A 60,948-nucleotide genomic window follows, 5' to 3' on the forward strand; every position below is an offset into this window, starting at 1 on the left:
TTTCCCAAAAGTTAAAAGAATAATAGACTAAAAGCAGCTACTAATAGTAACACTTTGAACTTGTCCTGGGAGCAAATCAGCAACCAGTGCAGATTTCTGAGCAGGGGGAGTTAAATTATTATTATTATTATTATTATTATTATTATTATTTATACCCCGCCCATCTGGCTGGGTTTCCCCAGCTACTCTGGGCAGCTCCCAACAGAATATTTAAAAACTGATAAAAGATCAAACATTAAAAACTTCCCTAAACAGGGTTGCCTTCAGATATGCTCTCAAGGCTTCCCTCCTGTCAGCAACCTTGCTGCAGCATTCTGCACTAAATGCAGCTTTCAGCTCAAGCACAAAGAGCGCCTTGCCTGTAGCAGTGTTGATTTCCCTCTATTCTCACTTTGCTTTTTTTTAAAAAAGCAGAACCACCTTTCTGCTTCTCTCTGAACTCACTGCCTTCTGCAGCAGACTAACGTAGCTGCCCCTCTGGGATTGCCACACACCCCATATTGTTATATAGCTCAGCGGAAGAGCGGTTGCCTTGCGTGCAAAAGGTCTTCAGGTTCATTCCTCAGCACTTGCAGGTAGGGCATTTGAAAGCCCAGAGAGCTGCTGCCGGTCAGTGTTGACACTACTGAAGTAGATGGACTTAGGGTCCGACTCCATATATGGCAGCTTTTGAAGGGCCGTGGCTCAGTGACAGAACATCTCCTTTGCATGTAGAAGGTCCCGCCTCCAATCCCAAACATCTGTACCTGGGCCTGGGATGCTCCTGGTCCGGGATGCTCCTGACCTGGCAACTCTGAGACACGGAATTCACCAGTGTGTGGAGCAGCTTCCTGACAACAGGCCTTTAATTGCTGCCCTCTCTCGCCTCTGAATCTTATCAAGTGCCTTATCTCATACTTGTAATCTTATCTCACGGCACTCCTGGACTCCTGTGACCTGGTAAACAAGACTTTCTTCAGAAGGGAAGTTTCTAGAGCACACAGTGATTCAGATAAAGGGTGAGAGTGTGAGGGGATTACATGGGATACCCCTGGCTGGGGCCTGCCTGCCCATGAACCATGGTGAGGTGGTTGCCCCAGGGTGGCAACCTCCTGAGATTGCCTCTGACAGGGGAGGCAGACCATAGCCATTGTGGCTAGTAGCCATTGATAGCCCTCTCCGCCATGAATTTGTCCAGTCCTTTTTATTTTTTATTTCAAGTCTTATTTATTGATTTTTCACAATTAAAAACTTGATAAATTTTTACATAGACCATAAGTTATTTCATCCATTGACTTCCCGTCCTTCTCTTCCACGGTTTCCATATTTGCCCTTAAATGCTGCATAAAGGTAAAGGGACCCCTGATCATTCGGTCCAGTTGTGACCGATTCTGGGGTTGTGGCACCCATCTCACTTTACTGGCCGAGGGAGCCGGCGTGCAGCTTCCAGGTCATGTGACCAGCATGACTAAGCCACTTCTGGTGAACCAGAGCAGCGCATGAAAATGTGTTTACCTTCCCGCAGGAGCGGTACCTATTTATCTACTTGCACTTCTCTACTTCCCCATTAGCTAAAGTGGTGCTTCAGGTTAAGAACAGTTTCAGGTTAAGAACAGACCTCCAGAACAAATAAAGTTCTTAACCCGAGGTACCACTGTGCATCCATTTTAACCTATTTGTCTTAAGAAATCACTCGGTTTCAAGTCTTGCGCGCATTTTCTTTCGCTATAATAGTTCCTTCAGTCCTCAGTAAAAAAGTCTCCAGTCCTCAATGGATTCTTTTATTTGTCATTTTGGTCTGTAATCTTTGCTGTTAATCGATTCTTGCCAGTTCCGCATCCTCCATCATTTTCTAAAGCCAATGTTCCTTTGTTGCAACCTCTCCCCTTTCGTGTCCCGTCATTTTTTTTTAGAGCCGTCCATTTTCCCTTCGGAAAATAAGAATCAATCTTCCGAGGTGCGTGGCTCTTACATAATAAGGCTTACTCAAAGAGGTGCTGATTCTCGCCCAGAAGAGGAAGCAAGAATGAAACCAGCTCTTTGATCCTAGTGGGAGGATTGCTCACCCTTTGCTATCGGAGGAAGGAACGGCTTGGGAGTGACTGAGAATGAGCTGGCCCTTAAACAAAGGTCTAGTTCTCACCGATGCAAGACACCTGCCACCTGTGCGGTGAAAGCACTCCTATAGCTCACAGGATCAAATGCCCCTCCACAAACAGCTACCCTAGCTGTATTCCCTGCAGCTAGAATGCTAGCACACAAGTAAGACAAAACTGCCCCAGCCCTCTCCTTGACATGCTAGATTTCTACCTCCAGTAGCTTTTTTTGCACAGAGGAGCATTCAGCTTGATAACCTTCAGCTACAATCAGATGCCTGACAGCATGGATGCAGCTTATTGCCTCGGAGAAAACTGCCGTATTTTTCGCTCTATATGACGCACTTTTTCCCCTTCAAAAATTAAGGGGAAATGTGTGTGCGTCTTATGGAGCGAATGAAGGCGCCTTGGCTTCAGTGATAGCAACGCGAAGCCTCCTTAGAGGGAGAGCTCCCCCCACGCTCCGGAGGCTTCGCGCTGCTTTCGCTGAAGCCGCCTGAAGCCCGCGGAGCACAGCGCGAACTCCCGCTGTGCTCCAAAGGCTTGTGGATAGCCGCCTGAAGCCTGGAGAGCGAGAGGCGTCGGTGCACACCAATCCCTCTTGCTCTCCAGGCTTCGCTTCGCTGGAGAGGCGCCGCACAGTTTTCCCTCTCTGTGCCGCGCCCCTTCAGCGAAGCGGGAGGAGAAATGGAAGGGGCTCCGTTTCTCCTGCCACTTCGCTGAAGGGGCGCTGCACAGAGAGGGGGATAATTTCCCCCCCCCCCGTTCTCCCCCTCCTATGGTCTGGTGCGTCCTATGGTCCGGTGCGTCCTATAGAGCAAAAAATACGGTAGATGCCTTGCATTCCTGCCCTGCAGAGAGTTGGACTAGGTTACTCTCAGGGCTACCTTCCGACTCTAGAATTCTATGCTTCTATGGCTCTCTGGCCTTTATGATCACCTCAGTGAAGCCAGAGATCCTTTGAGGTGCTTCTTCCTGCTGCTCTGTAACCTGTTGCAGCAGACTGGGGCTGATGGGAGTTGTAATCCAAAACAGCTGGAGGGCACCATGTTTGGGAAGACTGAACTAAAAGGCTTTTTACCTCTACAAAATGCACAGTTGGCTGAGTCACCGGAGAATTTGAATACGGTTCCAGGTAGTGAAAGGGAATGAGATGGGCGATATTGCAGAGCCATGCCAGTTGCTCAGACATGTCAACATATCCTGTGCATTTGACGTATTCCCTAACCTCTGCCTCCTCCCTCTCTCCCAGGACTTCTTGAGCCTTTGGCTATTTGAGAAAGACAGATACCTTATACTATGGCTCACTGACGTCAGCAGAGCCAGCTAAAATTCAAATGAACTGGGCAGCCTAGTTTTCTGTGTCCAAGAGGGTTGGGAGGCCCCTATTCCCTGTCCCGCAATATGACCTAGCAGAATACTCTTGGAACTGGATGAATTGTAACTATACAACCATGTTTCAGGACTAGAAGTTGGGTTTATCTTCTTCTTCTTCTTCTTGTTTTCCTCCAAGAAGCTCAAGGCAGTGCACGTGGTTCTCTGCCTCCTCATGCTATCCCCACAACAACCCTGTGAGGTAGGTTAGGCTGAGAGGCAGTGACTGGCCCAAGGTTGCACACCCAGTGAGCTTCATGGCTGAGTTCTGGATTTGAACACAGGTCCTAGTCTCACACTTTAGGCCAGGGGTCAGCAAGGCTTACCGGGCATGGGCCAGATAACTCCGGCAGAGATCCTCCGTGGGCTGGACCGGCACAGCGCGACACCGGAAATCGCATCTGCGCATGTCCGTGGTGCTGGAAATTGCTTCTGCGCATGTCCAGACGCCGAAAATCGTGCCTGCAGAGAAGTGATTTTTGGCATCTGGGCATGTGAGGAAGTGATTTCCGGCGCCGCAAACATGCGCAGACACGGTTTCCGGAGCCATGGAAGAGAGTACCCGTGCCGCACTGCACCGGTTTAGCGCAGAGCAGGGAGATTTGCTGAGCGGGCGGCTCGGTTCGAGGGTGTCTCATGGGCCGCTTCTGGCCCATGGGCCTTAGGTTGCTGACCTCTGCTTTAGGCACTATGCCACAGAGGCTGGCTGCCACCAGTTAGGTAGCCTCATGTCTCATTTTGCAGAGGACTGTCCTCTGTTTGGAGGTGTCCTCTATCTGATGTCTGGCATAAAGAGAAAGAACCATCAGAATGGAAAGCACATGTGTCAAAGTTGCCCCTCAGCAGGGTCATAGTCTTCCCCTGTATGGCGAGAAGTATTGTATTTCTACATAGACTGTAGTCCAAAACATATGAAGGGTGTGGGCTGTACTCTATTTTATTAATATTTGATATGGTTAAATAACTTTGACTTTAGACTATCTGAGGTCCACCTGGATTCCTCGCACCCTCGTGCCTCCCCGAACTTATAAGATTTCTCTGCCTACGGGCCTGGCTCTAGGTTTATTTTTTATTTTTGAAGCTGAGGCACAGTGCCCAAAGGGTGGAAGATTAAAATAAAAATAAAAAATAAGACTGCATACACCCTGCGTACCTTTAAAACATGTTCAAAGTGTATTCATTTCCCCCCTCAAAGAATTCCAAGCACTGTCATTTGATAAGGGTTGCTGGGAACTGTTAATTCTGTGAGGGGCAAACTACAGTTCCTAGAATTCGGAGTGTGTGTGTGTTGAAATGTGCTTTAAAAGTATAGTGTGTACACAGTCTTAAAATCAAGTGTGTGGCTTTTGTGTGGTTTGAATTGCGATGGGATGTTGAAGCTGCTTCCAATGAACCGGGTTTCAATCAGATTTTGAGAACAGTTGGAAACGTGTTGGTTGCCCTGTTCCAAGAACCATGTCTGCCCTGCTAGGATTTGTAGGGGAAGCACTAAGCTCCGCTCCCTTTTTCAGAGCACTTTGAGGCTGGTTATCTTGAGAATGTGGCATTTCTCATGGGGAAGACAAAAGGAGCACAGGGCGAGACTCAGCATTTCCCACAGGCAGGCTGGATTTCCTGGCCTCAGCGCTTTGCTAACACTGAAGCCAGCTCAGCAGAGGATGCTGGGGAGCGGCAAGGGGGCTGATTGGCTGGCTGCAGGGATCACGCAGCACCTGATTGGCCAGAGGCCTTTTGCACACAGCAGCCACGCTCCCTGCGCCTGATCCCTCCTGCCTGTGCCTCCCACTTACTCAAGATGTTTCATGAGCGAGCCCCGGTCCCTAGAACACACAGTGCCTTGCCTCATCTGAGTCATAACCAGATGAATTATTGCTACCTTACTGCTAGCTCCAGAAGAAAAACTTTGGGAAACTCCAGGGCAGCTAGAAGAACCAGTTTTAGACCTGACTGAAGTTTAGCAAATGCAGTGAGCAAGCTCCCCTCCACCCCAATTCGTCTCACATTTAAAGTCAGCTTTTGAGTCACACAGGACTCTTCTTCAGGACTTGATGTTTAAAGTGTATTTATACTTACTTTATCAACAGTTAACAGAGCTTTTGCTGAATTCTGCTGGCTTCTTTTCACACACAACTCTCTGTTTTCAGACTATGACACACCACAGGAGTGTAGAAGGTGGCCCACTTTCTATATCCAGGCAAGGCACGCCTTGGGAAATGGGTTTGAGGCATGACTAAATAAGGCAGTTGCAAAATTTACTTCCTCTTCAAAGGAACTACACAGTCCCCAACAAACAACCTTATTGTTTTCATTCAGATAAATTAGGCAAATGATTTGCATGTGAAGGAACCTTCCTTAACATTAATTTTTCTGATGGGCAAATGCTGGAATTTCATATTCCTGAATATTTTCTGAGTAGCTGAGGGTTGCCGGAATCTCAGGGTCTGGTCTGAAGTTTTGGGGTTTTATCCTCTCTCTCAGGGGTTTTTTTTTGGGGGGGGGGAAGAATAATAAAATCACAGTTAGCAGAAGTCAAGGGAGCAGGTTATTTTTCTACTTGGCTATGTATTCAGTTATGTCTTTATTACGTTTATATTCTGCCTTTTTCTCCAAGGAGCTCAAGGTGGTGTACATGGCTCTCCCCTCTCCTCATTTAATCTCCACAACAACCCTGTGAGGTAGGTTAGGCTCAGACTGACTGACTGACTGACCCAAGGTCACCCACCGACCTTCATGGCTGAGTGTGGATTTGGTCTCCCATGTCTGAGTCTGACACTCTAACCAGTACACCACACTGCACCTCAACTTTACAAATACCTTGCTTTCAATGGTCATGTAGCTTTAGGAACAAGAAAAAGATAGGCCCTTGCCCTGAAAACCTTACAATCTAAGACTTTGCACAAGGAAGGCAATTGGTGTGTGGCGGGGGGTTAGATGAAAGTGTGTGTTAACTGAGAGAAGATGCATTAAAGCATAACCAATGCACACATATGAAGCACATGCCTTCTCCCAAAGAATCCTGGGAGCCATAGTTTGTTAACTGGGTGCTCAGGTTGTACCTCTGTGAGTGGAAAACTACAGGTCCCAGCAGTCTTTGTGGAAGTCATGTGCTTTAAATGTGTGTTGGATGTGCTTTAAACACTGTGAAATTATAGAGGTGTACACACACACACACACACACACACACACGGTAGACAGATGATAGATAGATCAGGCATAGGCAAACTCGGCCCTCCAGATGTTTTGGGACTACAACTTCCATCATCCCTAGCTAGCAGGAGCAGTGGTCAGGGATGATGGATAGATAGATAGATAGATAGATAGATAGATGATAGATAGATGATAGATAGATGATAGATAGACAGATCATATTTTCTGCCCCAGAAGAGTAGCAATGCTACACATTAGAACACCTCCCTTTTGCTGGTGAGAGGGGGGCATTCTGGTGGCAGCGGAAGTGGTGGGGAATGTGGGGTCCTGCCTCTCGTGGGCTGGCTCTGTTTCACACATTTATGGAGGAGAATAAGTCTGTCAAGGGCTATGAGCCTTGATAGCTCAATAGAACCTTCAGGCTCAGTGGCAGTCTACCTTCAAATACAGTGGTACCTGGGGTTAAGTACTTAATTCGTTCCGGAGGTCAGTTCTTAACATGAAACTGTTCTTAACCTGAAGCACCACTTTAGCTAATGGGGCCTCCTGCTGCTGCCACACCGCTGGAGCACGATTTCTGTTCTCATCCTGAAGCAAAGTTCTTAACCTGAAGCACTATTTCTAGGTTAGTGGAGTCTGTAACCTGAAGAGTATGTAACCCGAGGTACCACTGTACCAACCCGGGAGAGTTGTCGCTTTCCTGCCCTGCTTGTGAGTTTCCCAGGAGTAACCGGATGAGGGCAGAAATGATGTACCAGAAGGAACTCATGGTCTGGGCAGTGCTTAACCACAGCTTCTTCCCAGCCAGCGATGTCCCTATCTTCATCGGAGAAATGTTGGAGGGTATGCAGCTCTGATGTGGAGTAACAGCTGAAGAGGGTCTCTGAGCATGCACCAAGTGCCTTTGGGGAGTCCCTGCTGAATACCAACAGCTCGCCTTCTCCTTGTGGGATCCACAATTGAGCTTCAAGTGAGGGAGCTGCTGACTCTGGGACTGAGACTGTTAGTCACCGTCCTATTCAGAATTTTAAAAATAGAATTTTTTCCCTGGAGGGGCAGTTCCCCGCCCCCGTAGGAAGGGTGGGGGTGGAGGTGCTGATGCTGATGAAAAAAGGGGCCAAAGGATACCCTCAAGCAATGCTGGATTTCCTCCTCACCCTCCTTAGTCAGAGGAGCATGCTGCTGGCGCATGGATGTGCACATGAAAACGGGCCTCCTCCAATCGCCTGCCGGCTGTTATCTCTTCCAGCCAATCAGGGCGACTTCCCTTTACTGTTGAGAGCGTGTGTGAAATTGCGCTTCATCATAGCCTCATGTTAGGAGCAATAAGCAGGAGTGTCAGTTTTCAAGGAAAAGAAAACGGCCGGCTGTTTTGCTACCCTGCCTTCCTCTTGCAACCGAACCCTCGCCCCCACAATTTCTGGTTCCTTATTTTCAATCCCACCTCGGCATCTCTGCACACCCCACCGGCCAGATCTGGTGCAGGACTCAATTTGACCTGGCTGCCAGCCAGTCTCAGCTCCAGAACCTCTCTGCTTTTGGGGAAGCTGTTGACTTGGATCCATTTCGATCTAGCTCTTCAGGCCTGCTTGAGGTACTGAAGCTGCCTTGGTCATGGATTCACAGAAGGGACCCTGTTTGGTGACATTTATCGGAGGACAGATGTGGGGAGGGTGACCCTGCTCGTTCCCAGCATCTCCTGATCTCTGGCCACTGTGTTCTGTGCTCTAATAACTTCCAGACTGTATCATTGCAATGTGTTCCTTGTGGGGCTGCCCTTGAAGACAACTCGGAAACTTCAATGGGCCTTAAATTCAACAGCCAGATTACGTACTGGCCAGGGTTCCATTCCATTTAGATCTCATATAAACACTGTTTTGAAACATCTGAGCCAGTATGGTGTAGTGGTTAAGAGCGGTAGTCTCGTAATCTGGGGAACCGGGTTCGCGTCTCCGCTCCTCCACATGCAGCTGCTGGGTGACCTTGGGCCAGTCACACTTCTCTGAAGTCTCTCAGCCCCACTCACCTCACAGAGTGTTTGTTGTGGGGGAGGAAGGGAAAGGAGAATGTTAGCCGCTTTGAGACTCCTGAAGGGGAGTGAAAGGCGGGATATCAAATCCAAACTCTTCTTCTTCTTCTTCTGAACTGGTTGCCAGTTTGTTTCTGGGCCCAATTCAAGGTATGCACATTGGTGTTTAAAGCCCCAAACAACTCAGGCCCCAAATACCAGACCCTCCAAGTGCCCCTATTTTCCAGGGACTGTCCTGGATTTATAGAAGCCGTCCCAGTTTCTGAATTGATCCTGGAATGTCCTGCTTTTCCTTAGGACATCCCTATTTCCATCAGAGAAATGTTGGAGGGTATGGAATTATCCAATTCTCGAGCCACCTGAAGGCAGCACTGTATAGGGAAGGTTTTTTTAAAACCTTTTTTTTAAACACAATGTTTTATTGTGTTTGTATATGTGTTGGAAGCCACCCAGATTGGCTGGGGCAACCCAGTCAGATGGGTGGAGTATGAATAGTGAATTTATTATTATGGAATAGGACGTTCCTATTTTCATCGTAGAAATGTGTGTGTGGGGGGGGTATTTTATGCCTGAAAGACGCCCTCCTTCCCTACAGCCTCTCCTGGGTGCCCAAATCGGCAGAGGGAGCACTCTTGGTAGTTCTCCCACCCTCAGAGGTTCAGGGGGTGGAGGGCCTTCTCTGTAAAGGCCCCTAAGATGAGAAGTCCCTCCCCAAAGGAGTGCATCTGGCTTAACCCTTTTTCCTTTCCCACTGTGTTCTCCACAAAAATGACCACCTCCAAAGCTATTTGTTGTTGTTGTTTAGTCATTTAGTCGTGTCCGACTCTTCGTGACCTCATGCACCAGAGCACACCAGGCACTCCTGTCTTCCACTGCCTCCTGCAGTTTGGTCAGACTCATGTTTGTAGCTTCGAGGACACTGTCCAACCATCTCGTCCTCTGTCGTCCCCTTCTCCTTGTGCCCTCCATCTTTCCCAACATCAGGGTCTTTTTCCAGGGAGTCTTCTCTTCTCATGAGGAGGCCAAAGTATTGGAGCCTCAGCTATTAGCTACCATGTATACCCTGGAAGGGAATCTGGAATATTAGGTATGTTCCTCTCCCCAGCACTAATAGGATCTCTGTGTGTGTTTGTGTGTGTTCCTTTCCATAGTTGGGAAGCAAAGAGTTAAACCTCCCCACCCCATGTGCTGTGGTCCTGACAAAAATCATGTCCCTGGTGTCAATCCCACCACCAATAACAGATCTGGTTGCAAACAATGCATTTGTGGCACTCTCCCCTTTCTTCTTCTTTAGCGATCACTCATAGCCAAATAAGATTGTCTTCCATGAACACGGTCTTAACAGTGTGTCCATAAGTGACTGTGGAGGCCAATTCTGGATCCACATGCCCTTCCTCAGTGGGGACATAGGTTTCCGGGCGGGAGTTGATCACGGTGAGGGTTTGCCAAATATGCCTTCCTCTTAGAACATTTCTCCCTTTCCTCCTGAGTTCAAGCATCTTCAAAGTCCATGACACCTTTGGTAAAGGCTGTTCTCCAACTGGAGCACTCGCAGGCCAGTGTTTCCCAATTGTGGGTGCTTATACTACATTTTTTCCGATTTGCCTCGAGAGAGTCTTTAAACCTCTTTTGTTGAACACCAGCATTTCAGATCTGGCAAAGAGATAGAAACTGTGCCACTAAGAAAAAAACCCTATGCCAACGCTAAGGCTGATTTTCAAATAAGAACCAGAAAACTAAAGAACATGTGGTGGATTAAAAAAAGCTCAAGAGATCCAGCACTTAGCCGACGTACAGTTTCTTTAAAACCACAAAGACCATCTATGGGCCAATAGATCATGGCATATGCCCCCTGTGCTCAACAAATGATGCCACACTTCTAAAAGAAAAGAAGCTATTACACTGCACTGGAAAGAACATTACCAGCGTCTTCTTAACCACAACTCCCCTGTAGCTGCTGAGGTCCTCTCAGAAATTCTGCAAAAACAAGTTAGAGATGAGCTTGCAGTATCTCCAAATCTGGGAGAGTTGTGTACAGCTATTAACCAAATGAAAAACAACAAAGTCAGCAGACCTGATGGGATACCTGCTGAAGTCTTCAGAGTGGGCAGAATTGAACTTACATAACAACTTCACAAGCGCATCAAAAAAATCTGGGAGAAAGTGGAGATCCCAGCAGACTTTAGGGATGCCAAAATTATCAATCCCTTTAAAAAACGGTGATAGAACGGATTGCGGAAACTATCAGGGCATCTCTTCATCAGCAGTGGTCAGCAAAATTATTGTAAGGATCTTAGCAAACCGTCTCCTAACAATATCTGAGGCTATCCTTCCTGAATTCCAAAATGGTTTTCGACCTTCTCTAGGGAATCAGTGGCATTGGCGTAGGAAGGGGGCGGAGAGGGTGGTCCGCCCTGGGTGCCACTCTGGGAGGGGTGACAATCTGGCCCCTGCCTCTCCCCCCAGCTGTAGAGCAGCCGAGGGCGCCCACAGTCCATATGGGCACCACTTGCGCGCCGTCTGTACAGGCATCCGTACGGACTGCCACTCTCACGCACCATCCATATGGGCTGCCTCTCGCACGGTGACCGTATGGGCCTGTATGGCCACCGCGCATGAGCGGCAGCCTATACAGACTGCGCATGTACGGCATCCCGTATGGGCTGCACAGCCCCGGGTGCCGGAGAGGGTTTGTCCGCCCCAGATAAATTTGTGATTTGTGAACATTTGTGAACATCCATGATAATATGACAGCAACAATCGCAGATAACAATGGCTCTCTAAGTGAACCATTCACAGTGGGATCAGGTGTTAAACAGGTTGTGTTATTGCCCCAACTCTTTTCATTATTTTCGTTGCCATGATCCTACACTTTGTTGAAGGGAAACTCGCCACCGGAGTAGATAATCATATATCAAACAGATGGAAAGCTCTTTAATCTGAGTATGCTGAAAGCAAAGAGTAAGGTTACCATAACTTCCATCATAGAGCTTCAATATGTTGATGACAACGTAGTGTGTGTACACGCAGAGGATGACCTCCAAACCATCCCAAATGTCTTTGCAGAAGCTTACAAAAAGCTTGGCCTGTCGCTCAATATCCAGCTGCACCAACAAGCACAAAACAACCCCTCTGCAGCGCCACAAATCTAACTCAATTGTGTAACATTGGAAAGCGTGGCTGGGGAAACCCAGCCACATGAGTGGGGTATTCATCATCATCATAATCATAATAGCATCAATCACTTCTCTTACCTGGGCAGTTATCTTTCTACAAGGGTTATCTACAAGCATCGCCTGAGCTCTGTGAGTGCAGCTTTCTCCCAATTGAAGTGCAGAGTTTTTGAGGTCCAGGACATTTGCAGGGAAACCAAAATGCTTGTGTACAAAGCTATTGTACTACCAACCTTACTGTATGTTTGTGAAACATGAACCACTTATAAACACCATCTCCAGCTCCTCGAAAGATTCCTTCAACGGTGTCTCCTAAAAGTTTTACACATCACTTGGGAAGACAGGCGAACTAATGCCAGTGTACTGGAAGAAGCAAAGATCACCAGTGTCAAAGCAATGATTCTTCAACATCAACTTCATTGGACTGGTCCTGTTGTTTGGATGCCTGATTATCATCTTCCAAAGCAGTCACTCCATTCTGACACCTTCCCCAACCAAGGGCCCGCCAGATATTTTGAACTACAGCTGCCACTGACAGCAGATGGAGCACCAAACAGCCTTGCTCGCTGGGGCTGATGGGAGTTGTGGTCTAAAATGGCCGAGCTGCGGCTATGGAATCTGTAACCAAATATTTGGAGGGCACCGGGTTGGGGAAGGCTGGTTCTGTGCCATATCTGCCTTGGCATCAGAAAAGTAATTACTGGCTACGTTAGGGTGGGAACTAGGCTGGCACCACTAGAAAACTCACGCAGACAAAATTTCAAGAGTAGTTTACCATGGACAGAGGGCATAGACGGGCGGCTGTCACTTGGTTCCCTGGTCAGTTGGGACAGCTGGACATTACAGGGGTCTTTTAATTACGGGAATAATATGAGATGAAAGATGGAGCAGCAGCTTCTAGAAAAAACTTTTGCACACGAAAGCTTTTCCCCCCAGAGGGAATTTGTTATGAATTGTGCCATGAGACAGGGAAGGGGAACGGACCTTCGCCTTTCAAGCAAGGGCTCTGGGGACTGAGGAAGGGCATGGTCACACAGTTGGAAAGTCTTCAGCGATTGAGTGCTCATGAGGAAAGACAATGTGCAACCTTTATCCTACTTGGCCTGGCGACAGGAAAAAAGCCTGCAGGAAAACAACTAATATTAACTCTGACTCTGCGCCATGGCACATGTGCTCTCCAATTTTCTTTCTAGCTATCACCTGCCTAATTTATTCTGCATTTTATTTTATTGCCACCTCACTCTGGTGCACCCTGTGCAGCCTCTTACGATGCAAAATGGTAAAATTTGCAAAGGCTGGTGTCACCCCTAGACAACCTTGTCCTTGGAAGCATTCATACCAATGTATTTACTTATTTATTGGATTTTTATCCCACCTTTCTTTCTCTCTCCAGAGGGCGCATGTGGGTCTCCTCCATCTCATTTCATTCCCGCAACAACCCTGTGAAGTAAATTAGGCTGAGAGGAATAGTGACTGGCCCAAGGTCACCCAGGGAGCTTCACGGCCGGGTGAGGAGTTGAACCCTGCCCTCTCCCAGGCCCTAGTCCAACATGCTAACCATTGCACCACCACTGACTCTTGTCTGCATCCTGATTCATGAGTTTTGAAAAAACCTATGCCATTAAAACAATTTTTAAAAACAACAACTCTAGGAATGCATTAGCTGTTTACAGACTTTATTCCCCGGCTTGCTGCTTTGATGCTCTGTGAGCAGGAACAGTGACAGTGCCGTCTTTACCTGGGGTTGCAAGGGGTGCGGGGCACCCGGGTGCCGAATTCGGGGGGGGGGGGCTGGTGCCCATCCCTATTCCTCTCAGCCTAATTCAAATCGGGGGAAGTAAATACAGTAAATGGACAAAAGTACAAAGATTCACAAAACGTTTAGGGGTATGCGTCCCCCTGCATCCCCCAACAACAAAAAAAAGCACTGAGTGTATCAAAAAAAGAGAAGATGGGACCAGAGGCTAGGTTCTCTTAACAGGAAAAGGCAACCTTCAGGATTTTGTCTACTTCATTGATATAATCTTTGCCTTAGACAGTCCTGAACTTGCAAAAGATGTACAGTCTGGTAAGCAGAAAGAGTTTGTTGATGCCTTAAGGTTTTCCTCATGAATCTCACCAAAGTCTGCAGGTGCTGGAAATCATGCAGTTCCTCGATTTAGTCAAAATGGACCATCCTACTGAATGGGGAAACTTGCAGGGGGAAAAAGTTGCTGGAATCTACCATATATTTGAGAAAGTAGTTTGTCTCTCTGTTCTCCATAGGTTTGGATGCCTCTCGAGATGTCACCGCCAAATTCAGCACAAGGCTACCTGAGATGGAGGCAGCAGCAATTTTCATCAACATCTTCACTCCAAGCACCATCTTGAATCAAGATGGTGAACTGAAACATGACTTTGGTGTGGCTTCACATGATTTTTGGCGTAAGGGGTTAAAATCGCACAGATTTCAAAATTGGCAAGAGGGTTCCTGAGGTGGGGTGGGAAGCTTTTTTATGTCAAAGTTGAACCATCAACTGCCATTTTGAATCAAGGTGATGGACCAAATTAGCCCTAATTAAACAATAGCTCCTCCCAAAAAACATGATTCAAGGCCAAGTGAGGCACTCTCTGGGTCAGGTCAGAGCCCAGGGTTATGCACACTATGTTGTCATTATGTTATTCCACCACATTCATTTCAGTACAAAGCAAACACAATGCAAATAGGGGCAGGGGGGTGGATACATAAACATGTTTTGTTTTCAGTCAGAAAGCAGCAACAGCAGATAACAATCAATATTCACTGGACTGATTTCTGTTCTGGGCATTTGGACAAATAAGCAAACACTAGCTATTTTTTCCATGCCCGTCAGAATTCAAGTACAGTAATTCTGAAGGATTTGCTTACAAGAAATGAAAGTGGAATTTATGTATGGACCTTTAGCAGCGGTTCCTCTTTCGAATTGCAATCAGCTACTTTGGGGGTGGGGGGAACCTGCAGGGTAGGTTAGGTTGAAAAGCATCACCCAATGAGCCAAATGTGGAGAGCCATGTATGCCCACTTTGAGCTCCTTGGAAGAAAATGTGGCATAAATTAATAAATTCCAGCTAGCAAGGCAGACGAGAGAGAGAGAGAGAGAGAGAGAGAGAGAGAGAGAGAGAGAGAGAGAGAGAGAGAGAGATGATAGCACTGGGGGCAGAGCAAAAAGTAAAAGCTGATCAATAGCTTCCTCCTAATTTTTTACTCTTCACTGAATTACCAAACAGACAGAGTAGGTGCCAGCCCAGCCTATGGCCCCCACACTTCCTGCCCTTGTGCCCACTGCTGAAGGATGTGTGGGTCCAGAATTGGGTCCACACCATTAAGACCATATTCACGGAAGACAATCTTACTCGGCTACGAGTGATCGCCAAAGAAGGAGCCCCACAACAAGGGATCAAAATAATATTGATTTGATCTTGGAAGAATATTGCAAAAACGTATTAGGAGTTAATTTGTGATGGCCCCACCCCCTGATTTTGACTGCCTAGCAGCCTCCACAGGGTTTAATCCGGCACTGCCCTGAGATTTTAGCCTTTCCCTGGAGACAACCCTGTGCATGTTTACTCAGAAGTAAATCCCGCTCTGTCCAATGAGGCTTCCTTCGATCCTTGGCTGCCATTGTTGCTGACTCTTCTGGGCTTAAGTAGGGCACTGTTTAATGTCAATAACCAAGGGCGTCATTTGCCCTACATTTCCTGAAAAACAAAACAGGCAGGAAAGTTATATGCCTTTTGAGTCATTTGTTTTTAAAGAAAAGTCCAAAATAAAACAAGTGGGAATTTCTGGGCTGATAAGTTTAGTATACAGTGGCCAGTGCTTTGATTTCCAGAAGAGATAAAGATGACAACATCTCTTTTTAAGGTTGGACCAGCTGTTATGATATAGCAATGGGAAAGCTTTCGCGTGCCCTTGCTCTGTCTTGATAAAAAGCTCTGTGATAGCCCCAAAGCTTGCATACAGTGGTACCTCGGGTTAAGTACTTAATTCGTTCTGAAGGTCCGTACTTAACCTGAAACTGTTCTTAACCTGAAGCACCACTTTAGCTAATGGGGCCTCCCGCTGCCACTGCGCCGCCGGAGCACAATTTCTGTTCTCATCCTGAAGCAAAGTTCTTAACCTGAAGACTATTTCTGGGTTAGCGGAGTATGTAACCTGAAGCATATGTAACCTGAAGCGTATGTAACCTGAGGTACCACTGTATTCAGGTTTGGAGCCTCACAGGTGTGGGAATCTTAAACCCTTCACCCCTACTGCTGCCCGACTCTAGATTGGGGGTGAGGGGCCTGCTATTTGAATCAGAAAGACACTCCAAAGGGACGCAATTCCTCCACCATGGTACAGTGCTACCTCAGGTTACATAGGCTTCAGGTTACATAGGCTTCAGGTTACATACGCTTCAGGTTACAGGTTACAATTTTTGAGATTGTAAGTATTTTGGGTTACCGGTAATAGCAAATTCAGCCAGGAGGACTACAGTGGTACCTCGGGTTAAGTACTTAATTCGTTCTGGAGGTCTGTACTTAACCTGAAACTGTTCTTAACCTGAGGTACCACTTTAGCTAATGGGGCCTCCCCCCGCCGCCGCACGATTTCTGTTCTCATCCTGAAGCAAAGTTCCTAACCTGAAGCACTATTTCTGGGTTAGCAGAGTCTGTAACCTGATGTGTACGTAACCTGAAGCGTATGTAACCCGAGGTACCACTGTACTTGGTACTGCCAAGGATTTCTTTCTAGTGTCCAAATTTTTACAGATGGGTGGGCAATTAAGCATTGCCTGGATCCATCAGCTAATTACTAGGTGATCTTTCATAAGTTCCCAGATTGGTAGCCAATAGTCGTATTAGCCTGTGACCGCAAAAACAAGCAAGGCAGCAGATGAGCATGTCTCTCTCCACACCCACCCGATGACCTTGTGGGTGGGTGAATACCAAGATCACAATCACCACGTCCTTCATTCACCTGGGGCATGTCCAGGGAGAGAAAGACGTGGGCGAACTAATAAAGGGGAGCGTTATCAACTGCCTATCAAGTAACCACACCCGCTGCAGGCTCTCGACTCAATCTAGGGCGAACGCAGCTGGTTGAATCATAGAACTGTCGAGTTGGCAGGGCTCCCAGAGACCATCTAGTCCAACCCCCTGCAATGCAGGAATCGCAGGTAAAGAATCCCTGACAGGTGGCCATCCAACATCCGTTTTAAAACCTCCAATGAAGGAGGATGGTTGAGGACAGGCATGAACTGTTCTAGATTGAGGAAAACTGTATTTTTTGTGCTACAAATAGGTTAGTGTTTTTAGGCAGCTAGGGACAAAAAATATGTAATAGATCACCCGCTCAGAGACCCCAAAGCTAATTCTCCCCTGGCCTCCTCGCTGGCCGAAGTAGGACCAATTCAGCCAGCTAGCCCTGGGGATTATCTAATTGATTTTTTATTTTTGAATTTTATTGTTATTCATGCTTTTATACTGTATTTTATGCTGCTTTTATAATTAAGTGTTTAACATTTGTTGTTAGCCGCCCTGAGCCCAATTTTTGAACCGGAAAGGGCAGGGTATAAATAAAAATTTATTATTATTATATTTATTACATTGTGTGCAAACTCTATAGAAGAAAACAAGTGTTCAGTCTCCATTTATTCTAAAATAAAATGTCTCTGTGTGTACACAACACAAGTGTCTTGTGGCGTTTTGAAGACAAACAGATTTGTTATAGCATAAACTTTTTGGACTAGAGTTCACCTGATGAGGTAAGCTTCTATGCTGAGCAAACTTTCGTTGCAGTAATTCTGTCTATCTTCAGCGTGCTGCAAAACTCTTGGTTGTTTTTCATAAGCTTATATAAGAAAATGTTGGTCTATAAGGTGGTGGTGAGGGGGTGGGGGACTTCAGGGGTCCTAATTGAGCAAAACCTTGATTAGGACCAACCATGACTTCTCCAAAACTTCATCTGGAGAGTCAGTGTAGTATCATGGTTGGAGTGTCGGACCTCAGAGACCAGGTTTCAAATCCCCCCTCAGCCATGAAATTCACTGGGTGACTTTGGAGGCCAGACACTGCCTCTCAGTTTAACCTACCTCACAGGGGCGTTGTGGGGGTTAAATGAGGGTGGGGGAAGCATTGTGCCACCTTGAGCTCCTTGGACAAAAGGGTGGGATATAAATGAAATCAATCAATAAAAAGATGTTAAACAAAATAGGGGCATGTTGAATTATAATAATAAACAAAGGTAGGGGAAAAAATAAGATGGCATTACAGCTACCTGGGGCTGCTCATTTTTTTAAAGATGGAGTTTCATGAGATTTGTTTTTCCAAAAGATAGAGAGAAGGCTTATTCAGTATCAAGGTACATGCTTTTATTGGGGCAATAAAAAATAAATTTAAATTTATTTTAAAATAAAATAAAATTAAAAATAAAATTTAAATTTAGCCTTCATGTTATTCCTTGCTAAACTTTGCCCATAACCACATTCATCTTTATTTTAAAAGTAAAATTTTGCCTGTTTGCTGTCAATATTTCTCATAGGACAGAAAATCAGTGAAAATTTTTTTTGTAGAACACTCCCATCTGGTTTCCCCACTGGCACAGCAGGTGGGGAGACTGTGGTCCTCCAGTTGTTGCTGGACTACAACCCCCAAGATCTCTCCGGATTGGCCATCCTTGTTGGGGCTGATGGGAGTGGTAGTCCTAAACATCTGAAGAGCATCTGGTTGGTGAATGTTGCTGCCAACTGTTTATTTATGAATAAGGAGTGCCTGGTGCTGCCTGGGGAATTTTTAGAAACCAAAAAATTGTGTTTTTAAGTGGATAGTGTAATTTGTGAGTTGGGACCCATCACACCAAGAACCAGGTGAAGTCATGCCAATGTCATGTTTCGTTCTGCCATCTTGTTTCAAAATGGCGCCCAACACCGCCGCCCCCACCTTGGGAATCTTTGTGCTGAATTTGGTGATATTTTCTTGAGAAGTGTTCAAAAGTATAGAGAACAAACGGACAGGCACACACAGAAACAAACCACTTTCCAAAATATATGTTATTAATTTATTTTATTTATTACACTTTTCCCCCAAGGAGCTCAAGGTGGCATATATAAATCTCCCCTCTTTTTAAAATCCCCACAACCACCTTGTGAGGTAGTTTAGGCTGAGAGACAGTGACTGGTTACCCAGGTGACCTAGTGAGATCCATGACCAAGTGGAGATTCGAACTCTGGTCTCCTGGGTCCTAGTCCACCACTCTAACCACTGCACCACCACTGTCTCCCTCTGGCTGTTCACTGCTTCCTTTTGAATACAACATTTTCCTCTGCAATTGTTTGTCTTGGACTGACATCAGAAGTGAGATGGTATCTGGAAGACGTCCGTCACAACTTATGCCTCTTGCCACTCTTTTTGTTCCTGGGTATGTAATTCTTTCTGGAATTTTACGCAAGCCAGCTCTGATCTTGAGTAAACCCCACTGGACTCTGTGGAAGTTTTTCTCCTCGAAATAGGAACATTGTTCTGCTAATAATGACAGGAGCCAGAAAATACAGACTGGGCCTAGTAGATAAGAGACATTTTGAAGGCATGAAGGTGCTCTTATCCCATCAGTGATGAGGAATCCTCCAGGCATCTCCTTGGCCCTTAATCATTAAACCAACTGCCAGGAAGTAAAACCATCTGGTGTAGTGGCTAGAGCAGTGTTTCCCAACCTTTTTTTGGCCATGCCCCGCCTAAGCATCTCTAAAATCCTGATGCCCCCCCCCCCCCCATGACATATAATTCTTAGTATTCAAAAGGTGAACTATTCACATGGAGGAAGCCTAAAAGGCCATTCACTGTTGATAACTCATTCTCGCCCCCCCCCCCTAAAAATCAAATAGCCCTCCTGTGGGGCATGTGCCCCATGTTGGGAACCAAGGGGTTAGAGGGTTCAAAGTAGGACCTGGGAGAAACCAGGGTTCAAATCCCCACTTGGCTTGGAAAATCTGGAATTATACTTGATGATTAGATAAGGCTAATACAGTGGTACCTCGAGTTAAGTACTTAATTCGTTCTGGAGGTCCGTACTTAACCTGAAACTGTACTTAACCTGAAGCACCACTTTAGCCAATGGGGCCTCCTGCTGCCGCCGCGCCGCCAGAGCCCAATTTCTGTTCTTATCCTGAAGCAAAGTTCTTAACCTGAAGCACTATTTCTGGGTTAGTGGAGTGTGTAACCTGAAGCATATGTAACCTGAAGCGTATGTAACCCGAGGTACCACTGTATTCTTTATTTGGTTATTCTAACACATGTGCAACTGCACTTATTCTATGGGCCTATTCTATAGTTTGGTTTTCATTTTCACCTGGTCATATAACTCTCCTCTCTGTTTTATATACATTATAAAATAGAATAAGAAATATTTAGCAAACAACAAAACCAAAACAAATCCCTATGTGGGCATGTCGCTCACTGGGAGGCCTTGAGCCAATCACTGACTCTCGCAGCCTAGCCTACCTCACAGGGTCGTTGTGGAGAGTCATTGAGGAAGAGGAGGACACACACAAAATGGAGATATATAAATGCAAAAAGCAAATAATAAGCAAATAATTGTATACATAAAATTTCCATAATAAATAATAATTTTACAGTCTCCACTCTTAGTTTTGCCTCCTTTGGGCTCGGATACATACTCTTTGCTATGACTGCTGAGGTGGGATCTGCCTTGACAAGCCCAAAGTCAAGCCAAGCCCTTCGCTGCCCTTCCATTGCTACAGCAACAAGCCAGGATCTTGCCAAGCCCCTTCACCACCACGGCTATTTCTTCCTCGCTTTCAGTCCCCAGTTAGGCAGGGAGCTCTCATCTCCATCTCCTTGTAGGGTGGTGGGTTCATGTCCTCTCCAGATCTCCCTGATGCCTCCAGGGTGGTAAACAACTTCCAGGAAAGATATCTGGATACATATCCGTGCCTGTGTATAAATTAACCCCCCCCCAGACAGCTGGTATGTGTAAACAGCCGCCACTGGATTGTGAGAGGCTTCTGTGTGCTGAGTGATCAAGCTTCAAAAATATCCACTCTGAGTCTGGCTGGGGAGGGGAGAACCAACATACTCCTCCTGGCTTGCCTCGTGAACCTTTTTTGGGAGGGAGGTATGAAATCACCAAGGGACGCAGGTGGCGCTGTGGGTTAAACCACAGAGCCTAGGACTTGCCGATCAGAAGGTCGGCGGTTTGAATCCCCGCGACGGGGTGAGCTCCCGTTGCTCTGTCCCAGCTCCTGCCAACCTATCAGTTCAAAAGCACGTCAAAGTGCAAGTAGATAAATAGGTACTGCTCCGGTGGGAAGGTAAACGGCCTTTCCATGCGCTGCTCTGGTTTGCCAGAAGCGGCTTAGTCATGCTGGCCACATGACCCGGAAGCTGTACGCCGGCTTCCTCGGCTAATAAAGTGAGATGAGCGCCGCAACCCCAGAGTCGGTCACGACTGGACCTAACGGTCAGGGGTCCCTTTACCTTTACCTATGAAATCACCAGGTAAGCTCTTAAAAAAAGAGGGGGCTCCACTGAGTTCACCTGGAAGCTGGACCCGTGGTCTATTCTCAGCTGAGTTATAAGGCAGTTGGCTTTTCCTGAAACTATATAGATGATGTGATTCTGCAAGAGAGCAAGAATATTATGGTGTTGGGCATAGAAAACAGCTTCCTGAAAATCTAGTACACTCACAGACACACACACACACACACACACACACACACACACACACATCCTAGGGGCTCTGACCCTCTCCACACTCCTTGCCAACCCCTGCATTAACCCCCTTGAAGCTTCCCCTTCCCACCCCATACAACTCCTAAGGTGGCTTTTTTCCATCCCAACTCCATTGCTGAGGCTATTTCTCTGTTCTCGTCTGCGGCACTCCTGCTTTCACCCTCCATGTTGATGCTTCCTCCCCACTTCTGTGTCTTCCCTTCCTCTTTACTCAGAGATCCGCTGTTGTTTAAAACTAACGTTTTCCTCTGTGCCCTTCCACCCCAGCTTTATTAAAATATCCACTGTTGTTTAAAATCACCATTTCCTTCTGTGTGACTCTATCTTCTGCCTTCTCTCCTGCCTTCTCCTCCCTCACTCCCTGCAAATCCAGGATTATGATGAGGCCTCCAAGTTTCCAGTCCTCATGCCTCATGCCTATGAAAATACATTTGGGAGTATATGGGCTTCGAAGCCAGGGCAGCAGTTACACTCCCAGTATCCCAGAGCAGGACTGTTGTGCTCTATTCATCTCCTTGGAGGAAAGACACTCTGCACATGCGCAAAGGAGCCCTCGCTTGCCATAATGCTTTTGCCTTGGTGTGAGAAGCAGACTGGAGAGGCCAGGAAGGAGGAGGAGGTTACCATTAATGAATGCATTTTGAGAACGATCTTTTACTAGGAAATTCTGTTAATTTCTCAACCATCCTTTGTTTGCAATACTTTTATTTCGGTCATCAAGGGTAAGAGAGAGTCACATGAAAGTTGTAACCGTTCTCCTGGACCATAAATGCCTCAGGGTATCTGACCTTGAGATTTCCTGAACTTGAGATTTTTACAGGTGCTGATCACTGGCTGAAGGAAAGGGAGGCCAGCTGTTAAACCTTGCTCTATGGCATATAAATGCAAAGAAAAATAAGGATTTCCAGAGGCTGTGATTTGCAGATAACTCCAATGCGAGACAGTGAATAGCCAATTCAATGACGATCTATTATGAGCATTCCCTCTCTGCAAGCATTTCAGAGAAAACAGTGAGATATAAACAGTGATATTTTTCTAGAAAAAGAGGTGTGGGAACACACCATGAACGCCTCCCTTGTTCTCTTATAATGGTGCTCACCTGAGAGGTGCTGTGACTGAGTTCCAGAGAGTTCCGGCTGAACAAAAGCCCTGGATATAAATGTAAGAAATGATTTCAACAACAACAACAACACTGTGCTGGCTGGGGCTGCTTTTAAGCCTACCATCATATTACAGAGTTTTGTAAATGAAAGGGGGGGGGGGAGAACAGGTCCCAATGTGAGAAACTTAACAAAATATATTTCTGAGGTAAATATGTGCTGTTCATCTTTAACTAACTTTCAACTGCCCCAAACGAAACAATCCCAGCAATTTTAAAATTAAGATTCGGGGTTCTTAAAGAAAAAGACATTCTGAGATCCTCAGCAAAGCGAATTCTGTGCATTCACCACATGTGCAAGAACACTACTTAATATCTGCAGCTAGTACTTTAGAGCTGCCCTACTCCACAACCTGGTTCCCTCCAGGTGTTTCGGGCTACAACTCCCATCATCCTCAGTGAGTGCTGGCTGGAGCTGATGGGAGTTGTAGTCCAAAACATTTGGAGGGGCACAGGTTGGGGCACACTGCTCTAGAGATACCGGCCACAGACATGGATCTTATGTAATTTTATCAGGGCTGCTTATTTAAGACTTACTTAGTGTTGGCAGAGAACCCTGCTATTTAGACTGATATACAATATGGCTAGCTCTGGTTGCTGGGCATGGAGTTCAGAGGAATTGCCTTGCATGGTCTGGTGGGCAAAGCAATCTGGGAGTTTTGACAGAGGTTGTATCACTTCTAACAGATGCCAGTACCTGTAGGCTCCTTTACATAACACAACCCATGCTCTTCTGTTGTCTCCATGCGATAGGGATGGGGAACCTGTGGCCTTCAAAATGGCCTCTATCAGACTTCACTAGCAAGGCCAGAGGTCAGGGGGCAGATGGAGTCCAAAAACATCTGTTTTATCCCTGATTTTAGCTTTCCTCCTAGGTAAGGTGCTCTCCCCCCCCCCACCTCCACCCCGACCATCCTGATCCTCTTTTCCACACGTTTTCCAGCTCTCCAATTACAGATTATTATCAGTGGTTCCCAGTTTTTCTGGCCAGCGTCCCCTTGGTTCCATGAACTCATCCTCAGTGCCCCTTGCCCTATGAAAAGCATCATTCAGAACAGCAGTTTGACAACCCAATAAGGAACATGAAAGCATGACGAAATTCAAAGCACTAACAATTAGTTGCACGTTTATTCAAAATGCAATGAAAACGATGTAGTTTAATTCAACACAGCTGAGGAGAGGAACTCGCTTTTCAAAGCCAGAGAGTCATCAATGTCTTCAGTGCCCCTCTGCCACCCCCTTGCCTCTTAGCGCCCCCCCCCCGGGTAATCCCCCTCAGGAGGGCAATACCACACATTTTGGGAACAACTGGATTATATCCTTCTGATCTCTTAACAATTACCATCATTTGTCTGCAGACTCTTCACCCATGAACACAAAAATCTGGAATCAGGGTGCTCCCAAGAATGGCTGCTAAGCGGACTTGAGCCCCCAAGCCTATTTCATTTTTTAAAAAAAGACTTCTGAGGAGCGTATCAGGATTTGCTGCTAGGTCTGTAACTTCATCCAGCCCTGCTGGACTCAGATTGCTCTGCCCAAGCAATCTTTGCAGAGGCAACCACTGACTGGCAGCTGTCTGCATGGCAAGTTGAGGGTGACCCTTAGATCAACCTTATATTCTCCCTCCCTCCCCAGCCTACCCCCCACCTCCTCCCTCCCTCTCAACTTTACCCTGGTTGGCCTGTTGGTCCTTTCCCACCTGTCCTGCTAGGCTGAAGGGGGATCAAGAAGGGTTGGCTTATTTCAGCAGTGGTGTCAGATAAGCCCTTTGGCAGAGTCCTCTCTCCAAAGCATGTTGTACAAAGGTTACCATCTTCTCTTGGCCCAAAGTCTCTTCTCCTGCTCTTTGAGATGCTGGCAAGAGCACCCACCAGCTGCGCTTTCGCAGGCTGGTTGCAATTTTGGTTCCTTTGCTTTTCATATAATTTTTACTGAAGTTTTAAAACTATAAAGACCAGGACAAAATGACAGGAGGGAAATAAGAAAAAAAGAGAGAGAAGGTATTGAAAGAAAAGCATTGCACAGCATCCTCAGGGCAGACATGGAACATGAGCACAGCAGAATATTGTTGAGGATTAACAAATATTTCTACATATTTGAAAAAGAAAATATCACGGAAATATGTTGAAAGCAAGATGGAGCAGGCAAGGTGGAGCAGGCTCCTTCTCCACAGTGCAAGGTGAAACTTGGCTTTCCTTAAAAAATCATTTGTCTCTTCCGTATATACTTTCCTGTTTTTGTTGTTGTTTCTGTTATTTTTGCTGTGTCTATTTGTTTGATTCACTTCAGTAAAGCCCCCCCCCCCAAAGATTATTGCACACCTAAATCTCAATTCTTTTTATGAAGCATCAAAATGAGGTGGAAGGAGGTTAGATCAATGAGTTCTCTGGGTGGTCTTTTCAGATACCTGGCCAGGACCTTTCATGTCAGGGGCAGAGGAGTGGGAGAAGGCAGAAGTGGAGCCCGCGATTCACAGAGCAGCTCTGTAACTGCACAGCAGTTGTTTCCCCATCCTGCTGGGGTTTGGGGTCTTGGGAGAAGCAGGAGCAATAGCAATAGCTGGTGCCTCTTCCATGCAGATTAGAGCAATACAGGTGAGGTCAGGACCCTGGGCGTCTCTCAGCAGATCCTGTGGCCTGAGCCGCAGCAGTGAGGGAAAGGAGCCTTTGCACAAACTCAGTGGCACTTGCCCCCCCCCCCTCCAGCAACGTGAGCCGGGTTTTGCTTGGGATCAAATTTTTTGCAAGGGGGCTGGGATTCCTCACTCCATCTTTGCTTGCCTACTGACCAGTGTTTGTGTTTTGTCTAACTCAGAGCTTTCCAAACTGTGTGTACATTACACACATACAGTACATTAGTGCATCGGCTGCAGTGTCTGCAAAGGAGCGCTGCTGTCCTGTTGTAATGTGCTGAGCGGCAAAGGAGCCCATTTCGTGGAATTTTCAGTCTGGACTGTTTGGAAGCAGAAGGCTTTATGAAACCTCAGCTGCCCCGCTGCTCCGTGCACAGACGGGGCAATGAGAGACAGATAAGTCTCTACATGACGTGCAGTCATCTTTATCTCACGTATACATGCTGCAGCCTCCCCCTACCCAGCCCCATCTCTCACGAGCCATTAGAACAAACACTGCCAGACCTCTCTTAGGGCAATTTAATTGCAGGCCACTGCCCTCTGATCCGATTGCAAGATTTCATCTACCTTATCTGGGGCACCTTTGTGATTATGCTTGTTTGTGTTTCCCTTACCACCATGGTTGGCGGCTTGCCCATTTAACACTGTTGCCAGGCTGAGGCAAGCAGAGATAAGTTTTTTCTCCATTTTTATGTACCCTTTTAACTTTATTGACTCCTCGGAGTGAAGCTGTTCATGGCAGTCGCTGATATTGCTTCCAAAGGAGAAGAGATAAAATATATTAACTGAAGAAACAGCATCTTTCGCTGGGCTGGTTAAGGTTCGCATTGAAGGACATGAGCTTTCGGCTTTCACAGAACCCTTCAAAAACTCCTTGAATGAGGAAGAGTTCTGTTAAACTTGAAAATGTCCTTGCTAGGTTCCAAAATGGCTAAATCTGTGTGATTGTTTGCTGTTCATGAAAATAGTGTATGTCTGCCTGTGCATGTATTAAACATTCAAACCAATCCATTTTTAAAAGGATTGGGGGGTGGGGAATATGGTCAATTATGATAAAGATCAAATTAAATATCATAACAAATTACAAGTAAATATTTGTGGATAAATTGCCCTTTTTTCAATTTTGAAATGGTAAGTAGAATGGTGGTGTATAGGCATATGCTGATTTTAATTTATTGTAGTTCTCATCTATTTGATCTTTATGCATTCCTGTGTAAACATGCTAACGGTATAAAGAAATGTGTATAAATGGGGGCATAGGTATAAAAATTGAATGAACACAGAGATTTTATTAGACAAAAAGGAGAGTGTCTGCCAACATTGGTGGGTTTCCAGGGGGAAAGGGCTGTAGCTCAGTGGCAAAACAGTTGCTAAGTTCACAAAAGGTCCCAGGTTCCTTTCCTAGTATTCCTGGTATCTCCAAGCAAAGTCTCCTGCCTGAGATCTTGGGGAAAACCACTGCCATACAGTGTGCTGACCAGCCTTAAGAACATAAGAAGAGCCTGCTGATTCAAGCCAATGGCCCATCTAATTCAACATCCTGTTCCCACTGTGGAAATAAAAATAAATTTAAAAAGGTTGTTGTTGTTGTTACTTACTGCCAATATATATATATATCTTTAAGCAACTCACAAAAAAAATAGGAGCCAAATGATCCAGAAAAAGACCCAGAAAAAACATTAGCAGTAGGAAACATTTTCTTTGGTAAATAGCAGAACATTCATGAGAACTAGTCACATGCTGCCCTGGGAGAAGATAAAAGGGTTTTTTACCTGGAGTCACGAGGATGTTCAGTGCTGGCGCCAGGCAGCCTTGCCGGGATGTTCATTATAATGTCTCTAGGCAACACATGTAATTAAAACAAACCAGCCACCAAGTTTAACGATTCAAACAATACCCCGTCCCTAAAATGCACAACATAGAAACAGCAACAGAAAGATCGTCACAGTCATTCAAAAGCCTGGGAGAAGAGGTACATCTAACCCTGGCACCAAAAGAGTGTTAATTTTGGCACCTGGCAGGCCTAGCTTGGGAGAGCATTCTATGGAGAGGCCACCACTGAAAAGGCCCTGTCCCCCGTTGAAAACCCTCTGAAACTCTCTCTGAGAGGCAACCCAAGATCTGAGTATGTATCAGAGCGGGGGGGGGGGGGGCATAGCTGAATGTGCAGATGGTTCTGAGTTTTGAAAAAGGTACCCAGGCAGATGCGGGTGGCGCTGTGGGTGAAACCACAGAGCCTAGGACTTGCCGATCAGAAGGTCGGCGATTTGAATCCCTGCTACAGGGTGAGTTCCCGTTGCTCGGTCCCAGCTCCTGCCAACCTAGCAGTTCGAAAGCATGTCAAAGGGCAAGTAGATAAATAGGTACCGCTCCGGCGGGAAAGTAAATGGCGTTTCCGTGCACTGCTCTGGTTCGCCAGAAGTGGCTTAGTCATGCTGGCCACATGACCCGGAAGCTGTACGCCGGCTCCCTCGGCCAATAAAGCAAGATGAGCGCCACAACCCCAGAGTCGGCCACTACTGGACCTAATGGTCAGGGGTCCCTTTACCTTTACCTTACCCAGGCAGAAAGCTCACTGATGCAAAGTCAGAAGAGGCAGAGCTGGGTTAAATGGATCAGTGGTCTTGACAACTTCCATCGCTCAGCTCAACAGCAGGTTATATCAAAGTTGTGGCGATTTCTGTTCTGCTTCCTAAAGGATCCCCCACAAAGCAAGAGTGCATTGGCCACTGGCTTTCACATCTCTGCCAGTGTCCTAACCACATCTGTGCCAATCACCTCCTCTAGGGTATCAATAAGACCTCAGGTGCTCCCAGCAATGGTTAAGTTAGCAGCATTAGGGTTCAAGTTCTCTCAGAGGTCCTCTCATCCCCATTACTTGCTGCTATACTGATTGGTCAAAGGGAAACAGAGTGCTGATTTGCAACCTACACACCCGAGAAACAAGAGGCACAAATGCAACTGGCTACATTTTTGTAAGTTATTGAGATTTAATGTAGCTAATACGTAGGTGCATTGCCCCAACAAGTCTCCAAAATAGTTGCTCGATATATATTTTTAAACCTTCCCATTAGGCAAGTTCAGTGGCTCTCAAACAAAAACATCCAGCAGGAAGACGAGAATTACAAGCTCCTGTAAGTAAAGTGCCATTCCTGTAATTTGGATTTAACAGGGCCCAGAGTCCATTTGAAATAGTCTTTTATATTATTGTTTGGTACTTTTTTCCCATTAGTCTACCACCTCAGTCTAGGGAGCGGAGGACAGAATATATGACTACCTCTTTTATTGCCACAAGAACCTTGAGGTAAGTTAAACCAAGTATCCCAACATCACCACCCCTTCAGCATCATGACACTGGCTCCCATTAGCATTAGAAAACCAATTTCTTTATATGGAATCAGCTGCGACTCCTGCTGATGGGGTTGGACTAGATGACGCTTTTGTGTCCCTTCCAGTTCCATGAAGATGGGTTTTTGGTAAGTTTTCATTCACATGAATTTAGAGATTTTCCTTTTTACGATCCTGTTATATCCAGTTCACCATATGTATTGTGCAAATTAAGTTAATGCAAACCCACTTACAATTGCATTGTCATGTGCAGAATTTGAGGATGTGGTGAGAAACTGACCACTACCACCCCGCCACCTACCCTCCCTCCAGAGCGCCCAAGCAGATAAAGCAAAGACACTGGCATTTCAATTTTTGAACATTTATTAGAAACATGACCCCAAAAGGGGGATTCTGCAGAACTGCAGTAGTACAAAATATAATTAAATTTTCAAACCAGTACAAAATAAAGCAAAACGGAGCAACAAAATACACAATAGGAAAACAAATCAGTACACCCAAATTTATGTCCAACTGTCACTTATATAGTATCTTGTGACAAGATATTTGGAGTGGTGAAATCTGGGATCAATTAACACTTTAGATATGCAGTGCTGTTTTTCAAAAACTGTTTAAAGAAAGTGCATTTTTCCATCAGTGGGGAATAAACCAAGTTATCTGCTGAAAAATATAGGGGCAGGGGGGTGAAGAAGAGCAGCCTAGAAATAGATATGCTTCCTTATTTGATTTCACGCAAGCCTAAAGCCATGCCCGATTTTATTCTGCTTGTGTCAGCTTTGTGGGAAAGTACAAAGCTGTTTGGCATTCAACAAAATATATAGAGATTGGTCTTTAGATAGTGCTGGGCTTTTGATAACCAAGGAAGCAAGGGAATGCATGAGAAACCTCTCAAGAAGATGGTGGGGGAAAGTGCTGCCCCCCCGAGCTTTAGATCCTGCCCTTGCATCATTCAAGGCTGCCAACAACTTGCCCCATACCCCAAATTATCAACATTGGTTTATAGTCACACAAAACTAAAGATTCAAGATAAGAAAAAAAATAGGCATATAGTGATTTTTCTCCCTTATACAATGTTTGCTTGTTTACATACTAAGGAGAACATAGCATTAGACAAAAACAGGACAAAAACCACAGAAATTAAGTGCCACAAAAGTCCATTACAAAAACACTTGAGACTGTTTTAGAAAGCTAGACTTCTAAACAGTGTTTGATTTGCTCGATAGGCAAACACAAAAGAACACAAAATTATTGCTTCATAAGAAGTTGGGAGTTCTTCTCCCTGGGGCTTTTTTTTTTTTGCCCCTTTGGATGGAGTGTTTATTACAACCTAACACTTAACACCACCTGCTATACTTTTCTATTCTCACCTCATTCCTTCACTTACTGCTATTGAGAGAAAATCCCAATCCCATCCAGCATCTGCAGCAACACCTACCAACCTACCACTGTCCATCTAGCAACTCTCCCCACACTTTTTTCCAAGTGTCCCAAAGATCAGGGTGTTAGGTTTTAAAACCTGAGAAAAGCACTTTTACTCAAAAAAACTGTAAGAAACAAACTACCAAAAGCTTGCTTGTCCTATTGAAAAATCTTCAGACATACAACCTCATGTATCTAAATCACCACATTCAAAACAATTTTGAACAGATACAAATGGTCGTTGGTTGTCATTCAGTAGTATTTCTTCCAAACTGTTGATCTGTTGTTGGCCTTTCACCTCCCCTCATTCAGAAATGCCTGCCCTACCCTACAGTCCCATCTTGAAAGTTTCATTTCAGCACCTGGCTATAGGGGAGAGCCGAGGCCTGGGTCCACCACCGACCCACATAGCTTCTCTTGGCCTGTGGCAAGTACACAAAGGCATAAAGATAGCCATTCAATTCAGCTCCTTGCCGACAAGTCTTCCACGAGATGTGCTGACACCACGAGGTCTTCCTTCCCTTTTCATCAGGGAATTTCTGCCTGGTGCATAATCTCTGTGAGTGCAATTGTTAAAAGTCCAGAAAAAGCTGGATAAAAGACAACTGCATAAATGTCCTTTGATTGGTGCTCACTGGACATTGTTGTTGATAGTGCAAGGATCCACCTGGAAAAGAGGAAAGAACAGAGGGTGTGTGTAAGATGAAGGTCTATCAGCTCCAGAAGTCAGCTTGCAAATATTCTGTACTATTTATTTGCATTACTATTTTTAATTGCAAGACCACCTTGGGGGACTTGGCAGAATGATCCCATAGAAATGAAATAAATTTTAAGGCTTTGCAACTGGATCCATTCCCCTTCAGGTAGAGTGCAAAAGCTGAAATTTGGAATAGAACCTACTTAAGCCAAAATGATATTCACAAAGCTTGCTTTGAATGGCTCCTCTTCAATGAACCCCACACCCCCCATCTCTTCGCCCTGGTTTTATTCCTACCACTTGCAAGCAGTGTTTATTGGTCTGTGCTGCAGTCACATTTTATTGTGTGACAAGAGTCAGATGTCTCACCTCTGTGTAGGTAGGCGGTGGCATGAACTTGAACTCTGGAGCATACATGAAGATGGGGCTGTCAAAGGAGTTGTCAAGCTCATCTAAAAGAGGGGTGGTGGGACTCTCCAGGCGGTGGTCTTCAGGGACAATGTCCAGGTAGCATGGAGGTGCTATATTGGAAAAGAAACAGATACACGTCAGTCCACTCTTTCCTAAATCTATCAAATACTTCTGGTGTAATGTGTCTGGAGCAACAGATACTTGATGGAATTTAGAAATCCTAGCTCTTCCCAAAACTGAGTGACAAGGCTGCTTCTTACCACCCGCTTTCTAAAGACCTCCAACCCCTGCAATTGTGTCCTTGCAGAGGCCCACCTTAACTCCCAACTAGAAGGCTACATTTTCAACAACAAAAAGGCAGCAGGGAAGCTCTGCTCACCTTCTGGGGCATCTGGGATGTTGAGGTCCACCCAGCTCATCTCGGAACTGGTCTGGCTAGCCATGCTAGAGCTGCGGCTGCCAATGCCAGAAGACTTGCTGCCAATGACGAGTGGCAACTCCAGGATGATCTTCTTGGAGCCTGGGACACTGACATAGATCTGCAAAAAAAAAACCAGGAAAATATGTGGTGAGATATAATGTGGTGCCTTCTTGAGACAGATAATAGTCTGTGGGGGATGTGGGGAAAGGAGGGCTACTCCATGCCTACAGGGATGTGTTTCAGGGCTTGAAAGCAGCTGTCATTAAATGCAAGATCTCTCAGACAGAATATTTCAGAAGTATTGGCTTGCTGGGAATTAAGAGGTCAGCCACCTTGCAGTGAAGCTCTTTAATCCAGATCAGACGTCCTGTCCTTAAAGTTGTCAGGGCTTAAGTCTACTGGGATGTATCTCTCTTGGAAGTCTTAAGCCCAGAGGTATCTTAGCCAGTTTTGATAATGATGTAGGAAATGCCTTTTTAAAACATTTCAGGTGACAGCCTAGAATTCAAAATAGATTCTGGGGCTATGCAGTTCACAGAATTCACCCCTGAATATGACCTCAGTGCTTGAGTTCAGTAGGGATTTTGTAAGCCCTCAACAGAAGCCAAAAACAAGGAAGATTTGGGGTGGGGGTAGGGGAGGGTTGCCTTTCTAAGCCCCTCACCTGCAAGAAGTACTCCACACGCAGGATGTTGCAGCCTAGAATGGACGGTTTGATCTTCTTGACCCGAAGGGTCTTGCCACGCCATGATTCAGACATGCCAGAGACAATGTGGTTGCCTCGGACACATGAGAGCTTCTGGGAGAAGACCTTGGTCTGCCCATTGGCCAGGTAGGTGTGCTTAGCAACAATGGCTGCCTTGGGCATCACAATCCGGGAACAGGTGTTCTCAAAGTCGGCATTGATACATATGTCATCACCTGGTAAGAACAACAAGGAGAAGAAGCTTAGTTGTGGAAGACCTACAGAATTTGCCCACTGCAGCAGATCTTCATTGAGATCAGTTAGGTGCCACATTTTTCAATGATGACTTTCCCTGCTTGCATCCAAGCTCCTCATTAAATCCCCAAACCACACCTATATCTCCAGCCCTTGAACTATGCTTGGCTTGCCAGGAACAGCTAGCAGTTACAGGTCTGACTACTAGCCATTTACATCATTTATTCCAATTTCCCACCCTTCCTCATCAACTCCCGTTTCCTGAAGAGGAAAGGAGCCAGGCCTCACCTTCACAGAATCCTTTGCGGTCAATCCTGGCACTAACAGACACATGCCCATCAGGGATAAACATACAGGACACTTTCTTTTCCTTCTTGGCAGCTACAGGTGACTGAAAAGAAATGCACAAGAATATATTGTTACATACATACATACATACAACATTGACTAATTTCCAAAGTGTTGCTCCTGTACATATGTACTATCTGTAGTCTCAGGAGTTCAGCCTTTGGTACCTTGTCAGACCTTCACTCACCCCTTGAATTATAACTAATTATTCACAATTATTAATAATTAGTTATAACTAATTATTCTTGCTTCAACAGATAGTAAATGAGACAATTGGACAGAGACTATTAATTTCAAGTCAAAGATGAACAGAGATGCATGTCTCTGTGAAGACTTTGAATTAACTGAACAGCAATGGGGACAGACAGAATTCCAAATTCTGAAGCACAGTTCACTAGAAAATGCTGAAAGACGGCCCGTTTCAGATTAGCTGTGGCGCTAAATCTACCTAAGCTGATGACTGACAACTGACCAAAGCTATCAAAGGACAACCTCAAGTGGTAATTACCATCAGGTCTGGAGTGTTGACGTCAATTTGATCCATGACCTCAAAGCGCTTCTTTATATCTTGAGTCGGGAAGGATGGACGATCCAAGAAAGCCTTCACCCAATAGTCAACGCAGCCATATTTGCCCTTGAAAGTAGTACCAAGTGGCCTGAAAGAATACAAATGTCTCATTAGACACAAGAAAGGCAGGCAAGCGGGGATAAATCCTGTATTTTAATACTAATGTATCAGTGGCCATGTCTGGCCAATACCTACCCCTGAGGTAGCTCAAATCCAAACTTGTACTCGTAGGTGTTTCCTGGTCTCAGAATCACAGAACCATCTGCATCTAGGAAGACACCACAGAAAGAAAAAGGTGTTAGGCTTATAGAGAAAAGATTTTAAGTATTTTAAGATGACTAACAATGCAAGGTGTTTTTTATCAATGTCAGTGCACTTTCAAAAAATTAAGCAGGTAAGAGATTTAAGCTTGAGTGGTGCCTAAGGAACCCCCATGTTCTGTTTTACCAACAAGCCAGCATTTCAAGAACTGCTGATTTTCTCATCCTTAATACTAGCTGCTCACACATGCAATTAAGGTCTCAACCGTTAAAAAAAATTCAGTCTCCTTTCCTATCTGTGCGTCTGTCCAATTACAAACCAAAACGTCCAAGTTACAGAAGCCAACAGTCTAAAGAATTTCACATCTTCCTGGCTCTCCTCACTTGCTCTGATCTTCAGCCAAAGTGACGACTATACCCCTTCTCCCAGGGTGAGGGACTCCCCGTACTGCTAGGCAATCACTACCTATTAATACATCCACTGCCAGAAGTCCCAGCTGGCCAGTTCCCTGCTGCGCCAACTGTTACTGGGACATACAGTACTCTCGGAAGTTTGCTTAGCAAGGGAACTACAATGATTTGAAGTTGCCACTGGCCCTTTATTCAGAGGTGACCCATCATCCTGGACCCTTTGTTCAACTTCCTAGTAGTTCTCTGCTTTAGGTTATTCCCAAGCCTGAAAATTATCTCTCTCTTCTCTGCTGGCGCCTATTTGATGCTAATCTTTTGCTTGCATCTCAGACCGGCAAGGCTGCAATCTTAGAAGGGCTTACTTAGTAATCAAGCCCCATCAAGCTCATGGGGACTTAATTCCAAGTAAACACACATAGAACTGGGATGCAAGTTTTGAAAGCCAGTCTTTAAATGGAGTAGAGTTCCATTTCCATCCCATTCTGAGCCTGTGCTAGGTTTCAAACCTAGACAGAGAGCCCAGAAAACACAGGAAGATGCTGTACCCAGTACAAAAAAAAAAAAAAAAAAAAAAAACTGCCCACAAAAGCCAGTTTAAACAAGAAAAAGCAGAACTGGACCAAGTATTTAGAGCCAAGTATACATACGCCACTGAAGAGGACACCATTCCAACCAACTCATTAGCTTTGCACACAGAAGTGTCCCAAGTTCAAGCCCCATCAGCATCTCAAAAAAAGGCTGGAAGAGACCCCTGCCTGAGAACTTGGAAAGCCACCGCTGCCCGTCCATGTAGACAAACTGAGCTAGAGGAATCATTGGTATGACTCTGTATAAGGCAGCCTCAGATGTTAAGTAAAGCCAAAGGTGCCATCCTAAGTCTCCTTACCCTACGGCCAAGTCCCCATGCATAAGACCAGGTTGCATAAGCTACCCACTCGTTGGGCTCCTCAAAATTCCAGGAAGGGCTTTCAATTCTTTTGCAAAAGCGGAGACGCAAAACACACAGAGACCCCCACCCCAAAGACCATGATGCTCACCAGCTGGATGGTCGTCCAGGGTGAGGACATCTTCATAGCGAAGGTATTCCATCTCCTGCTTGCACTGCTGGGGCCCTTTGATCCACAGGACCTTGGCCACCCCGCAAGCCAGAACTCTGACCCGGGTGACCCGGGTGACTTCGGCCACCTCCACCACGACACGGCCAGCCACCTTGTCCCCGCTGCTGTAGACTTTGTCAGGCTCGCTGAAGGCCACTTCGAAGGTCTTGATCTTCTTGAACATCACCATGGTGACCCAACTGTTATTAGTATTCTCAGGCAAAAGGGTCAAAGTGGGCTGAGTTCCGAAAAGCTTAGCGTTTTATGCCCAGAAATATTTTAAGGGGACAAAACTGAAAAGGCAATTTTTTTTTTACAAAAGTTTCCCCCCTTTGTCTTCTCGAAATAAAAGGAGTAATAGCCAAATGGAGTGCTAAGGAACTCCTGCCTCCTCTCTGTCCCAAGCCTGCCTCGGCTATTGGCACCGTCATCCGGATGCGGCCGTTTTATATGCGGCCCACACCCACCTTCCCCCTCCTTTACGCTGTTGATCTCAGGCAGCTCCATGCGGCCGGCTCGTGTACCCTCGTGCTGCCCTCGTGCACAGCGCTCCGATTGGCCGGTTCGCCGTGTTTACAGTCCCGGCAACCAATCGGAGGCCGGCCCGCGGCGCGTGGACAGTGTGTGTAGAAGAGATGCCGGCTGTAAGAAAAAATGAGAAACAGGCGGTTGGGAGGGGGGGAAGTGGGAGAGCGGAGTGGCAGGAGGGTAGCCAATCGAGAGGCGAGAATGGTGGAGGAAAAAAGCGCCGCTAGCCAACGAGGCGCGGAGGGCGGGATTTAGCGGAGTTGTAGTAGCTGTTTCGCTTAAGCGGGGTGTGTGAGGGAAATTTTGCTTAAGTTATTCAAGGATATATTGCACATCTCTCTATATATATTTATTACCTTCTCTGCCAAGTTGTGCAAGGGGAACTCCAAGCCTGCACCCCTCAGACCTCAACATGTCTCATTACTTTGGATAAAGGGAGGAAGGAACTAATCGCTTCATAAACTTTTTAATTAGCTTGAGGAGAAAATGTGTTTCCTTTCAATTTTTACATGTTTCGTTTTTTAAACCTTTTCCTTTTACAAAGCACAACCAGTGCTAAAAGATATTAAAAGAGGCTTGTGAACAAATATTTTAAAATTCTTGAAAGAGCATGGGGGTGACAACTGAACATTCTGCCAAAAAGTGTTTCCTTAGAGTTTTAGTTTATAAAGCTTGTGGCTCAAGCAGCATGTCACTAATCCACCCCCACCCCCCACAATAATAAGAGGTTAAATTGGCTAAGGAAAATTGAAGGGACAGTTCTAAAAAGGAGAAGCCCAAATTGGATCTGACCGTCCTCTCAAGATGGTCTTGGAAATCCAAAAACATTTCTCAGAATGTGAAAAAGAAATTAAAAGAATATAATCAAATGCTAACAAAGGTTAAAAGGAACATGACCAGTTAAAATCAGATTTGAACAGCAGATCCAATGCCCCAGGCATCAAAAAATGCTGAAGTTCTTTAAAAAGTTACAGGCTAGTAAAACTGGTGTTTATCACACAGAAGTGTAGCAGATCCAATTAATCTTTAATTCCTAAAATGTAGCATTTAGTCATGCTTAGAAGTTCTGATTTCCTTTGAAGCATACATTTATGTAAAAACTCAGTGTTTGCAAATAAACAGAAATACCAATTTGTGTGGCACACACAGTACTTTAATTCACCACACTCACACTCCATTACAACTGCTTTACTTTGGGAACAGCCCTTTTCCTAAGAGAAATGCTGCTCAGTGATATCCTTTACATTGAAAAAACTTCCAACCTTGTCCACGAATATGATGCTTTGTCTTATTTTCCCAACTGCGTGCACACCATACATTTAAAGCACCCCCCCCCCAAAAAAAAACCATGGGAACTTTTGCTTGTTAAGATTACTGGGAATTGCAGCTCTGAGGTATAAACTACAGTTCCCAGGATTGGGGGTGTGGGGTGTGGAGGGGAGAGTGTGCTTAAAACTTTTGGTGCATACGCAGAAGAGTCAACCTTAGCTGGTCTCAGCTGGGTCAGTCTGCATCTCAATTGCTGCTTTGTTAGTTTTCTCTCGGGCGTCAAATGCATTCTGCAAATGTCAGAGAAGTTTTTGCCCTGCTACGGGCTTACGGCCAGTGGTACTTGCGATCCAAGGCACGTTCCAGAAATAGTATCCTTCTCAAGTACTCTCTTCTCTGCCAGACTGCTTTTAACCTTTGGCTCCCTGACCTCAATTCGGCCATAAGCATAGCACAGTGTTCCTGAAGGTACGCTGAAGGAAATAACAATAGGGTTTGCGTGTTTTGAGCCACACACACCCAATATCACCTGCCATCACCCAACTGGGGCTCTCAGGATGTTTTGGACTATAACTGCCATCAGCCTCAGCCAGCATGTAGTCCAAAATGTCAGGATGGCATCGGGTTGCTGAAGCCTGATCTAGAACACTGTTTTCTTTATATTGTGGGAAGTCCTGGGGTTTCTTAGAAACATATCAGGGGCTACTGAATGTGAAGATTGATCATGGCTGACAAGCTTCCCTGAAATACGCTGCTTGGTCATCCCACTACCATACTTCTGTTGCAAGGTATCATCATCACACAGGACTGTTGCGCGTGTACTAAATTCAGCTGCACTCTCAGTTCACAATGGTGAGGCCCCCAGGCTTGTGCAGGGTGGGGGCATCTGGGTACACTTGCCCCAAGACTTGGAGGACTCAGCTACTTGTGTGGTGGGGGCCTGCCAGGGACCGGCTGCTTTTTTGTTTGCATTTATAACTTAATTCTAACAAGACTCCTGTCCCGGGCCCTAGAAGCCCTCAGTTCCATTTGAATTGACTGATCTGCTTCCATCTTCTCCGGAGCAAAGCTGTCTCATGACAGCTAGCAGGCAAGTCACTGCGGTAAGGGTTCCCTTGAGATATAATTTAAAAGCAAACATCCAAGTGGTTAGGAATTGCTGGATTTATAGGGAGTTGGACTGGATGATCTCTTGGGGACTCTCCAACTCTGTGGTTATGTGCTTCTATTGCATTGCCAGCTCTGCAGTTCTCACTTCTGTGTTTCCATTGTCTTGCTTAGAAACAAACTCAGTGCCTCCTTATGCAGCAGAATCATTGACTGAAATGTAAGCAACCATACCCAAAACAGGATTTCAGGTCAGATTGGAAAAGGAACTTCATTTTTATTCCATAACGAATAGGAAGAAATTCATAATACAGGCTTGGGTTTCAACTGACTGGTCTTTTATTTATTTATATTTATTGATGTCTTGGATTTATAGCCTACCGTTCCTTCCAAATGAGTCCAAGGCAGCAAACGACAAGTGAGAAAAAAATAAGAGCAATTTGAATACCGCTGCAGACGGGGACATTTCTCAACTTTCTTGTTGAAAGTGGAAAATTTTCAGTAGGTACCAAACAGACAACAGAAGACAGCACCTGTCTATTATCCAGGGAGAGGAAATTCCACAGGGTGGGTGCCACAACACTAAAGCCCCACTTTCTACATTGTATGGAATCCAGACCTCCTGATAAGACAATATTTGCAGAGGAGTGCAGTGATCAACTGGGTATTTAAAGGGATGAGATGATCTCTAAAGTATCCTGGTCCCAAGCTGCATAGGGCTTTATTCGCCAAAACCAGCACCTTGAACTTAGCCTTCAACTGCAGGGTAACATGTTGGCAATATTCTGCCTCAATGAATCATCGAGCTGCCACATTTTGCACCAGCTGCAGGTTCCACACCAACCTCAAGGGCAACCCCACAGAGTACATTGCAGTAATCCAGTTATTATTAAATGCAGTTATGAAAAAATTACATGTGGCTGTAGGAAGACAGCTGTTATTTGCCGTTCGTACTTGACAGATGTACGGGGCTGGAAAGGCAAATTTTATACTTGTCACAATGCAGAAGGTGAATATTCACTCGTTTCTAGAGCTCCTGGTACTTTCTGTTATTTCCCCCCTTCCACCCAATCTGGAATGCCAGAGAGAGAGAGAGAGATCCCTGCTGCTGAAGTGCATTCTTCTGGCAACTGTTTTTCCTTGTTCTTTTCCTCTGTTAACAAATACCCTTCTGGTCTGTTTACACAAAATATAAATATATAGCCATATAAGGTTTCCTTCGCACAATAAACTGCTCCTACTAAAGCCTGCTAAAGGGATCTGCTCTGCTTGAAGTCAAATTGTTCTCAAAAATCTTCCACTCATTGTGGATAGGAGAGGGTAGGCAATTCAAAGGACTGAGAATATGGTTTTTCTATTTCAGGACCGGGTGCAATGAGGGAAAGTTCATTTTTAATGGATTTGCAAAAAAAAAGGTCAAACTGGACATAATATTTTATATATCTTTCCATTTACTCTGCATGCTTTTTCAGAATCCAAATAGCAGCTGCAGGTAATTATTGAGATTGCAGCAGGCAGGGAAATGTAGCTTTCACCCCCTGCAATGATTTGGATGAAAATACTGGAACGTGCCAAACTAACCTGAATAAAGAACTGAAAGCAGGGGTTTCTCCTTGTTAGATTGTGGACACTCATAATATGCAATGCCTATTCAACATCTTCCTTAAAGTTGTCTACACAAGTAATTATATTTATATGCAAGATGGAACGTTTTGGTCCAGTTCCTATTACAGTATAAAAGATGTTCAGAGACTTTATTTCCCACTCCACCCTTCCTTCTTACTAACTAACTCTTCCTCACACACTCTCACCTATCTGAAGACAACAGGATCTTTGCCTATGGCACTGGATGGATAACTTTGGAATTTATTACAGAATGCCAGGGAACTTAGATGGTAAGATATGTTAGGAAAACTTAAAACATTTTTTAAAAACAGAGATAGGCTGGAAGAAGTTAGGAGCCTATATTTCAGTTAGGGTAGGAAATCTAATTTTCTTATCAATGCAATTAAACTGCTGTTTGCATAAATTATTTTGTCGATGGAATTTGCCCTTTAGCGGTTATTTATAACTAGCCAGCATGACCAAATGGTTTGAATAAGGGTGAAAGCTATATTTTAAATTGTGCATTGCCTCTACCATTTCCAAGTCTGTTCCAAACTGATGCTTGTGGACATTTACTGATATTGCTAGCTTAACGTTTTGGACATGGCAAGATTGCTTACTCAGATATTGTCAAGTCAAAAGGATAAAAAAATCACAAGACAATTAAGGCTGTCATGGTGCAACACGCGAGAGCGAGAAAGGCACATCATCCCCTTCATGTGAACCAGATCCCTTCTGGGTTCAAAGAAGAAAAACTTTCATAGAGTGGAGCAGGGGACATTCTGCAGTGCTAGTCCTTATTTGATGCCTGTAGGAGGAGCGGTACTAACAGTGCTTGCTCCAGCGGTTTGGGGTTGCTTTGGGCATGACAGCCATAGTTGTCCTCTATAGCCTGGAAGAGGTGGGGACATGCAAACTGAGAATTCGCTAAGGCCACATTGCATCTTGGATATTCTCTGTTAGGTAGCACTGTTAAATGGTAGCACTGTTAGGGTGGAGAGCCCTCTGCTGGTCTCATCCGGCATTGCCATTCCCTTGGAGCCAGTTTTGGGAGTTCATGATATGTATTTGTATCCCTCTTTTCCAGTAGCATGCTGGAGGAAGCTAACAAAATACTATTGCTCAAAATCTTTGAAACAATTCAGTACGAATTAATAGCAAACATAAGGAATGCCATGGTGACTTCAGGATTAGATTACTGCAATATACTCTATGTGGTGCTTCCCTTTCACCTGCGGTTAGCCCAGAATGCTGCAGCATGATTGCTAACAGGAGTGAGACTCTGTCAACATCTAACACCTCTGCTCAGAGATCTGCACTGGTTGCTCATTTGCTTCTCAAGGCCAAAGTCAAGGTGTTACTATCAGTATATAAAGACCTGAACAATTTGGGACCAGTTTACTTCCAGGATCGCCATACACTATAGATGCCCAAATGACTGCTTCAGGCTGCAGAGCTAGCACTGTTACACGTGCCACATAATACTTGTTCTGCGCTTGTAAGAAACCAATCTTTTAGTATGGAAGCACCTACACTTTATAGCTCCCTGCCCATTAACATCAGGCTTCCATTGTACTCTTTTCGATGCTTGCTAAAGACATTTTTGTTCAGGCAAACCTATCCAGACACACAAAATCTGAGATTAAACACATGACTTTTTAGCCAATTCTTGATTTTAATTATATTTTGAATGTTTTAAAGTATCTGCTTTTTACCGTTTTTATCAGTAATTCTATTATATTTTTATTGCGATCAAGCAGCATGTAAATTTTGTTAAATAAATAAATGCAGCATTGCATCCAGAAATATCATAGGCATCGGCGAGGCAGGAGGGTAATTCTATCAAGCTCCTTTCTATCAGAATCAAACCAGCTATCTTTCAGAAGAACCATGTGTCATTTCTGACCCCTCTAGCCCAATGTTATGTACTCTGCTGCAGTGGTGTAGCATGGTTTGTTGGTGCCCAGGGCAGGGCAAGTGTTGCGCCCCCTCCCCAGTGGACTGGGCAGCTGGAGTGGAGGCATGCTTGCATTCTGCTGAAACAGCAGGACTCCACTAAATCCTACTGCCTCTCTTCTGGTAGGTCTCAAGTACAGGATTACACCTTCAGTGATGCAACCAGTAATTACGTTTAGCATAATTACGTTTAGCATTATGTGTTCAGAGTATGAGTGCTTCACAGGCTGGGCACATGAAAAATAAATTCAAAACGCAGCTAAATGTTTCTTTTTCTCAATTCGGATCAAATATGGTTTGAGGAAACTTCCTCAAAATGCAGTATTTCATAAGAAAGGGCATGATGGATACAGATACATACGGATTGCGGCTGGTGTGCTTCCCAGACCTGTGGTGGGAGTGCACTGCATGCAGAGTCAATGAGAACATGTACACAGGCACGTAATTATCTCGAAATCTTTACAACAACCCTTTAAGTTAGGTAACTCTTTATTATCTCCATGTTGCAGAAGGGAGGAAGGGCTGTAGTGGAGATTGCAGTTTGCCTAGGGCTACATAATGAGTTCATGACAGAAGTAAATGTCGAACCCCAAGGTCTTCTTGAGTAGAAGCTCCAGCAGCTAAATGCCATAAATTTGGCATTAATTTGTATTGCTTACCATCCATTTCTGCCTGCATTTCAAGACTTTCTTTGCTATTACAAACACTAGAAACTTAGGCTTTAAAAAAAATAATTCAAACTTGAGATTCACAGAAAAATGCAAATAACCTCATGGGTAGCCTACCAGTTGCTATTAAATTGTTTTCTCAAGGAAACAAGCAAACCCTCAGATATCCATTTGGTTGATTTGTCTGGTGATTTTTCTTTCTTTTATCCCAGATCTTAGGAGTGAAGAATGTACTTGATGTGCATCTTCTTTCCCCCCTGGAAATAATTCTATGATTTAAACTTTCAACTCTGTATCCCAAACAAAAGGTGGTAAATGTATCATGTGCAGCCTAATATGTTTTTATGTCCCAAAATTACAATACCCCAGATAGACTTCTGTGAGATAGAGGCCTCAGAAGACCTGTTCTTTTGAGCATTCATTCTCATTTGTTTGCAAAGAGGTTAGACAATGTTGCTTAAAGCAAACTTTATCCTACACTTCCCAGTGCATTTTCCCATCACTTATTGCAAAATAACAACAAAAAATATATTCATGAAGATGGTTTGTTGTGCAATACCTCAAAATTGTTGGTATTCTGCTTGTATTTTGGTTAAAAGGAAGATGGCTCCATAACTGGTAGGGTTCACATGGTGGAAGTGTGAGAAAACAAAGAGTTTGGTAAGTGAGGAGCAGTGAGCTAGCTAAGCCTGGCAGGGCATCATATTCTATGGTCTTAACCGCTTCATACTTTAAATAAAGCATGTTGGTTATGTGAGGCTGGATATCCCACAAAAATTTGGCAAAAGCCTGAGAAATATTGCTTTTATTGATGGATCCTGCCCTCTAGAGGTCACTGGTTTGCTTGCAGGGTGTTTATACAACTTTCCATTAATCATTTGTTCACCCTATACTGACCAAACTGCGGGAGGCAGTGGAAGAGTGCCTGGCGTGCTCTGGTCCATGGGGTCACGAAGAGTCGGACACGACTAAACGATTAAACAACAACATACTTTCCCCATGCATATTGCCATCACTTCCAAACAGCAAAAAGTCCATTTTCTTTTTTTTTAAGGATTTGTTGTGCTGGGCGGCAGAGTGCATTCATCTACCTTATATGCACAAATATTAAGTTTTGGTATGCACTTTAATTCCTTCCACAGAATATTGAATGACTGGAAGTTCCCCATAGGATCTTTCTCTTTACCCAGGCATTTCCTGTTGATATGAACAGGGGTGGGTGTTGTTCTGCCTGCTGTAGCCATTGAAATTACATGGCTGTCCGAATGCTTTAAACTGTTATGCCTTTTTGTGTGCATTGTAAACTAGTTCAAGATTCATGAATGAAAAAGGGTGTTAAAAATACAAATGTAAAGAGTGCTCTTGAGCATGTGCTGAGTGCTTTCCCTCCCCAATGAATAATCAAATCACAACCAGCGTTAAACAACAAGGGCACAGGTTTTCACAGGGCAGAGTGTAATATCCAGGGTCTTTCATGTCTAGAATCAACCACTGTGGCTTAATTGCTTACATGTAAGGACAGTGGCTGACCACAGCAGACAAACTCTCCCCCTCTTAATGCATTGATAGGACACAGGCACTGATTCCTTCCCATCTCCTTCATATTTCCCATCTGTTTTCTTTTTGCATTACAGAACGTCTTCCTCCTACTCAGCGTGGGGGAGAAGGGCTTATTTGTCTTTCAAGTATTTAGTCATGTTTTGTCACAACCTAAATGCTAATTTGCTGACTCGATGCTTCATATAATAGTTGGTGTTTGTAACTGCCATGGAGCTGCGAACAGAGGAAACATGGCTCGGCACTCTTGGATCTGTGGTTCTGAGGGTAAACATGATCTCAGAGCCATCTGCGAGTGTATCTGCCATGAGAGCCAGTGTGGTGTAATGTTGAGCCATGACCTGAGAGACCAGGGTTCAAATCCCCGCTCAGCCATGAAGCTCTCTGGCTGCAGGACCTGAGTGCAACAGCATACAGAAAATAAAACAGAAAATACAGGTGATCATTTGGATCACCTGATATGCATCATACAGCTAATTAGGGGGGGGGACAGGTAAGTTAAGATTCACTCATTTTTTAATATTATTGTCACATCAAAAAATATAATTCCATTCTTTTTTATTTATTACAGGGTTCAGATAGTGCCCATCAAAAAATAAAGGGTTGTGAAAGCCAAACTATGTGAACCAGGGGGTAGTGGGACTGCTCTATTACATGCCTTGTTACTTGGGGAAAAAAATCATGCCAAATTACATACAGATTGTCATGTTTACTTCGATCTCCTTCCTCGCCTTAGTGATAGAAAAGGAGCATGGCAGATTCCAGTAACTCTTTGGAGACACTAAAGCCACTGTGTGCGCCATAGCCATTCCAATCAAAGGCAGTATAGTCGCCACACTGCCTCGGATGTCCTTCAGGAAAATACCCTCCGCCACCAACGCAGGTCTGGAAGAAAAGAAAGAAACATAAGCCAGAATTTTGATTGCACAATCTAAAAAAATTGAGGGGCCGGCCCGGCCCAATACATTTTGCTGCCTGGCTTATTGGATCTGCTGCCCTCCGCCCAGCCACCCCTAGCCTGCTGCTTGAGGTGGCTGCCTCAGCAGGGCTAATGGTTGGGCCGGCCTGGGCGTTGGGACCAGGATATGCAACGCTGGCAATTGAAGAAGCCACTCACATATTCTGTATCGCATCCTGTGACTTTAACCCCAGCACACAGAGCCATGGCAGCCTTCTCGTTATTAAACACCCGGAACTGAATGAAGCCAGGTTCAATCTTTGCTGGAAAAACAAAATCAGAGGTGATGGTGGGGGTGGGGGGTGGAGAGGGATATTATGGAGTATGCAGCATATAGACTGTCCTCTATCCCAAGAGCTTGGCAGCTGCTAGCTGTTAATTTGAACACAGTACTCACGGCTCAGATGAGGCAGCATACCAAGGTGCAGAGCACCTGCCTAGGGTGCAAAAGGCCCCAGGTTCAGTGCTTGGCATCTCCAGTATCAGCCTATACAGATACCTTCTGGAATGGGAGCTGCGTCTTACTTTAGCACTCGCAACAGTGGACCTGAGGGCAGCTAACTTTCAGGCAGTTGTGGAGGGTGAAGAAGACACAATGGTCTGTCCCCAACATAGGGGAAGCAACAGGGCACTCAGGAGGGAAGCTCAGGGGGATACCACCACACCTGCCAATGAAGCAGTTGCCTTATTTTGGCTAATGAATCAAGAAATATCTCCCGAAAGTGGTGAAAATAATTGGGAGAGTCCCATCATTTTATATGCTGAACAGCTAAAATTCAAGTTCAGAATGAGGATGGGTGGGTTCACTCATTCTTTCTTTTATTCAGAACAGGGTTGCCAGACCTTCTGGGCTGGCCTGAAGTCTCCAGGTTTGTCTGGCTGCCTCCAGGTGGGGCAGGGGATATTGAAGCTCCAGGTGGGCATGAATGCCAATTAATAATAATAGTAGTAGTAGTACAGTGGTACCTCGCAAGACGAATGCCTCGGAAGACGAAAAACTCGCAAGACGAAAGAGTTTTCCGTTTTTTGAGTTGCTTCGCAAGACGGATTTCCCTATGGGCTTGCTTCGCAAGACGGAACGTCTTGCGCCTTTTCTTTTTAAGCCACCAATACACCGTCAATACACAGCGGTGCTTCGCAAGACGAAAAAACTCGTAGAACGAAAAAACTCGCAGAACGAATTAATTTTGTCTTGTGAGGCACCACTGTAGTAATACAGTGGTACCTCGGGTTAAGTACTTAATTCGTTCTGGAGGTTCGTTCTTAACCTGAAACTGTTCTTAACCTGAAGCACCACTTTAGCTAATGGGGCTGCCGCACGATTTCTGTTCTCATCCTGAAGCAAAGTTCTTAACCTGAGGTACTATTTCTGGGTTAGCGGAGTCTGTAACCTGAAGCGTATGTAACCCGAGGTACCACTGTAATCATAATAAAGAATGCAGCTTGCAAGCTTCAGCCTGGCAGGAGCCAGATGCAAATTATTGCATAGACTCTCTGTGGAGCGGGAATCTGCCCTCCTCTGCTCCCTCCTCCTCTCTCCCAATTAACCTCCATCTCCAGGACTCAGTGTTGGGAGGGAGCAGAGAGAAAGAATCTCAGACATGACATCATCAGAGCCTATTCCTAATTCTCGGGATTGGGCCCTGAAATCTCAGGGTCTGGGATGCTCCTGACCTTGCAACCCTACTTCAGAATCAAGTTTCAGGTCTTGGGCTGAATACTTTGGTAGCCTTTAGCTTCCCCACCAAAGCCATCCAAGCAAACTCCATGAGAGTTTTTTTGCGCTGACACTGAGCACTAGCTTCACAGAATTAAAACTTACATCGAGCATTTGGGGAGTAGAAGAAAGACGTCTGCTGCACGTTGCCAGTATCATAGATGACAGGAACTGCTGGGCCATTGTTATCTGGGCAGGTGCCAATCCCATATGTCACTGGGTATTTCTGGAAGGAGAAGAAATGCCAAAAGAGCTGAGAAAGGCCTGCCTGAGAACATATGTGCTGGCCTCTAAAAAGGCGATGCTGACCAGTTGCTGCCTCTCAGCCTTACCTACCTCACAGGGTTGTTTGGGGGATTAAATTAGATGGGGAAGAACCATGAACACCTCGGAGAAAAAGGTGGGATATAAATGCAATAAATTAATAATAACAAATGTGAGAAGATAAAAACAAAAGGATCACACTTGTCTTACGCTGGCCTTTAACTTGGTCCAAAACAGATATAACATGTGATTAGATATCCCAATTAAAAACAAAATGTCAATGCAATTGCAGGGGGTCATCCAAAATGGCCGTGCTGCCTGGGGGCTGAGCTGATAGGCGTTGGGAGCCCAAAACATTGAGAGGGCACTAGGTACTCAAAACTAGTCACAGCTATCAATGCCCAAATATTGAGTCACTAGGCAACCATGCTTACCTGGTAGAGCCTGAGAAGGTTGCCTCCTTCTTCAGCCAAGAATCCATTTTCAGTGTGGTACCTCAAGATGGCAGCATCCATCCATTCCTTCATGGGGGTGTTGTTTGGGACATGCCAGATTGCCAAATCCCGAGCTTCAAGATCATAGTAGCCAGGGTTCTGAAAAGCAAAAAAATCTGAGAGGAAAATCTTGTAAGCTGGGGGTAATAACCTTTGGGCCCAGGGGTCAAATGTGGCCCTCCAGATAGCTTTATCTGGTCCTCAGTCCCACTCTTCATGGGACTTGCTTTGCAGCATCCTTGACAACTTTTGCCTTCATTTTTGTATTACTTTTCCCATAATGACCGCTCCCCACCTCAAATGGGGGGCGCCTTTTGCAGGTTGCACGCAGCCACCTGATCCTACACGACCTCAAAATACATTGAGGAGGGCTTCACGGAAGGCTTCTGTATCCCAGTGGTAGGCAACCCATCATGCACTAACCCCCCCCCCAACCAAAAGTTTGTATGGGAGATGCCACACGTTGCTGAGAATAAACTTGCCCAAAAGCGCCTGCGGGTGGTGGGTCCATTCCCAGAGCCTCCTTTTCCTAGCCTCATAGTATCACCTCTAGGTATTGTCCCAAAAAAGGTGCCGGGTGAGTTTCGTATGATCAGCCACCTGATCCTACACGATCCCCGACAGTTCAGCCTGGCTTCGCCTCCCCAAGCTGGATACCTGGAGGTTCCCCCCCTAACCTCGGACAGTTAGCCAATCCCAGCTGGGGAGGTGTTGCCAGGGGAGTTGACCAGGTAGGGTTAGGACCCCCCTGCACACACAAGAGAGGGTGGAACTTACCTGGAAGTCCTCCGTCTGCTCCAGAGCTTCTCCCACCCTGCCCTCCCTCAGTTTACACCTTCCTTTTGCAGGTTAACCTCTTCTTTACAGGTATGCAGGCACTGATGCGGTCATTGATGGTTGCTGTTGAAGGACCGGGAAGGAATTTCCCTGCATTGGCAGGTTTTGCCTTCCCTGTAGCAAAAACGTCACACCTTTGGCAGTTTCAGGCCTTGGGCGGAATCCTTTAGTCTCTCTTCCCTAAATGGGCAGGGGGCGTGAAGCAATGACCCAGTCCCCCCAACCCCTGCGGCAGCGATCCCAGGGTTCCCTGTTAAAGGGGTTGTGTGGAAGGGAGTCACTGGCCATACACCATTTCGTTGTCAGTGCTCTCTCCTTCGTTGCGGCAAATTGGGCGGCCTCTCTGCTTGAACAAATGTTCTCTAGAGCCAGCCCAATCCCCACATAGTTTACATAACCCTGATGTTCCCCAGATCCCTGGATGGGGAGGGATAAACGCCCAATGCCTAAGCCAAGGTCTCCCTACATCTGAAAATTTAATAAAGTTGTGGCCAATTTTAATCCCATAACACATTGTCTTGAGTCATTATTCCTCCCGGGGGTCGAGGGGGGGGGTCTCCACCTGGCCACGCAAAATACACATTGTGTCTGCATTTTTGTTAGCCGTCTTCTAATCCACATGTAAGTCCAAGCCCAGCTGATGAGGTCAGTTCACTTCAAAATGCAGACCCATATTTCTACTCCGTTCCCAGTTAAAACTAACCGCAGTTTGTCCCACCTTGGGGGGCGAAATGACAAACTGGTTAGCTGGAAAACGGAAGCAAATGGTTCCAACCGCATTGTGGGAAAGGTGAAATCAAGGAAGAGTGCAAAAGCCCAAGACTTACACTCGTTTGGTGCTAAACCCTGGTTTAGGATTTATATTCAAACACAACCTATGTTGCCTACGCTTCCTAATCAAGAAAACCCACCATGTGCAGTATGGAAAGCAAAGCTGACCTTGTAATCATCGCTTGTGCAGCCCTTTGCTGACCCAAAGGTGGCGTTGTTGGACCAGTTGCCTTCTCCATTAGGCCATTTGATGTCATTGCCCTGCTGGCTAGACCAGCGGTCTCCCTGGGTGCATTTCCCATAAATGTTGTTCTCGTGAATACTGGCCACTAGTGTCCAACCGCCTCCATTCGTGGTCATGTCGCAGAAGGTTTGGTAAACCTCGCCATCTTCTGTGGCCAAGTCATACAACCCATCTGCAAGAGGAAACCAGGATATCAGGAGAGCCCTGCCTGATCAGGCCCATCCAGTCCAGCATCCTGTTCTCACAGCGGCCAAATAGATGCCTGTGGGAAGCCAGCAAGCAGGATTCCAAGAGCCCTCTCCTGTAGTCTCCAACTGTGGAGACATGAGCACAGCCATCAATAGCCCTCTCATTCACAAATAAAATATACAATATTACAATAATATCATAGGCAGCGGCAGCAGTGGTTAGAGATGGATATTTCTTACACAATAACCCCCCATTCTACGCACATTTGACTTGCGCAATTTCAGCCGCTAAAGAGGAGGGATGCCTGTATTTGCTGTTCTCAGTTTCACCATATGTGGGGCAAAAACCTGTTAGTTTGCATTTCTTAGTGCAGAAAGTATTGATCTGATGTGTAGAGATCTTTCCTATTCTAATTAATTGAAGAGGGTTCTAGAAGCTTTGTGTGAAAGAAACAAGTAGGAGGTTCATGTTGTTTGGGTGATTCCTTCAGAGAAGCTGAGTACAGCTGGTTTAAACTACCGTATTTTTCGCTCTATAAGACGCACCAGACCACAAGACGCACCTAGTTTTTGGAGGAGGAAAACAAGGAAAAAAAATATTCTGAATCTCAGAAGCCAGAACAGCAAGAGGGATCGCTGCACAGTTAAAGCAGCAATCCCTCTTGCTGTTCTGGCTTCTGTGATAGCTAAACAGCCTGCATTTGCTCCATAAGGCGCACACACATTTCCCTTTACTTTTTAGGAGGGAAAAAGTGAGTCTTATAGAGCAAAAAATACAGTAGTTCTCTTATCTCTTCTGTCAAGGTCATGCTGACAATAGTAAGGACAGAAGGAGCCTGGGTTTCTCTTTCTACCTCTCTTCCTTCTGGTGTGGTGCTCTGCACGTAGTATGCTTAGTGTTAAGGTTTAGACTTATTGTAAGTTATTGTAAGTTTAAGTTAAAGTCTGCTGCAACTGGATTTCATTTGTCTTCAGTAAAGCTCTGATGGATAAAATATTAATTGCCTCTGGTCTATTTTGGGGGAATCCTGCAACGTGTTTAAGTTTTTACTCTGCTAACTATACACTGGAATCTATTCTGGATCAATACTGAGTAGAATTTCACTAACAAGAACCATCCCCGCATAGTTTGGAATCACTTTGATTCCTGCCCACAACAGCCAGCTCAAGGCCCCGCCATAATGGTCACATGGGCAGAGACATGCAGAACTTACCTTGTGGCCGTTGCAGTCAGCTCATTGCACCCCCTAAAAGTTCTGGACCGAACATTTCCCTTTCCCGACTCACCCACCTGTGGCTCCTTCCAGTGCTGTTTTGATTTCCATGCAGCTTCGGGGCAGAGACTGAAGGAGATTTGGGGGCAGACCTTGATGGTTCTGGAGACAGGTCGCATCTTCCCACTTGACCATCAGCTTGAGGATGTCTCGCTTCAACGAAGTGACACAGCCATTGCTCTCTGCACAGAATAGATTCATCAGGGCTTCCAACTAGTGGGTCGGAAACCCGCAAGTGAGGGAAGCCAGTGGTGGTTTAGCGGTTAGAGCTTTGGACTGCTAGGACCTGGGAGAGACCAGGGTTCAAATCCCCACTTGGCCATCATAATGCTTGCTGGGCGTGACTGCCTCTCTGCCTCGCAGGGTTGTTGTGGGGATTAAATGAGGGAGGGGAGAACCATGGTTGCCTCCTTAAAACTCCTTGGAGAAGAAGGTGGGGTGCAGATGCAATAAAATCAGGGTCACACGAAGTGGAACCAGAACACTTGCTTTTTAAACAAAGCAGAAAGGGTGGGAGGAGAGAGAGGGAGAGTATGGTTACATCTACACTTTTATGCAGATTCTACATAGTTCTCCTTTCTGGAGAAGAAGGATCTTGGACACAGATGCACTTGGATATTCCAGGCTAGACTGCTGTAATGTACTTAGCATGGGGCTGCCTTTGAAGATGGTTCAGAAACTTGAACTGGGGCAAAAATGTGATTTCCCAGCTGCTGGTTGGAGCCAGGTGATCAGAACACATGGTTTTATTTAATTACTAAATGCCTATCCTGCTTTTGCTCCCAAAGGGTGGCAAACACCAAAGTGGGTTTTTTACAACAACAACACAAACACAGAAATTAAATGAAAAGGAAAACATTTTGAAACTATTCAAAAGAACACACTGCAGGGTAATGCCAAATCAACATGCAACAAGCTTTCTGTTTTCAGAATGAAAGCGTTTTCTCAATAAGTGCATTTCGGCAGCAAAAAAATAAGCAACAGATCTAGATGCTGTGTGGATTATGTTGAAAAAGCAAGTACTCGGGTCTGCACTGAGCATAGAATCAAAGGTCTTGCATACACAGCCGGAACCTGTGAATTTCTTTCCAAAGGTCTCATTCAACTGCAACACAAGCCTCCGGGTTAAAGCAGTCATATTTATTTTAAGACCATTATATGTATATTATTATACAGTATATTATAATCTACCCAATGGTCCTTTGTTTGGTCAGGATTCAATTTCCATTTATTTTATTGCGTTTTAATTATTAATTTCATCAAATGTATACATATTTATACAGTGCTTTTTTCTGGGGGTATGCATACCCCTAAATCTTTGTACTTTTGTCCATTCACTGTATTTATTTTTCCCGATTTGAACTATAAAATGGTGATTTTATTGAGTCAAAATGAGAGTATTCCTAAACATTTTTTTTATAGAAAAAAGCACTGCATTTATACATTGCTTGGTGGTAAAAAAACAACAACCCCTGGGTGGTTTACAAAAAAAAACCCCCAGTAAAATTATCAATAAGAAAAATTAACAATTCAAGACTTTCAAAAAGTTAAAATAACAATAGGCCAAAAACAGATTAAAACTCCCATCAACTTTCTAAACATCTGGGTAGCCTTCTCTAAACAAAAATGTTTTTAGCAGGTAGCAAAAGGAATATAGTGAAGGCACTTTCGTGATATCAATAGGCAGGAAGTTCCGAAGTGTAGGGGCTGCCACACTAATACTAATAGTAACAATTTGAGCTTGGCCTGATTTTTTGAAGCTCATTCGCCTATTACTGGCTATTATTTCACCAAGGGACCCACACGCTTACCGCACCGTTGGCCTTCTGGAAACACAATTGCGCACAGCAGAATAATCACAAGTTGCTTCATCTTCCTAAAGTGAAAGACCAAAGGTTCATTATTTCAGAATCACTCCGCTCCAGAACTCATCATGCACTCAAACAGAAAGAGAGAGAGAGAGAGATTTGGAAGGAAGCAGAGCTAAATTGCAATTGAGTGAAGGCTGGATCGTTGGCAAATTGGAGGGAAACCTACTGGTGGAAATGCAGACCATTGAGGAGGGTCAAGGGAAGCTGCCCTCAGGCTGTTTTCACTGAAACAGACCCACAAGTACCTGGAGTTGCCCCACATGAATTGGCAGGGGGCTGCAAGACTAAATAAAGATGTGCTCTCTCTCTTTCTCTCTCTCTCTCTCTCTCACACACACACACTCATTCATTGTGGCTAGTAGGCTGTGGTTGTTTCATCTGGCCCTCCATGAAGAATTGAGCGACCCCTTACACTCTAGGCACCTCTTTCTGTGCTTGAAAGGTGGGCATCCATTTTGGGACGTGAAGCCAAAAAATCTGCCTTATTTTACGCAGCATAAATGCTTGGGGAGGGGGACTTTTCAGCTCACCTGACTTCAAGATCACAGCTTCCTCCGGCTGTTTACTACTGGACACTGCAGAGGCAGCAGCTCAGACAGGAAGAAAGGCCCAGCCCTCTGACCAGACGGGTTCAGTCCTCTTCTCGTCTTCATTAACAATGAAATGGACCTCAGTGAGCAAACCAGGGCAAACAGCTCACAGTGGCCAGTGGCCAGAGGTTTGTTGACATAAGGACACACAGTGACCAGGAGGGCACTGAAAGGATTGCAGAGAGATTAATTCACTTACAGGGCATGGCTTTGCATGTCCACTGAGCTCAATGGAATTTATTCCCAGGCAAGGAAGTATAGGATCGCACCTTTATTCTTCAAGGGACACACACACTTCCAGTCTAGATTAAAAGTCTCAATTTACACAATAGTTTGTACTGGGAGGGCTACATGCGTTCAGTTCACAAGTACAGTGGTACCTCTGGTTAAGTACTTAATTAGTTCCAGAGGTCTGTTCTTAACCTGAAACTGTTCTTAACCTGAAGTACCACTTTAGCTAATGGGGCCTCCCGCCGCCGCTGCACCACCAGAGCACAATTTCTGTTCTCATCCTGAAGCAAAGTTCTTAACCCGATGTACTATTTCTGGGCTAGCGGAGTCTGTAACCTGAAGCGTATGTAACCCGAGGTACCACTGTACCGGCTAAGCCCAGAGTTCAGTTTAGCCATCGCACCAAGCCACCATTGCACTAACCATCATTTAAAATCACAAACCATCGGGTGAGTTACTGAATGCTCAACAGGCAAATCAGGGTTTAGAATGGCATATTCGTTTTCTATCCTCATAAGTTTGTTACTCCCACACGTCCACTTGTCTTCATGGTAGCCATAATACTATGGGAATTGTTTTGGTTTAAACCAAAGAAAAACGTATGTACATGATTCACCCTTGCATCAACAAAGGCTGCACTTAAAAGTTTGGAGTAATTGCTCCCCTAAACTGGCTCCAGGGTTATCCCCTCTAACTTCAGTTATAACTAATGGATTTATGGGAAATTAAAAAAATAATGGGAGGCTTGAGAGCCTGCCAAGATGGACATGTAGAACTTTAGCTCTCTGACCAGTAGGCCTATGACAGCTGTGGAATTGATATCTAAAGAAATAGAAACGTGAAACTACTGTACTTTTCCGTGTATGTTTTTTTACTCTAAAATAATGTTCGAAATCTGGGCTCGACTTATACATGGATAGTGCAGAGTAGGGAGTCCCCAAATTGGAGTCCCCCAAAATAGGGGGCATCTTATACATGGGGGCGTCTTATAGACAGAAAAATACGGTAAGTAGAGCATCTCAGGGAATGAAACAAGGAGCTGTTCTCTCACTGGGACCTGCGCTGACGTCTGGTCTCATCAGCACCCTCTAATACAGGATTTCTCTATTTCCTCTAGCTGAGCCAAATCCTATTTCTCTGTCTACTTTGTTCCAGATATCAGTGATTCTGCTATGGATAACATTATGGTCTCTTACTAGGCTCCTGCCATAACCACGGTGAGAGTCCTTGGTTTAATCCTTCTAGGATGTGGCAACTTAATCCACACCTCCTACTTTGCCCTGATATTGAACAGTGGCTAGCTAAACATCCGTTAGATTATTTTCAGCTCAACGACACCCCCAAGGCTTGAGCCGCCAGAGCTACTCAACACTGGGTTCAGTAATTAAATGAAGGATTTGAGGGGTGTGATTTAATTTCAACTGAATTTCCTCTTTATTAATTTAATAGAGATTAGCTCAAAATGGCTCCCAAACCATTTTTGGACCACCGCCCTGTTGGTTCCACAAACTCACTCCTGGCACCCCCAAACCACCCTACAGTATAATAAACCATTATTCAAAATAGTGGTTTGCGGTACCCACAAGATAATAACACAACAGAGTTCAAAACTAACAATTTATTGCACATTTATTCAAAAAGCTATTTAATTCAACAAAATGGATGGACTTGAAGCAGTGATGCCAACTTTTCAAAGTTTGAGAGTCAATTGCGCCTCCAGTGCCCGCTGGCCATCCTGCCCCTTGCCTCTTAGCACCACCCCCACCCACCCAGTAATCTCACAGCTTCCCTGGGGGTAGTCCTACCCACTTTGGGAACCACTGAACTAGCTTGTCCCCCATTTATGAAGTGTTGAAATTCTTCAAACAGCTCTTGTTTATTCAGAGGCCAGAACAGAACTGAGCTGAAGGGCCCAGTCAGCCTGCTTATATAGAGCTCCAGTACAACGTTACTGTAGCAACTTTCTAAAACTATCCATTCACTGAACGTCACTTTCGATCCTTAATTTGCATAACTATCTACAGTATCCCCCTGCTGGCCCAGGGTGAGAACTTCAGTACATAACAGAAATCTATCCACCTTGTGTAATTGAGGACTACTGCAGATCAGGGTCATAGGAGAGATCAGGGGGTGCTTATTGTTCTGACCAGTTTTCCCCATACCTGGAGATCATTAGCTATAAAGGAGGCTAGTAATTTTAGCAGTTGAAACATCTGGAGTGGTTAACACACACGACCCCCGCCTCGCCTTCAGATTCTATAGATAACCAAGAAAAGTGTGGGCTATGAATTATTCTATATGAATTTTTAAGAGCCGTGGCATCAGGGGTACCAGTTTCAGTGCAGTCCACCTCAGAGCCGGATTTAGGTTTGATGAGGCCCTGAGCTACTGAAGGTAATGGGGCCCTTTATATGTCCAGCTGTCCTTTGTCAACAACCAATTGTCACTGTTTTTTATGTTGAATATATGCTGTATGGTAATTTATGGACCTAATAGGTATCTAAAGACGTTTGCACATGTTGCCATGCAGAATGTAGGCAACCTGTATGCAGAAATGAGCAAACCAGTGATATTTTAGGGAGCAGGCTAGCAGGTGGGGCCCATTACTTACATCATAGGAGCCTACACAACACAAAACACTGTTGCTGTATGTAGGTTTTATTTTATTTGTTTTTTATCTTATATTTTGGAAATGTACATCCAGGTTTTTCCCCCCTTTAACTTTTTTTGGGGGGCCCCCAAGAGAGTGAGGAATAAGGACTCTGGGGTATCTAAAGTATGGGGTACACAGTTTGAGGCCTGACATTCACTGTATGTTTAAGAAGTGGTGAGAAAGTTAACCGTCACACTGAGGGTTAACTTCAAATACCAAGGTTATACAAATACTGCCAACCTCTTTCTTGAAGTCAGTCAAGGAGGAGGGCTGATCATTTGCTCAACGCTGTCCTCTAAAAGGTTTTTAAAATTCCTGAGATGTATTCTACTCCTTGTAAATTTAATTACATTTATATCTTTTCTCCTCTGCTTTCTAATTTTTGGGGTTCTTAATTCTATTTCTTCCTTGCTATCCGCCAATTTCCAATGTTTACCACTTCCACTTTCCACTTACCACTTTCTAGCAACCCCTTTGCTCTGAATTGGAAAATTGATAATGGCGAAGGCTGTGTACTTCATCATCTTAAGAGGAAAATAGACACCCAAACAGAGGCTGATGAGTAAAAAGGGATCAGTATAGGTAATTTGAACAGAAAACCCAATTTCTGAAAACAAGCACTGCAATTTCCTGGGTGGCACCTTTTTAAAAGGTGCTGGAGGAGCATGGGTGCTAATTCACACTTCCATTTTGTGCCTCCATTTCTAGGCACAGGTTTGTGATGTGTGGGCACGGGATCAAGCCAGGAGTGGGGTATTTGTTTTGTCCCACCACTTTCCACAGGAAATCCCACTTTTTACCTCTGAATCAAAACAAACACCAGTCTGTGGAACGAGGGGCCTCCTAAAAACCTCAGAACCCTGACCAAGGCTACAGCTCCCAGAATTCTTTAGGGGAAGCCATGATGGTTTAAAGTGGTATCAGCGTACTCTAAATGTCTGGCGTGAATGTGGCCCTGGTTGCCTTATTCATTTCGGGCTGAGACATAATAACGTATTTCTGTCTGTTTCTGAGAGGGAGGGAGTCGCTCCTGCTTTAACCATCTCAAGCAAGAGCAGGAACCTTCTGGGAGAGGAACCTTCTGCAAGAAGAAGCCACAGAAACAGGGAATACTTGAGTGTTTGGGCCATGAGCTTTCTTTCTCTGCTCTAGACATTATGTTTCTGTGTCCGTGGGTGAGAAGATCTCTCTGCTGCCTCCAGGGCTCACAACATGTTGGTCTGACTCACTTCGAGGCCTGTGGCTCATAAACACTTTGAGCAGCACCCGGTGGGCATCTGCTGCCGCCTCGTCCACAAAAATCTTCAACATATTGTACACCACGGTGAACGACGGGCCCACCTCAGCCACTGGCACCAGGTCTCTGGGCAGCTTCAGCGCTTTGCTGGCTGCCTCCATCAGCAGCTCCACCACTTGCTCCTCGGTGATGGCCACAGCCAGCGGTGACTTGACCAGGGCTTTGAGCTGCTCCAAAGGTTGCCCCGTGTGCTCAGCTGCTTTCCTTAAGGAGGAATCATCCAAGCCGAAGCTGACGCAGTAGCCCTGCAGGGTCTTGGCCAGGAGGTCCACGTTGCATGCGATCGAAAGTGCCGGGATGGGCACAGTCTGTTGGCCGCAGGCTATTGCCGAGACCAGCCACATGTGCTCAACCATGGCGGCCTTCTTCTTCTCCAGGATGCGGTGGGAGATGTTGGGAGTGGCTAAGATGAAGGAGTGGCTCTTCTGCACACCCTGGGTCTCGCTGAGGCTCTCCCCAAGGAGGGGGAAGTCGTACTTGCTGGCCACAACGCTGGAGATCAGGAATACCTTGGGGGCTTTCACTCGCTCGGCCTGGAGGTCTTGCACACAGGCTTCTCGGATCTTCTGCAGGGCCACCACTTCGCTGAAGCCAGACGGTTGGCTCTGGCGGGCAGCTTCCAGCTCCGCATCCACCTTGGAGAGGACAAAGTAAACGTCCTTGCCAGCTTTCTTGATATGACGAGACAGTTTGGCGTGGGCAGAGGTGAAGCGCTGAGAGGCAAGGATGATGAAGCAGTCATAGCGGGAGACTTTGATCTCCTCCAGGTAAGTTCTCACGCTGAAACCAGGAGCACTGATGCTTGGCAGGTCCCACAGAACCACGTTGGCGTACTTGGGGTGTGAATAGGCCACAGGGTCCTTACTGGCGCCCGCCCCACCGGTAGGAGCAGCACCCTCATCCTCCTCGTGCAGATCCCGGAAGGTGTTGATGAAGGTGGACTTGCCTGCTCCAGGTTCACCAGCGACACCCACATCCAGGCAGATGTTCTCCAGGAGGTGAAGGGCGTCTTGGAGCCTCTCGGATAGGTCAGAAAAACTCCCTTTCTCAAAGGCCCTTTTGAGGTCCTCGATCTGCTCCTTGGACAGTATGGTTTTGTCGTTGTTGTCATTGTTGTCATCGTCCTCCTCCTCCTCCTCTGCCCTTGAGGCAACTGTTGGCCAAGAAGACCGTGGTCGGCCTAGAGGGAAAAGACCAGGCGAGCAACACTGAATTAATGGGAGCCTTGTAATAAAACACTGATTGGTATAGCACGGACTCAACTTTATCATGGCAAAGTTACTAAAGACTGTCTGTTCAGCAGAGCAGTCCTGTCAGCTTTGCCACTGAGATAACCATGGTGGAAGTTGCCCATGCAAAGAGTACCACCGATTCCATGCATTGGTCACCCACAGAGACCTCTGTGCAATTCATGCCCCTTTTGCCACAACTACAGAGAGCAGCAACATTATAGAGGGATGCTTGCATGAAGCGCACAACTTCACATGACTTGAGCTATTCAGTTGGACCACACAGGGACACTCTCCGTCTCCTCTGTGGACACACAATATATTTCACCCACACACCCCAATTCCTTCCTCACCACAGTCAGCTGGAGGAATGAAATTCACTTAAGGAGTTTCATATCTCTGTTGCAATAGAGTGCCAGCTCTATATAGTTCTTTCAGATCATTTCTGAGTATATCACACAGAGGATCAAAGTGTTTGTGTGCAGCTCAGTGGCTAAGAGACAAACTTAGCAACCCTGGATTCAGCAGGGCTCAATAGCAGCTGGCGCCCATTGAGACTGATAAGGCAAAAGACAGAGATGCCAATGATAGGTGGAGCCAGAGCCAATGACAGGTGGAGCCACACTGGCAATAGGCTTGCAGGCACACTACTATGCCACCAGAGGGCAGCAGTTGGGTAGAGAGGGGCTGCAGCTACACAATTATGCCACCAGATGGCAGCAATGGGGAGAAAGAGGCTGCAGGCACACAATTACGCCACCAGATGGCAGCAGTGAATGGAAAGATATGCCACCATAAGTATGTGTATATGTATGTATGTATAAATAAATAAATTCATTCATTCATTCCCCATGCATCTGACTGGGTTGCCCCAGCCAATCTGGGTGGCTTCCTAGAAATAATAGCCTAGAAATAACTGAAAGTCCAAATCTAGCACCTAATCATAAGCCCCAAACATTAATCTTTTGACCCTTAACCCCGACTCTCTACCTAACCCTCTAACCTAAAGACAACTGTGAGGGAGTCAACTTTGTGAAAATGCCATATGTTCTTTAGCAGCGAGTCCTGCCTTGTAGGGGTTGGACTAGATGACTCTTGGGGGGTCCCTTCCAACTGTACAGTTCCAAGTCTATGCCAGGCCTTAATCACTCCAACCTGTCCCCATCCATAATCATGGAAGCTCCCTTCCCAGAACCTCCCCACTAGGGCTGCTGTCTCTCACCTCCCGTCACCTCAGAAATGTGGAGGCCTTGCCACGATGGCCTTCCATGGTTCCACGTTTTGATGGTGTCCTAGTTCCCTGTACTCTAGGGCCACTGCTTGGGGCAGCAGCCGCTACAGATGGCAAGCATTCTCCCGAAGGGCTTGAGGAGCTCACATTTGTTTTCCAAGCAGTCTGGCCTGGCCTGGATGGTGGTGCTATAGAAACCAGCCTTGGCCCAGAGCCTCCTCCCAATTGGCCAAGTTGGCTTCCCCAATGTGATGTCAGAGGCAGGTCTGGGATTATCTAGTGTGATGTGCCGAAAGGAAAGAGTCCTGTGAAGGGATGGAGATGTTTGCATACTGGGAGGCACCGAAACCTAAGAACATAAAATGCAGGTCGGTGGCTCACCTAGTCCAGCATCCTGTTCTCACAGTGGCAAAACAAATGCTCCAAAGGCATGGGTAGGCAAACGAAGGCCCGGGAGCCAGATTCAGCCCAATCACCTTCTAAATCCGGCCCACGGATGGTCCGGGAATCAGCGTGTTTTTACATGAGTAGAATGTGTGCTTTTATTTAAAATGCATCTCTGGGTTGTTTGTGGGGCATAGGAATTCATTCATTTTTTTTTCTTCACTGAGAGCCAGTGTGGTGTAGTGGTTCAGAGCGATGGACTCGTAATCTGGTGAACCGGGTTCGATTCCCCGCTCCTCCACATGCAGCTGCTGGGTGACCTTGGGCTAGTCACACTTCTTTGAAGTCTCTCAGCCCCACTCACCTCACAGAGTGTTTGTTGTGGGGGAGGAAGGGAAAGGAGAATGTTGGCCGCTTTGAGACTCCTTAAAGGGAGTGAAAGGCAGGATATCAAATCCAAACTCTTCTTCTTCAAAATATAGTCGGGCCCCCACAAGGTCTGAGGGACAGCGGACCGGCCCCCTGCTGAAAAAGTTTGCTGACCCCTGTCCACAGGGAAATCCTCAAGCAGGACCTGAGCACAAGAGCCCATTGATGCCTCCAACTGTTGGGGCACAGCATAGCCAAAAGCCTTCTCCTTTTATGAATTTGTCCAATCCTCTTTTAAAGCCAGTCTAGTTAGTGGCCATCACTGCCTCCTGTAGGAGCCAATTCCTTCTTTTAACTATGCTCTACGTGAAGGAGGACTGCCTTTTATCTGCCCAGA

At 45.5% G+C, this 60,948-nt stretch overlaps 3 protein-coding genes and 1 long non-coding RNA gene across 5 annotated transcripts; 1 reads left to right on the top strand and 3 right to left on the bottom strand.

Annotated features, from left to right (window-relative positions):
* Positions 1-29,032: 29,032 nt before the first annotated feature.
* TXNIP (thioredoxin interacting protein) lies at positions 29,033-35,799 on the bottom strand. The gene is made up of 8 exons (XM_083417194.1): positions 35,200-35,799; positions 33,687-33,759; positions 33,432-33,579; positions 32,864-32,966; positions 32,300-32,556; positions 31,594-31,753; positions 31,173-31,324; positions 29,033-30,773 (listed from the first exon to the last, which is right to left on the bottom strand). Exons 1-8 carry the CDS (start codon positions 35,447-35,449, stop codon positions 30,738-30,740), a joined length of 1,179 nt encoding a protein of 392 aa, XP_083273320.1. The 5' UTR covers positions 35,450-35,799; the 3' UTR covers positions 29,033-30,737.
* Positions 35,800-35,912: 113 nt separating this feature from the next.
* LOC310666442 lies at positions 35,913-42,088 on the top strand. Its single transcript, XR_014505912.1, has 4 exons — positions 35,913-36,076; positions 38,121-38,159; positions 38,338-38,414; positions 38,540-42,088. It is a non-coding gene; the product is annotated as an uncharacterized lncRNA (long non-coding RNA).
* Positions 42,089-44,447: 2,359 nt separating this feature from the next.
* Positions 44,448-53,253, bottom strand: LOC310666430 (intelectin-like protein). The gene is made up of 8 exons (XM_083417222.1): positions 53,098-53,253; positions 52,508-52,572; positions 50,714-50,878; positions 49,159-49,406; positions 47,323-47,481; positions 46,730-46,850; positions 45,067-45,170; positions 44,448-44,834 (listed from the first exon to the last, which is right to left on the bottom strand). The coding sequence occupies exons 2-8, from the start codon at positions 52,566-52,568 to the stop codon at positions 44,682-44,684; spliced, it is 1,011 nt and encodes a 336-aa protein (XP_083273348.1). The 5' UTR covers positions 52,569-52,572; positions 53,098-53,253; the 3' UTR covers positions 44,448-44,681.
* Positions 53,254-57,154: 3,901 nt separating this feature from the next.
* Positions 57,155-59,967, bottom strand: LOC310666322 (interferon-inducible GTPase 5-like). Of its 2 annotated transcripts, none has more exons than XM_083416969.1 (2): positions 59,790-59,967; positions 57,155-58,518 (listed from the first exon to the last, which is right to left on the bottom strand). In XM_083416969.1, exon 2 carries the CDS (start codon positions 57,692-57,694, stop codon positions 57,197-57,199), a length of 498 nt encoding a protein of 165 aa, XP_083273095.1. In that variant the 5' UTR covers positions 57,695-58,518; positions 59,790-59,967; the 3' UTR covers positions 57,155-57,196. The 2 variants fall into 2 exon arrangements, with proteins under 2 accessions (XP_083273095.1, XP_083273096.1); XM_083416970.1 differs by having other exon boundaries at positions 59,800-59,965.
* Between the last annotated feature and the right edge of the window lie 981 nt (positions 59,968-60,948).

This window comes from Podarcis tiliguerta, assembly GCF_965153285.1.
Source record: "Podarcis tiliguerta genome assembly, chromosome: 16".
NCBI lineage: Eukaryota > Metazoa > Chordata > Lepidosauria > Squamata > Lacertidae > Podarcis > Podarcis tiliguerta.

Excerpts from the sequence above, each read along its gene's own strand:
- LOC310666430 (XM_083417222.1), bottom strand. The coding sequence starts at position 52,568 with ATGAAGCAACTTGTGATTATTCTGCTGTGCGCAATTGTGTTTCCAGAA. Across the intron at positions 49,407-50,713 it reads AGCACTGGAAGGAGCCACAG|ATGGGTTGTATGACTTGGCC; the intron begins GTGGGTGAGTCG and ends TTCCTCTTGCAG. Across the intron at positions 46,851-47,322 it reads ACCTTCTCAGGCTCTACCAG|AAATACCCAGTGACATATGG; the intron begins GTAAGCATGGTT and ends TTCTCCTTCCAG.
- TXNIP (XM_083417194.1), bottom strand. The coding sequence starts at position 35,449 with ATGGTGATGTTCAAGAAGATCAAGACCTTCGAAGTGGCCTTCAGCGAG. Across the intron at positions 33,760-35,199 it reads CCTGGACGACCATCCAGCTG|ATGCAGATGGTTCTGTGATT; the intron begins GTGAGCATCATG and ends GTGTCTTCCTAG. Across the intron at positions 31,325-31,593 it reads CATCCCAGATGCCCCAGAAG|CACCTCCATGCTACCTGGAC; the intron begins GTGAGCAGAGCT and ends TTTCCAATATAG.
- LOC310666322 (XM_083416969.1), bottom strand. The coding sequence starts at position 57,694 with ATGGTTGAGCACATGTGGCTGGTCTCGGCAATAGCCTGCGGCCAACAG.